The sequence below is a fragment of the Heterodontus francisci genome, chromosome 26, assembly GCF_036365525.1.
Source record: "Heterodontus francisci isolate sHetFra1 chromosome 26, sHetFra1.hap1, whole genome shotgun sequence".
Lineage (NCBI taxonomy): Eukaryota > Metazoa > Chordata > Chondrichthyes > Heterodontiformes > Heterodontidae > Heterodontus > Heterodontus francisci.
The window spans coordinates 67,407,974-67,468,921 of record NC_090396.1 but is presented as its reverse complement, the minus strand read 5'-3'; the positions used below and the strand labels follow the sequence as shown (position 1 = coordinate 67,468,921).

Genomic DNA, 60,948 nt, shown 5'->3' with positions numbered 1-60,948 from the left:
AGACACGTGGCAAATGAAATTTAATGAAGAGAAATGTGAAGTGATATATTTTGATAGGAAAAATGAGGAGAGGCAAACAAAGTAAAGGGTGCAGTTCTAAAGCGGGTGCATGGGAGTATATGTGCACAAATCATTGAAGGTGGCAGGGCAGGTTGAGAAAGTAGTTAAAAAAGTATATGGAATCCTGAACTTTATAAATCAAAGCATGAAGTACATAAGCAAAGAAGTATGTTGAATCTTTACAAAACACTGTTTCCGCCCCAACTGTTGTATTGTGTCCAATTCTGGGCACTGCATTTTAGGAATGATGTGAAGGCTTTAGACAGAAATGCAGGAAAGATTCACGAGAATCCTTTTATGGATTAGGGACTTGAGTTACGAGGAAAGTTTGGAGAAGTTGGTGTTCTTCTTAAAGAAGAGACAGTTGAGAGGAGATTTGATAGAGTTGTTCAAAATCATGAAGGGTCTACAGAGAGTAGATCGACAGAAACAGTTCCCTTTGGTGGAGGGGTCGAGAACCAGAGGACATAGATTTAGGATGATTGGTAAAAGAACCAACCATGGAACCATAGAAAAGTTACGGCACAGAAAGAGGCCATTCAGCCCATCATGTTTGCGCCAGCTGAAAAAACTAGCCACCCAAATCTAATCCCACCTTCCAGCACCTGGTCCACAGTCTTGCAGGTTACAGCGCTTCAGGTGCAGGTGCAGGTACCTTTTAAATGAGTTGAGGATTTCTGCCTCCACCAATTCGGGCGGTGAATTCCAGACAAGTACCACCCTCGGGGTGAAAAAGTTTTTCCTCATTTCCCCTCTAATCCTTCTACCAATCACCTTAAATCTGTGCCCCCTGGTAATTGATCTCTCTGCTAGGGGAAACAAGTCCTTTCTGTCTACTTTATCTAGACCCCTCATAATTTTGTACACCTCAATTAAGTCACCCCTCAGCCTCCTTTGTTCCAAGGAAAACAACCCTAGCCTATCCAGTCTTTCCTCATAGCTGCAATTTTCAAGCCCTGGCAATGTTCTTGTAAATCCCCTCTGTACTCTCTCCAGAGCAATTATGTCCTTCCTGTAATGTGGTGACCAGAACTGTATGCAATACTCCAGCTGTGGCCTAACCAGCATTTTATACAGTTCCAACATTACATCCCAGCTTTTGTATTCTATACCTCGGCCAATAAGGGAAAACAATCCATATACCTTCTTCACCACTCTATCTACCTGTCCTGCCAGCTTCAGGGACCTGTGGACATGCACTCCAAGGTCTCTCACTTCTTCTACCCCTCTCAATATCCGCCCGTTTATTGCTTTGTTTGCCCTCCCCAAATGCAACACCTCACACTTCTCCAGATTGAATTCCATTGGCCACTTCTTTGCCCACTCAACCGAACCATTGATACCATTCTGGAGTCTACAGCTATCCTCTTCATTATCAACCACACGGCCATTTTTGTGTCATCCGAAAATTTCCCAATCATGCCTCCCACATTTAAGTCCAAATCATTAATATATACCACAAACAGTAAGGGACCCAACACTGAGCCCTGTGGAACCCCACTGGAAACAGCTTTCCATTCGCAAAAACATCCATTGACTACTACCCTTAGTTTCCTGTCACTGAGCCAATTTTGTATCCAACTCGCCACATTCCCCTGTATCCCATGGGCTTTTACTTTTCTGACCAGTCTGCCATGTGAGACCTTGTTAAATGCCTTACTAAAATCCATGTAGACAACATCCACTGCACTACCCTCATCAATCCTCCTTGTTACTTGCTCAAAAAACTCAATTAAGTTAGTAAAATATGACCTTCCCTTAACAAATCTATGCAGACTATCCCTGATTAATCCGTGCCTTTCTAAGTGACAGTTTATCCTATCTCTCAGAACTGATTCTAATAATTTGCCCACCACCAAGGTCAGACTGACTGGTCTATAGTTATTTGATCTATCCCTGGCAACCCAAGCTGACATGTGAAAACATTTTTTTATGCAGTGAGTGGTTAGGATCTGGAATGCCCTACCTGAGAGTGTGGGACAGACAGACTCAATTGTCGATTTCAAAAGGGAATTGGATAATTGCACCTAAAGATTTTTTTAAAACGTGTGAAGTTTATGGGAAAAGGGTGGGGGAGCGGGACCAGTTGAATCGCTGTGAATTGACTCGATGGGCCGAATGGCTCCTTCCTGTGCTGTAACCATTCTACTCTATGATGCTGAGTAGGGAATTGATGCAACTTCTGGATTTCCGCAAATGTGCAGACGTTGGAAGTTGCTGTCAGGCTCACAGTTGTAATGACAGCGAACACTGGCAGTTGCCCCGTCATTGCAACTGCATTACAATGCTAAGGTGAGCATCCCCTCTCCCGCTGTTCTTTCTGGTATGATTGAGACTTGGACAGGTTCGCTTCTTGCTGAAGAGATTGTGTGATCTTCCCTGCCGTGAGAGGGCGCTGTGGCGGGAGGCCGCTGGATTCCGGCGGCGCCTCTTGCCTGCTATAGCCGGAGTTTCGTGGTGCGCAGGCGCGCGGAGGAGGAGGCGGCGAGTCAAGATGGCGCGGCTGTGCGAGGAGTTTACGCTGTGCGGGTTACCGAGTGGCGCCGCCGCCGTGCGCGGTGTGGAGGCCGCTGGGCCTGACCGTGTCATTATCACTCATGAAGATCGGACCGTCACGGTCTACAAGGTAAAGAAACCACGGGATGATGATGATGGCCCTTGGAGTGTGTTTATTCTGGCGATTGACACTTTAACAGCGCCTCATCGGTACTAGCTCTGCCTCCCCCGCCCCGTTAAATCCGTGAAAGGGAGATGGGAGCCAGGGGCCAGAAAATGTTGGACACAAACAGCAGCTCAGTCTCTTCCGCGGCTAATGGGCACCGCAGGAATAGAAAGATTTATATAACCGTGTAGTCACTGTTGTCATGTAGGAAACGCCAATTTGCTGTTTGTGGGAGTTTGCTGTGTGTAATGTGATATTGCCTAGATCATTTTTATAATAATTGAAGGATGAGATAACTCCCCCGCTCCTCTTTGAAATAAGGCCATGGAATCATTTACGTCCACCAGAGAGAGCAAGCGGGGGCCTTGGTTTAACGTCTTATGCAATGCACTAAGTTGTAAGAATCTAGAAAAGTGCTTACATCAATGCAGTTTGTATTCTTGTGTGTTTTCTGCTTGGTGTTGTGAAGGTGTCAGACCAAAAGCCTCTTGGAAGTTGGACGGTCAAACAAACTCAAAAAATATCATGCCCTGCTGTCTACAACAGCTGTACTGGAGAATATGTTGTTACTCATGATCATAAGGTAAGGAATATAAAGAAATTGGGTTTTCAAGTAGTTGTTTCTTTCTGTGTGTTTGGTAAAGTTGCAATATAATTTGATAGTCATGTGTAACTCCAGTACATTGTCAAAAAAGGCTCAGTGCTCAGCAAGTCCCTTAGACATCCTGGACTCTTAATGAACTGAACTGCTTACTCAGTTACATTCAGGTTGCAAACACTCCCATCTATGTCAGTGGCGCAGTGGTTAACACCGCAGCCTCACAGCTCCAGCGACCCGGGTTCAATTCTGGGTACTGCCTGTGTGGAGTTTGCAAGCTCTCCCAGTGTCCCTGGTTTTCGCCGGGTGCTCTGGTTTCCTCCCACAGCCAAAGACTTGCAGGTTGATAGGTAAATTGGCCATTATAAATTGCCCCTAGTATAGGTAGGTGGTAGGGGAATTGAGGGAAGGTGGGGATGTGGTAGGAATATGGGATTAATGTAGGATTAGTATAAATGATGGTCAGCACAGACTCGGTGGGCCGAAGGCAGTGCTGGATCACTAAATAAATAAAAAATAAAATGATTTACAATGAGTGAAATATTTTGAAGTGTAGACATTGTTGTAATGTAAGAAACATTAGCAGTTTAGAGCAACTCTGAGTGTGTACTTGGATGCATGTGCAAAGCTCCCTCCTGGAACTCCTCATAACCAGGCTGTATAAACCAAGGTGCAATAACAAACTTGCATTTATAGTAACATCATTATTGTAGAAAAAACATCCCAAGGTGCTTCATAGAAGTGTAATCAGATTGAGATTGCTTCTGGTTGTAAATAGATACTGTAGGATTTGAAATAGAAATTTGGTAAACTTGTAGTTTTAATATATTTAATGTTTGTTTTAAATTCCTTTTGTGGCCTTTATTGTTTTTTGCTCAGATAGGATTTCATCATCCCTGATGATTGTAAAATTGAGAGAAAACAGTGTTCCAAATCAAGAAAGTGAACAGTGTGATCTGTTGTTTGATTTCAATTTTACTCTTTCCAAGTGAGACTGTAACCAAGCCACTCCAAAGTAGATGTCTTTCCCCCCTCCTAGATCTGTAACCCAACAGCAAATCCGATCTGAACTGATGGGATGAAAGCTCTGTGTGTATATCTACTATAAGGGTGTTTTGTGTTGTGTTTGCACTATTTCCTTGTGACCAAGGGTCAATAGTACAAACTAACCATAATTTGGCACGTATTGGTCATTTCAGTGACACCATGATAATGGTTAGTATGGGGGCTCTTCAAAGTGCAGTTACTGCTGTCCTTAAAGACTTGGGGCAGAATAACTGAGGTGCTGATTCTGCACCTAGCTTATTTGTACTTCATGCAGGTAACATGCCAGGAATGAATGGCCCTGACATTCAGATCGCCTTCATGAGCACGAACTTGCATAAAAAGAGAAACTGATTACAAAGAACAGTACAGCACAGGAACGGGCCATTTGGCCCTCCAAGCTTGCGCCGATCATGATGCCTGTCTAAACTAAAACCTTCTGCACTTCGAGGATCCGTATCCCTCTATTCCCATCCTACTCATGTATTTGTCAAGATGCCTCTTAAACGTCACCATCGTACCTGCTTCCACCACTTCCCCCCGGCAGCAAGCTCCAGGCACTCACCACCCTCTGTGTTTAAAAAAAAACTTGCCTCGCACATCCCCATTAAACTTTGCCCCTTGCAGCTTAAACCTATGTCCCCTCGTAACTGACTCTTCCACCCTGGGAAAAAGCTTCTGACTATCCACTCTGTTCATGCCACTCAACTTTGTAAACCTCTATCAGGTCGCCCCTCCACCTCCATCGTTCCAGTGAAAACAATCCAAGTTTATCCAACCTCTCCTCATAGCTAATGCCCTCCAGACCAGGCAACATCCTGGTAAACCTCTTCTGTACCCTCTCCAAAGCCTCCACATCCTTCTGGTAGTGTGGCGATCAGAATTGTACGCAGTATTCCAAGTGTGGCCTAACTAAGGTTCTGTACAGCTGCAGCATGACTTGCCAACTTTTATACTCAATGCCCCGACCGATGAAGGCAAGCATGCCGTATGCCTTCTTGACTACCTTATCCACCTGCGTTGCCACTTTCAGTGACCTGTGGACCTGTACGTCCAGATCTCTCTGCCTGTCAATACTCCTAAGGGTTCTGCCATTTACTGTATACTTCCCACCAGTATCAGACCTTCCAAAATGCATTACCTCACATTTGTCCGGATTAAACTCCATCTGCCATTTCTCCGCCCAAGTCTCCAACCGATCTATATCCTGCTGTATCCTCTGACAATCCTCATCACTATCCGCAAGTCCACCAACCTTTGTGTCGTCTGCAAACTTACTAATCAGACCAGCTACATTTTCCTCCAAATCATTTATGTATACTACAAACAGCAAAGGTCCCAGCACTGATCCCTGCGGAACACCACTAGTCACAGCCCTCCATTCAGAAAAGCACCCTTCCACTGTTACCCTCTGTCTTCTATTACATTTAGATTGATTATCATTTGAGGTCCAACATTTAACATTTTTTTTATTTCATTGCCTTCTAGGTTTTAAGGATATGGAAGGATGAAGATGTCAATCTGGAAAAAACATTTAAAGCAACAGTAGGTTGAGAATCACATGGGTTCACTTTACCTGAAATACAAAGTGAAGTAACATAATTCCGCTTCATAAAATATTTATCATTAAGAATTGGTATTTCTGAAACAAACTCAATACCACCCTGAGGGTTATAAAAAATATATGCGACCATGAGGATTATAGTCCAATTTAAAAGTGAGTTATTAAGTAAATCTAATGATTCGGCAAATTGCGCAATTGCGTACAAGAAAGGAAGGATTTATTTTTGTTTATGTGAAGCAGGTAGTTTATTTACTCTACAGTACAAAATGCTTTAAATAGCTCTTGAATTTTACCTATATTTGGAAATTATATTTCTGTGGCCATAGAGCAGAACAGTGCAACGTTTTCTATTGAATAAAGGGCAATATTCAAGGTAAGACGTTCTCTCTTTCTTTCTCTTTCCCCCCATCTGTCTCTCATTTATACCTATTATACGCTAAAATGATAGGTGGATCAAAACATTCAATTGCAAAATATGTTGAAAACCCCTATGTCAACTGTATTAATAACATTTTAAGATTAGATTTACTTGCAATACCTTACACTTGCAGTTGGCTCTGTGGTAGGGGTTTCAATATTCGTTGAACTAATTTTTCACTGAACTGTTTTTACTCCCTAGTTGCTAACTCAATAGCTGGTGCTTTATTGTCGCGTTGAAGTCTGCGTGAAGTTATGGGCTGTGACCACAGGGTGTCAATGTGGAATAAGCTCATCTGGAAAGTTTACTTAGTCTTGATTTCCCGTGTGCAGCACCATAAGGGATCAATTATCATTAAAACCTTGCACAGAGCATGTGCTTCCTGTCTGTAAACCTTACATATGTAGAATTATAAAGAAACTATGCAAAAACAGGTGGTTACGCCCAAACAGTCGCGCTGCTGTTGATTCGCCACTTGAGCCATGGTTCTAATCCCATTCTGTTTCGAAATCCCTTTGTTCCCCAGAAAGTTGCAATGGAACATTTGTAGATTAAGTGAATGGGCAAAACTGAGGCAGGTTGAATTCAATGTGTAAAACTCTGGAGTCATCCACTTTGGATCTAAGAACGATAGATCAGAGTATTTTTTAAATGGCCAGCAGCAATAAACTGTAGATGAGCAAAGAGATTTAGTGGTCCAAGTACAGAAATTACTGAAAGCTAGTGGACAGGTACAAAAAAATAATTAAAAAGACGACGGAGTGTTGGCCTTTGTCTTAAGAGGGCTGCAATACAAAGGGGTGGAAGTTATGTTACAGCTGTATAGAACTCTGGTTAGACCCCATCTGGAGTACTGCGTTCAGTTCTGGACTCCACACCTGAGGAACAAAGAACAGTACAACACAGGAACAGGCCATTCGGCCCTCCAAGCCTGCGCCGATCTTGATGCCTGACTAAACTAAAACCTTCTGCACTTCCGGGGACCATATCCCTCTATTCCCATCCTATTCATGTATTTGTCAAGATGCCTCTTAAACGTCATTATCGTACCTGCTTCCACCACCTCCCCTGGCAGCAAGTTCCAGGCACTCACCACCCTCTGTGTAAAGAACTTGCCTCACACATCCCCTTTAAACTTTGCCCCTCACACCTTAAACCTATGTCTCCCAGTAACTGACTCTTCCACCCTGGGAAAAAGCTTTCGACTATCCACTCTGTCCATGCCGCTCATAACTTTGTAAACCTCTATCATGTCACCCCTCCACCTCCGTCGTTCCAGTGAAAACAATCCGAGTTTATCCAACCTCTCCTCATAGCTAATGCCCTCCAGACCAGGCAACATCCTGGTAAACCTCTTCTGTACCCTCTCCAAAGCCTCCACGTCCTTCTGGTAGTGTTGCGACCAGAAAGGATTTACTAGCCTTGAAGGAGGTGCAGTGGAGGTTCCCTACAAAGATACAGGGGCTAAAAGGGTTAAATTATGAAGACCAGATGCATTGGCCAAGCTTGTATTCTCTTAAGTATAGAAGATTAAGGATGATCTAATTGAGGTGTTTTAAGAGGATTAAAGGATTTAATAGAGTAGTCAGAGAGGAACTGTTTCTTCTCGACATGGGGCCATAACCTTGAAATTAGAACTAAGCTGGTCAGGGGTGATGTCAGGAAGTAGTTCACACATAGGGTAGTGGAACTCTGCTTCCCCAAAAAGCTGTTGAGGCTGTGGGTCAATTGACAGTTTCAAATCTGAGATTGATAGATTTATGTTGGGCAAGGATATTACTGGTTATAGATCACGGGGGAGATCGTCCATGATGTAATTGAATGCTGGAACAGGCTTGAGGGACTGAAGGGCCCACCTTTCCTTCAACAGCTTCCTGCTGTATTGTTTGCTCGTGCTTTCTGTTAATATTTACTCTGGTTGGCAAGGTGCAGTTGCACATTCTGGCCACTGTCTGTCACATTTTAGGCAGTTCCTCTTAACTTGCATTTTAAAACAACCCCAAGTGAAGGTAACTCCAAAAATATTCTCCCAAGTCTAGGCTTTTGGGAAAAGCTGAGATCTTCAAGTAAAATCTTTAATGCGGCATGCGGAGATAGACAGGTCAATTCCATAGCTAGATTCAATCGTATTATGAAATGTTTTTACTTTTGTTTATGCCTTTATTTTGGACATTAGAAATTTCAGTTTCTCGTGGGTGGGGGGGAAAGTTGAGGAGTGGCGACTGGAATTTGGTTGACTTTATACATTATTTAGCTTTTATTCTTCTTTGTGCCCTGCAGTAAGATTGTGCTGTTAAGTCTTTGTACTTCCTATCATATTATCGAGGCTTGATTGGAGAAACAGTCGTCTTATTGCTCCTTTTTTCAGTAATACTTGGGAAAGATGTTTGTGTTGTGGATCCAAGAGGAAAAGGTTACAAAGGAAATGGAAGTCACTGTTAATCCATCTCATTCTTACTTCCAATGCATTTCAGTTAGCCGCTGACATCTACCAGATACATACATTACCGGACATAGAACCTCTGGTGCTTTTTGAAAGAGGAAGTGTGAGACAACTTGATGTAATTCTGTCAGCTCCACAGCAGGAAATTGAAAGTGTCCTATCAAAAGGTGAAGTCATCAGGTTAGTATCTGTAGATGTGTGCAGCAAGATTGTACATTGTTAATGTTGCTGTAAGGATTTTTTAAAAACATCTTTGCATAACTTTTTTTGTTTACTTCGTCTTAAATTTTTTCTCTGGAGGTACTTTGTGAATTGGGAATGAGAAATGCTTCAGACTTGCTTGTAATTTTGTGGAGGAGTTGATGAGAAGATAAATTATGGCTGAGAATTCGTCTCTCCTGGTGGATAAATGCACTAAGTTTGGTAGTTAGCTATACAGAGCAGGAAGAACCCAGTTTTGATTCTTGGTCAGTGCTGACTTTGCTAATCTCAGCCAGGGTGCAATTTCCCAGGAGCTGATAGCGATCTGTGACCTTGCCCGAGTAGTATTTGCTCTTTCAGCAGTGAAGGGCATCCAGCCAAGCTTAACATCCTCACCAAGCACAGATGCATTATCACTAGATAGCGATCAGCAACAGAAATCCTGATTTACTTTTTTCACCATCCATAGCTTAGCGTTGATGCCAACAAGCACCCAGTTGCTGCCCCTGTGGAAATCACATAATTCAACAACTACTTATCCTCACCACCTCGACCAACCCTTACTTAATTCCATCCCCTTTCCTTAATATGCACAGCTGCTAATGGACGTCACGAAGTAAATTATAAATCAGTAATTTAATCTTGTGTTCAGATGATGTCATAAACCATAAAAGCAAAGTTGGAAGATTTATGAAAATGACCTGAGACTAGGTAACTGTTTAAATTTGCTTTTAGGTCTCTGTTGCTCTTGAAAATTATTTTTAGATAACTGAGAGTAGCAGTCTGTTTGTTTTGGTTTGCTGAAGTGTTTGGATAAATATGTAATCCCTTTTATTTATAGGTGGAGTGATACTTTACTGGAAGCTGGCAGCCCTGTTGTATTGTTTGTCACAGAAAAGGTATGCAAGAAGTACATTGGGTTAATACAGCTTGACCCGCACCTCATTTGCTGGCTTAAATATCAACCCCTTACACCACCGTTGTGGCTGTGGTGCATACTATATAAAAGGTGCACAACAGCAACCCACCAAGACTTCTGCGACAGCACCTCCCAAACGGCAACCTCTGCCACCTAAAAGTATAAAGGGCAAGGGATTTGTGGGAACATCACCTCCAAGACCCCCTCCAAATCATAAACTATTTTGACTTGGTCATATCACCATTCATTCACTGTTGCTGGGTCAAAATCCTGTAACTTCCTCCCTAACAGCACTGTGGGAGCACCTTCACTGCCACCTTCACAGTGAAACAAGGGATGAGCAATTAGTGCCAGTGACGCCCACATCCCGAGAATGCTTTTTATAAAATTCTTTAGTTTGGATAAAGATGGAGTACGTCATGGTCATCAACAAAATGTTTCATACAATGAAATGAGATGCTATCCTCTGTGCTCGCGTCAGTCTTCTGGTGTTCGTCCTAGTGTCAGCTTGGGAGCGCGTGCTCCAGTACTTGAACATATTTCATCTTATTGAAATGAAGATTCATCACAACATCCCTCAATTTTTCCTAAGATCGCTATCTTGCAATCTGTGTTTTTAAACCACAAACTTTAATCGGTACTTTCTGAATTTATTTTGTCTTTTCTATTCTTTTCAGCCTTACTGAAGTCCTGCCCTGAACCAAGAGCCTCAGTTTCTCAATTTAAAAAAAAAACGAGGCTTTTTTTTCTGGAGCAAGCAGTGGCTGAAAGTTGATGTTTCTATTAAATTGTACCAGTTTTTTCCAGTAGGCTTTTTTCTGTAACCACATTGAACTTCAATGCAGTGTTATGTTCCACCTTAAAATTGAGCATTCTTTAAGACGAACAAATGACTGACCTGTACTAATGTTGAAATTTATTCTGTTGCATTGATACAGCTGTCTTCTAATTAATGGGGAATGTATTTAAATAATTCTGATTTTATTCATTGCTAAACACTTAATTTGTTAGCTGCAATCCCTGTTTCTCGTCCGTTGTAGTTGTGCAGTGTGAAAGTAGGATATGACAAATGACATAGCATTATTGGCAACAGTGAACTGTTTGATTTTTTTTCAAATTGTTTGATGTGAAACAGCACAATGCTGAAATCAGAGTGCTGGGTCCCTAATCTGAGCCAAGTCACTTTGGGAATTCTCTTGAGTTGAGGTCTTCACAAATCACTCTTGCATGCTTTCCATCGACCATTTTAGGGAAGTGTTGCTGAAGGGCTGGGAGTAAGCTGTCAGTGTTCTAAGTATGCATGGCGCAAGATCTATGGAGGCTTATTGAAGAAAATAATACCAGGAAATAGTCAACACCCTCACTTTGGATTGTTGTGCGATTAAGTGGTTCAATACTAGTTTCTACCTTTCTCCACTCTGCAATCACTTGCCCTCAGTTGGGGTGAGGAGGTGCTGACTTGATAGTTTATTGTATTCAGGAGTAAAATTTTTAATATTTTAATAGTTCAAAGATTGTTTTTATTTATAGGACAGGATGTTCCATCTATATGCACAGAAACTAAACCCCAATGTACAGCACAAGTTTAAATTGGAGTCAGGAGAAGAGAATGGCTCTCCTTTGAGTTTTGTGCTTTCCCTGAAACAAGAGGGCAACATCCTGATGTGTTTATGTAAGTTGTGTTCAGTTCAATTATGTACAGCTTAAATGAAGAATATTTTAGAAAATGCTAGCTAATATGTGGCTTTATAAATCAACTATAACTTAATATAATTTTTCATACCTTTGGATAGCTACCAGTGGTTGTATGCGTACTGCGCACAGTGGCGCAGTGGTTAGCGCCGCAGCCTCTCAGCTCCAGCGACCCGGGTTCAGTTCTGGGTACGGCCTGTGCAGAGTTTGCAAGTTCTCCCTGTGTCTGCGTGGGTTTCCGCCGGGTGCTCTGGTTTATTTCCACAGCCAAAGACTTGCAGGTTAATAGGTAAATTGGCCGTTGTAAATTGCCCCGAGTGTAGGTAGGTGGTAGGAGAATGGTGGGGATGTGGTAGAGAATATGGGGTTAATGTAGGGTTAGTATAAATGGGTGGTTGATGGTCGGCACAGACTCGGTGCGCCGAAGGGCCTGTTTCAGTGCTGTATCTCTAAATAAAATAAAAGATAAATGTGAAGGTCAGCCATGTGTGTCGCAGGCATTTGAGAACAGATACAATGCTGTAGGCTCCTTGAACTATTCCTGTACTGTTATATTGCAAATAAGTTTTATACCTTTGCCACTCGTGCAGAAGACACACCTTCTGTCACTCTCACAGTACCCACTGAAGTTTGAAGCTACATTAGGAACCAGCACAAATAATGTGTGATCAAGACTCATCCTTGGAGTGTATGAAGGGAAGTGCAGGACTACTATCTGAAAATATTGCCAGATTTGCACTGATATTGGAATAAGTCCAAAACAAGACTGATAGTGTAACAATGGTATTAATTCCAAGGGAATAGTACAGTTTAGTGTTGCTTTTCAGTCAGTATGAGTTACTGTCACTGCAACCTTCAAAAATCTGGCTCCAGGCTCAATATCAGTTGAGAATTCTGCCATTGCCAGTTAACTTGCTGGTCTGTCATGAGGCCATTGTCAATAAAACCCAACTGTATTCAATTGAGTTAGAATGGATAGCATTCAACCAGTTGAAACTGTGTTTTCAAACACTGATGACATGTTGGATGATTGGTGAGAGAGGAAGCCAAGAACATTTTTTTTCATCTTTCCATAGTCCATCAGTACATGAGCCCTTCACAACTTTGGAACATGGTTGAAGCTTGTGTTTACCTTTTCAATCTGATATTTACATGCAGCTTATTTTGTATTTCATTGCTGCTTTTTAAAACTTAAATTGGGGCTTTTTTGACACATTTTTTGATATTAGATACTTTCTGTATAATACTCAAGATGATAGTCTCTGCAGTTGGACAGAAATATCAGGGAACAAAATTGCACAATGTCCCAGACTACATGCTCCTTATTAAATATCATTGAAATGGCACAGATGATTGTAAACTGCTTCTCAAAAGTTGTTAGCAGTAGCATTTTTGTCTGCTGCAGAAACCAGGCACTTAAAGAACCATTATTTTATCCAAATTAAACCATTCATTCCACACACTGATCTGGCACAAGTGAGTTGCAACAGTTTATTTTGCTGGCCAAATCTGTGCCATTGTATGGTATTGTTTCAGTACACAATACACAGATATCCACTTGATATAGTTTTTTTATAAAGTAGAGGGATAACTCATGCTATTGTGTGTGTTCAAAAAAAGCTATATACATCAGTTAGACCTTTAACTAAAACTTTTTTTTTCCTCTCTTGCTTCAGATTCCAGTGGCTGTATCTACAAGATGAAGTTGTCATTAAACAGGAATTCAGCTGAGAAAGAGCAGGTTCTGCCACAATCATTACTGCTAAAGTTGCCAGGTTGTGAGCCTTCGCTAGACCATGCTGCTGTCCTGGTCCTGGATGAGACTCATATCGCTGTGTTAGGAGCTCCACATTCCCTTCAGTGCACTGTCAAAGGTACCTGTAACACCACGGACACCAGTACGTTTGCAAACAGGGAAGAAAAGTTATTTTCAAGATATGCGAGTGGAAATGCACAATGTCAGAAGATAGTAGATTGCAGCTCTGTGCCAGAATTGTTTGTGCTAATATGTCAATTTTGATGCGTCTCTGAGGGAAGTCCTGAGCACAGAAAGGAAAACTCGGTGGACGGTCAGTCTGGGCTGATGCCTTTAGACAGCTGGTCTCAGAATGTGGTCAGTAGATCTTGAGATTGGGCTGATGCCTTTGGACAGCTGCAATGTAGCAGATCCATCTGAGGCAGGGGAGAAAATAGTTTAGCAAGGTGGAATTTAGCTGACGCCACAACTTGTATTCTCAAGAAGGTACAAGTGTCTTGTTTCTTCTGGTAACTGTGCAGATTTTTTTCTTAAAAAGCTAGTGGAAAATTGCGTCCTTCAGACTCATAAACTGAGAAATGTCACCTTAGAATTTACAGTAGGATTGAGCCCCAGTTAAATTCCTGATTTATCAACGGGTCTTTGTGGTTGGAACTTAAAAATCCATTTCTAGAAGTTAGGTATCAGATTTATCTTCTGCCTGAGTTCCTGAACATAGCCCTCGTCACTGAAACCTATCCATGTGCTCATTTGGGTTGTTTTATGCTGTATGTTTTGTATAGACTGCAGCATTTTAGTTCACCAGGCTCTCACCTTGCACATTGTCAAATAATTGCAGCTGAATCCGAGTTGTTTTCTGGAGATGGAAGATGATGACGGGGACTGTTAGGCAGCACTGGTGCACTCTGGTTACGTAAAGAGGTTTATTTATGTTTCTTCCAGATTCTTTGAGTATCTGGAATACAAGGTTCCACACACTGCAGGCATGGAAGGAATTCCCAGAGGGAAGCTGTGGTCAGGTACCTTGCTTTTCTATGTTGCCTTTAGTTTAAGGGGACTTTATTCCTCTTATTTAATACTGAATGTTGAGAGGCAACTTTGCATCAATAATGTTTCTGTCTTACCATGAGTGTGTTATCTTTTAAACTACTAATTGGAGGCGTCCAAATAGAAAATGTTCTGTGTAGAACTACCCCATTGATGATCTAATTGGGGTGCGCTCCTCATTTCCCGTCTCATCTCAGCTGCTCCTGGGGTAGCTGGTCTCCACATATACTGGCCATGTCTAATGGTTCTGTTCTATTTGCCTTCAGTTAATGGAACATTTGAGACCTAACCTCAGTATCATCTTTGAGCACACATCATGGTTTCCTAAAGTGGAGAGCCTAGTTTTTCCCCCTTTATGGTTCAATAAATTGTCTTCCTGTAAATGATATATTCCAGGCACTGCCGCATGCATCTAGTGAAACTGGGTTGGTTCAACACTTAACCTTGCTCAGGTCCTTTAAACCTAGTGGCTTAATAGTAGTAGGATCCTTTCCTGCACTTTGTACCTCTTGACCAGTAAGTGCTGCGATCTGAAGATGGACTATTCCATCCTTCTGACCTGGGCGGGGGGGATATACTGGGGAAGTGGTAGAGGGAGGAGGTAGATTTCGCACTGGTAATTTTTGGAACAAAGTGATTCCTGACAGCGCAGAGCATGTGCAGAACGATCGCAGACGTCATCAGCATGTGCGAACATTTGCAGGCTTGCCAGTATGAATGCGCACATGATGTCACCACACAATGACGTCCTCGCCCCTCAATTGCGGTGTCCATTCACCTGAACAGTACCCCACTCCCTCCCACCATCTCTGCTTCAATCACTGCTTCACCTTGCTTGACTCCTGCTACGCTGCAGCCTTCCCTCAGCCACTAGCTTCCCCACCCCTGCGCTTCTCACCCCTCAGCTACTCCCTCCCACTCCACTGGCTGCTCTACCCATCGGCCACTCGCTCCAGGTCTTCCTGGCTTCCCTCCTTTCAGCCATTCACTCTCGCCCTCGTTGCTTTCTTCCCCCTCCTCCCATCGGCCATTTTCCCCCCAAAGGTACTCGCTCCAGACCTCGTCACTGCTTCCTTCACCCTGCATCCCCTGGGCCGATCGTTCCCCACCCCTCACTTCCTCCCCCTGCCCCCCCCCCCCCCCCCCCCCCCCCCCAAGCTGCTAGCTCCAGGCCGCGCCGCTTCCCTCCTCTTGGCCACTTGCTCCTATGTCACCACTCACGGCCTGCCTTGCTGCTTCAGGCAGCATGGCGGAGAACAGTCGAATGTGGGATCGAGCAGCCGGGGTGGGGAAGCGAGGAGCAGGGTATGGTCAACCGAGGGGCAGCAGTGGCAAGGTCTAGAGCAAGTGTCTGAGGAGGTGGGGGGAAAGTGGGGAGCGAGTGGCCTAAGAGCGGGGGGTGTGGGGCGGTGGAACCAGGGCTTGAGTGGCCAGTGAATGAAGTGGGGGTGGGGGAGCTGGAGGCTGGGGAGGGGTGGAAATGACGAGGTCAGAGCGAGTTGGTCGAAGAAGATGGGCGCAGGAGGGAGCAGTAAAGAGAAGTGCAGTGGCAGGAGGGAGCGGGGGACTGTTGGGAGTGGGATGGAGGCGGCAATCGGAGCCATTGAGGGGATTTTCGGGTTGAATTTGTTTTTTGTGATAAATTAAACAGCACCAGCCGGAATTTTACAGTGGGCGGACGGGAGCCGGACTCCGACGTAAATGTCGGTGACGATCCCGCTTCAGCCCAGCCTGGGGATCTGTCCTGTATTTTACGGATCCCCAGGCTTTAATTGGCCCGAGGCAGGACTTGCACCCACTTGAGGGAGGCGGCCCTTCCTCGGTGAGCTGCCGGCCAATCAGTGGGCCGGCAGCTCTATGTCTCAGCAGCGCCACTGGGAGTGCTGGCCACTGCTGGGACTGCAGCCCAGCTGATGCCATGGACCTGAGAGAGTGGGTAAGTTTGGGTTGTCTGACCAGAGGGATCGGTTGTGCCCTGGTGAGGCTAGGGTGGTCGTTTGGGGGGAGGGAGGCATCTTGGTTATCGCTGGGCAGCCTTTCACGTCCCCGGCACACCCGCTTGCCATGGGTAAAATACCCGTGGAGGAGGGCCCTTAAATGGCTGTTAAGTGGCCACTTAAGGGTCTTGATTGGCCTCGAGCGGGTGAGCCTTTTCCCACCCATCACCCCCCCCCCCCCTTGACCGGACCACCGTAAACTTGTTCGGAGGCAGAATCGGGGCAGGTAGACCTCCCAGAGCTTGCCGTTCAATTTTACGCCGCCCCCCCGCCACCATCCGACCCGCTGGGGTGGCATAAAATTCCGGCCACCATCTTTAATCCTGGCAGCTGCCTGAAACGTCGCAGACAGTGACATTTCAGTGGAAGAGGCTGCATTTGTGCATGTGCTAGTACTGCGCCACCTAGTGGTTGCGTTGACAGCAAACACAGCCTTTTTAGAAACATCGATGAGAAAAGGTCTTGTCAGAATTTGTCTTTTTGTTGAAAGTTTTATCTTTTATTCTTCAGTTGTGGTGTTATAGTGGGAAACTCTTTGTGCCTCATGGAAAGCTGCTGACAGTGATCCCATTTACATGCGAAACCTCTTCTCTGGCAGCTGTCCTTGGCAAACTCAAACAGCCTGATGCTACAGGTAGGTTACCACTGTTGAAATACGAAAATTAATGTTATTTTTCACCATCAATTTTTTTTAAGTTAACATTTTGCATTGTATTTATGGACAAAAGAACATTTTGCTTATATTTGTTTTTAAATGGCATGTGCCAACTGGCTGATTTTTGCACGAGAGCAACTGTGGCTGCAATAAACTTATTTCCTTGACCCTGGGTTGCACAGGAAGAAAATTGGACAATCCCTGTTCTTGCTATATGTGTTTGTGAGGATAATGCTCGGCTTCACTGTGACACCTTCTGTGTCAAAATAGCCTGCTTCCACATTCTGGCAGTAGAATAGTCAATTGGGTAAAATAAAAGAAAACTTTCATTTATGTAGCATCCTTCACACAACCAGTGTTCCAAAGCCATTGAATCACAGGTGCTGGAGGGCTGGTGGTTCCTCTTTCCCATTCAGATATATCTATATATGTGCAGTGTGTACTTAGCTTGTTAGTTTTAGTTTAAGTACATTTGACAGTTGATCAGAGCATTGTACCCATGCAGCTTTCTTCTTGTCGTCTTTTACTCCACAAAAGCAAAAGCCGTTTCCACTCTTGTGGACTGGAATGCAATGCTTCATGGCGAACAGTCAGCTGAGCCAGAACAAACTCCAGCACGCACCACAGCTGAACCGGAATCCAGGAGGAATGTAAGCATATACTTTCACATTTGGCTTGGAGTGTTTTGCTATCAAGTAACGTTCTTTAATTAGTGAGATAAAGGAAATGTGTCTCCTTCTTCCTTCATGTAACTATCTTACTGCTTGTTTCCAGATGCTTCCCTCTGTTTAACTGTCTACACTCTTCCTCCCTGTCTCTCTATGGCTGACACTTTCGTCTCTATGAAGGCTTTCACATGTTTGGCATTATTCTTTCAACTTTCTTTCTATAAGTCTTACTTACTTCGGCTCTGCTGTGTATGCTCTTAATTCAACTTTTGTCTGTGTACCTGTTATACTTCTTCCATCTCTCTTTCTCTGTCTATCTTGTGTTTTTTTTTTCTTTGTTACATTCCTCCCTTGAGTAATTAGATTCTGATGAGTGGGCAGGAATCTCTCTTTACCAGTGTTGTTCAGTTGAAATTGCTGACTAGCCACAAGTGTTGCTACAGAAACACTATTTTAGCCACGTGGACTAATTTTTGTAGAAAATGCCTTACACACACTTGCATAATACAGGGAAACGTACTTTTTATATGTTTACTGAACCAACATCTAGCATCATTCAGTTAAGTAGGTAAAGAATTCACTATCAAAAAGCACTGGCACACTTTGCTTTTTATCTTACAATTTTACCACCAAATGCACAAATAACTATTGAGATCAAATGCACAATGATGGTATCTATTACTCATTTTTTTATTTACTAATCAGAAATGCAATTTGCCACATCTGGATTCCCAATTAGCCACATGTGGCTAATATATTGGGGCACTCTGGTCCATAAGGTGGTGAAAGCAGAAGGCCTAATGGGCTGGAACTTCCGCATTCAGCAAGCTCAGGGGAAGAGGGGAGATTCAAGTCACTGAGGACAGAAGGACTGGGTAATGTTACAGTGTTTGGATCAGGAAGAGCAGAGAAGCTGAGTGGATCTGACATTGGCACAGGGCACAAATAATTTTAAAGTAGTGAAGCATGTTTAAAAATAAAAGTTTAGATAAGGGACTTCCAAGTATAAATTTAAATAAATAAAGTGAGTGGGGGGGCGGTGGAGTATGGGCAAAGAGATATTAACAAATATGTTCTTATGGAACTGAACTGATTGTGACTATGTGATTAGTCCATGCTAAATACATAACACCATGGATCAATCACCAGTGCTGGAGGGGGATCTATAGTCTAAAGTACAGTATTACAATTTGAGTTTTGTGGCTGTAATATAAAGGGTTGGCAGGGAGGATTGATGTATAGAGGATTGCTGCTTGAGGCTAGTTAAAATATTGGGAGTGTTGTGTTCCTTTTGAAAGATTTGAAATGTGCACATGAAAGCCTTTTAAATTAAAGGAGGCAAAGCATTCATAGCTGTGGGATGAGAGTGTACGTGAAAAAATTCTTGTGCATCAGTCAACATGTATGCACATGTATGTATGTGGAAGGAGCCAGGTTTGTGGATGTATCACCATTTTAGAAATTGAAGTATAAGTCTTCCCTGTTTTGCGTTGCTTAGCTAAGTTATTCCTGTCACATGAGTATTTTACATCTATCCTCACATATGAGCAAATTTCCAGCCACATTCAGTATTTGAAGTGCTGCTGACTGCACAGCCTGTGCCTGCGAGTGTTTTGCTTTTTTGTTCAGTCTGTTGACAGAGTGCTGCTTAGAAGGGATACAGCAGCTATGTTTGGATAGTTGGTTCAGTGTGTTGATCGGATGTGGGTTTGCTCTGTTTCATGATCCTGACGAATTTTCAGAGCAGGGGTTCAGTATTACCCCATAGGGAAGTAAAATTGAGCAAGTTGTTCCTGGGACACAAGCGAAAGAGCAAGTTGCATGGGGAATGGTGTAGGTTGGAGCAGGGAAGGGAGTAAATAATTATTGCATTGGACTGCCAGTCCCACTTTACACTTGTGATGTTGAGGACTACATAATTCTAAACATCATGGAAATTTTCTTTGAGAACAAGTAATAATTGAATTTAGAACTTACATTTGTACATCTGTTGTTTAATTAGTACACCAAAGGTTTGGGGAGGCAATTTAACATGCTGGATGGAAAACCCACAGAATCAGGTGGAACGTTGATTTTTACACCCTGCCCATGGGAACAATTTTAACTTATCTCATCAGTCAGGAAACTGACAGGCTTGGGTGTGATGTTGGTTTTACTCCCTGCCTGATTTTGCTCCATTGAAGTCAAAAGTAACATCGGATGGGGTGGAAAATCCATGTTCCACCTGATTCCATGGGTTTCCCACCCGGCAAGTTAGGTTCAAATTGACCCATTAGGGTCATTTTTAATATATACTTCCAGGTGGGTTGTCCATTGGTGAAAAGGCTCAATGAAGGAAAACTTAAGGTTTCAGATGTGAAAAACAATCTCTTGTACAGATCTTTCTTGATCTTAAATTTTCTGTTGCAGCTGAGGAGTAGAAGAAGTCAGGTTGTGAGCCCCCAGTCACAACCCATCTCTCTGGATCAGTTTCTAACTGAGATTGAGGTAAACCAAAGAGCTAGAGAATAATCTTGTTTCAACCTCAGGCTGCATTGTCTTTTGCTCCCTATTCCCCAGCCCAGCATTATTGGCACATAGGATGTGCATTTTTTTTTAAAACTTGTTTTCAAGGTTGTGTTCTGAGGCTGTGTTTTAAGGACACATTTATTTACAGAAACAATATTCCATTATGACTGTTGCAAGCCATGTGGATGCTTCAGTGACACTCCTCACTGCTGCTGCAGCAGTCCCTCTTTTGCTGCCAACTAATTACTGTGTTCAATCCTAGCAATGGACAACTTTTCCATGCATTTGCAATACTTAATGTGTTAATAATGAAACGCAGTCTGACAGGTTGCACATTTTTAAAGTTAATTTTGATTCAATTTGGACTGGTGTAAGTGTTCTGGAAAATAAAATTTTAATCAAAGGTCTTTAGTAGTAAAAGAATGGAATTGGTAAATGCATTAATCAGATAGACTTGCAAAATTAATTTACTTTTTTGTTTCTCTAACAGTTCCTTTGTGTATATGTATAATCACTTTAATTGCAAATCTTTTTGAATAACACGATTAAAACCCATCCATTTAGAAGAAAATTAAATCTTACACCCTAAAAACTGAATTAATACTGCGGAGTATTAAACTTGCACAGCTTCTGCCATTTTTATGGGAATGGGGTGTGATTATTGAGTAGTTACCTAACAATTCATATATTTTGTTTAGCTGTAAGGTTAAGCTAACTCCTTCAGCTTCCCTCAGTCCAGGTAATTCAAACCATCCTGATTTCAGGACCACTAATTTCTGTTCAGTCTGTATTTTGGGACGCAGGGAATATTAGAGGGTGCATCGCCAGAGGTTGCTTATTGTTTATCCTGCTTTGATATTGAAGTGACACTTATCCTGGCTGAAAATGGACTAACTCCTTATGTGAATTATGTGTTGACATTTAGTTGTCACTGGCCATAGTAATTATATTGTATGCTTTCACAGACTGGTACAAACGAGGAAATAAATGAACAACTAAAATCATGGTTGGGAAACCCGCAGAAACCCAACGCCCAGCTAATTATTGCACAGATTGCTACAATCCTGGTAAGCAGGTGTAAGACGCAGGTGAAGTTCTACCCCCAGAAAGCACTACTGAACATTTTAAAGACACAGATGCTTTCTTACAGGTGAGGATTCATTCTTAAGTATAAGGGTAAACACTTGCACCCGCACAACCCCCCCAAAAACGCCAGCCAGTTGACAAGACCATTACTACCTTTATCCTCTTTAACAATGCACCTCAGCGGTGAGCCAGTTTCCTTATTTGGAAGAAGGAATTTATTGGAGTTTAACTCATTATCTCCTGCTTTTTTTTTCCTAAATGGACCTCGCTGCACCATGGCCAAGAATACAGGTGACCTGCTTCTGCCAATACCAATCTGCAAATGGCTGCAGATGGCAAAGTGCCTGAGGGAAGCACCTGGTCTCAAATTGTTACTTTCCCAGATGGCTGTGCATGAGGATTCGTTCCTAAATTTGTGTCTTATCACTGGGCCAGACTGTGTGTTAAAACACTAATTAAAAAAAAATGAGAACAATGGTGATTTTTTTCACTTTTGTGCTGTACAAATTATTCATGCCACATATCTACGTCCATGCATTTTTATTTTGCTGACTGCTTCAAATTACTTTTACACTGCCTGATACATATTTAGTTTTTTCAATTATAATTGTGAAATACTGTGGATGCTGGAAATCTGAAAATAAAACCGAAAATTCTGGAAATACTCAGCAGGTCAGGCAGCATCTGTGGAGAGAGAGAGAAACTGAGTTAATATTTGAGGTCGGTAATCTATTGTCAGAGCCAATGGGATTAATCTGGGATTGATACAGGGCTATGGGCGGAGAGTGGGCAGTGGGCTTGGTTTAGGATTAATACAGGGCTTTGGGGAGAGTGCGAGGCACTGGGATTAGTTTAGGATTGATACAGGGCTATGGGGAGAGAGTGGGGCAGTGGGATCGACAAGGGAGTGCAGGGTGAGAGGGGCAGACAGGAAAGTGGAGTTGAGGCCACAATCAGATCAGCCATGATCTTATCAAATGCCAGAGCAGGCTCGAGAGGCCGAATGGTCTACTCCTGCTCCCAATTCTTCTGTTTGTGTTTCTCTCTCTTCAGATGGTACCTGACCTGAGTATTTCCAGCATTTCCTGTTTGTATTATGAGTATAATTAATTGGTAGTGACATATAACTCTTTTTCCTACTGCACAAATACCATTATGTTTTTCACAGTACCAATAAAATAATGTAGCAACTGGAAATTCAACTGCTGATGAGCTTCGGCTGAAGATGTGTGGCTCATGAAGTGGATTTCATGGGGGGTGCGCGGTTTGCACTGAAACCTATATAAATCATAATCAAACCCAACCATTAGGCAGGCATCCTCAAACTTAAGCAGAACGCATTCTGAAAAGGGAAATTGCTAATTTCACAGAGCAAGATGTCAGATGGAATCTACCGATGCCTGAAACCTTGAATGAAACTAATTCATGTAATAGATGAAGAGTAAAAGATAACATTCTATCCCATGTGAAGCAACCACAAAAAGCAGTACAAATCCAATCCAGTCAATTACCACCCTTTCAGTCTACTCTCAATCATCAACAAAATGATGGAAGGTGGCATTGACAATGCTTTCAAGTGGGACTTACCAATAACCTGCTCACCGATGCTCAGTGGGTTCCGCCAGGGCCACTCTGCGCCAGACCTCATTACAGCCTTGGTCCAAACATGAACTGAAGAACTGAATTCCAGAGGTGAGGTAAGAGTGACTGCCCTTGACATCGAGGAGCACTAACACAATTGAAGTCAGTGGGAATTGGGTAAAAAGACTCCACTGGTTGGAGTCATGCCTAGCACAAAGGAAGAAGGTTGTGCTCTTGGAGGCCAATCATCTCAGCCGCAGGACATTGCTACAAGAGTTCCTCAGGGTAGTGACCGAGGCCCAACCATCTTCAGCTGCTTTATCAATTACCATTCCTCCATCATAAGGTCAGAAGTGGGGACGTTCACTGATGATTGCACACGTGTTCAGTGCCATTCGAGATGACTCAGATACTGAAGCAGTCTGTGCCCGCATGCAGCAAGATATGGACAACATTCAGGCTTAGGCTGATAAGTGGCAAGTCACATTCGTGCCACACAAGCCTCGAGACAATGACCATCTCCAACAAGAGAGAATCTAACCATCTCCCCTTGACGTTCAATGGCATTACCAACACTGAATCTACCACCCTGAACATCCTGGGGGTTACCATTGACTGGACCAGCCATATAAACACTGTGGCTGCAAGAGCAGGTCAGAGGCTAGGAACTCTGTGGCAAGTAACTCACCTCTTGACTCCCCAAAGCCTGTCCCCCACGTACAAGGCACAAGTCAGGAGTATATTGGAACACTCTCCGCTTGCCTGGATGAGTGTAGTTCCAACAACCCTCAAGAAGCTTGACACCATCCAGGACAAAGCAGCCCCCTTGATCTGCACCCCATCCACCGCCTTAAACAGTCACTCCCTCCACCACTGCTGCACAGTCAGCAATGTGTACCATCTACAAGATGTACTGTAGCAACTCGCCAAGGCTTCTTTGACAGCACCTTCCAATCTCATGACCTCTACCAGCAAGAAGGACAAGTACATAGCTCCCTGAAAGTGGCAACACAGGTAGACAGGATGGTGAAGAAGGCGTATGGCATGCTTGCCTTCATCAGCTGAGGCATTGAGTACAAGAGTTGGGACGTCATTGTTACAGTTGTACATAACGTTGGTTAGGCCGCATTTGGAGTACTGTGTGCAGTTCTGGTTGCCGCACTACAGGAAAGATGTGATTAAGCTAGAGAGGGTGCAGAAAAGATTCACCAGGATGTTGCCTGGTTTGGAGGGCTTGAGTTATAAAGAGAGATTGGGTAGGCTGGGTCTGTTTTCCCTGGAGCGAAGAAGGCTGAGAGGGGACATGATAGAGGTATATAAAATTATGAGAGGCATAGATAGGGTAGATAGCCAGAGTCTGTTTCCCATGGTAAGGGTGACTAAAACTAGAGGGCATAGATTTAAGGTGAGAGGGAGGAGTTTGAAGGGGATCAAAAGGGTAAATTTTTCACACAAAGAATAGTGGGTATCTGGAATGAGCTGCTTGAGGAGGTGGTGGAGGCAGGAATAGTAGTGACATTTAAGAGGCATCTGGACAGGTACTTGAATGAGCAAGGCATAGAGGGATATGGAATTAATGCAGGCAGGTGGGATTAGTATAGATAGGCATTATGGTCGGCATGGATGCGGTGGGCCGAAGGATCTGTTTCTATGCTGTACGACTCTATGACTCTTAGTGCTGAGCCCAGTGCGTGTCTTTTTTTTACAGCATTTAACCATACTTATTGGTACAGACTGTCCATGTGAGAATGGGGGCAGCCTAAACCCATGTCGTTTGCATTCAGTTTTGATGGGGGTCGAGGCTTTCTTCTGTTATCGGAAAGCAAGGCAAAAAATTGCATTACTACAAAACTATAAATTGTTTTTCAGCTTGTGTCCGGATTTGATAGCAGTTGCCTTGGATAAAGCAGACTATTCCCTGTTGCAGCTCTGTCTTCAGCAGTTCCCTGACATCCCAGAGGCTGTTACATGTGTCTGTTTGAAACTTTTCCTCAGGTAAGTATTAAGCTGTGGCATCTTGCTGCATGAAAGTGCATGACATAAGTTTTTAACTAGTGTTTGAAGCATTAAATTTTCACAATCACAGGTTCTCTGACGTATGTTTTCCAAAATTAGTTCCTGTTGAACTAACTTCAGCAAACTGTTTGGGAAGCTTACAAATGGGTAGTTAAGATTTGTTGAAAATGTAAAGCTTAATAAGTCCCATGAAAGCAGTTAATGATTTTTTTAAAACAGTGGGCACTGAACTCTAGATAGCAAGAACACTAGGGTTCTTGGGATTGCTCTATTTAAACAGCTGTTCCTTTACCCATGTGCTTCATCTATATGTTATTACAGATGGCTGTAATCCAATTATACATCTGAGCTGGTTATCAGCTCCAATATAACGAGGATACAGTAAAGCGCATTTAATGATGGATATGTCTGTGTGCATATGTGTAATGAAAATCCTCCTGGGATCAGGAAAAAACTCTGGTAAATGTGAAGAATGGGCCAATGAGGTCTTTTTCTGGCCTCTGTTGCAGACAAAAAAAATTCTTTTAGCAACTGATGCTGCAGTGTTTGCAGGTTTCAAGGAGCCAGGTTCACACAACAGTTCCCACATGGCCAGTCCTTGCTTGCAGCTACTTGTACATTGGCAGAGAGTATCTTACTAGCCTGTGTTCAGGCAGCTGCTTGTAAAGTGGTCACAGTTCTTTGCCCAGCAAATGTATTTTATCAGCTTCCTAAAAATATTTTAAGTTGTTACTTGTATTGCTTCTTGCCATTATCTTGAAAATTTAAATTAAAGATGGCTGAAGTAGTTTGTTTTTAATTTTCCCTCAGTGCCAATGATTCAGATCTGGAAAACATCGCTGTGGATTTAGGCAGTGTGGCCTCCTATATTGAATTAGATCAGAGTCCCTCAAAAGCAGAAGATAAAATGGAGATTGTAGAGAATGGCTTCAGTCCAGTTTTGCTGGAAGAGGACAGCTGTGATGTTCCAGCAGGAAAACAAACACAAAATCCTTCGCAGTCTGATGTCAAACTCCCGTGTCCAGTTGGCCTTAAAAGGGCAGCTTTGCTGTATCCTTTTTCCACATGTCAAAAAAATGTAAAAGGTGGAAAAGATTGATATAGTCAGTACCTATGAAAGTCTTCAGATTACTATTTTTGTAGTGTGCTAAACATGAAAGCAAAGCTGGAATCTGACACTGATTTACTTGACAGCAAAATGTGACTGCATCTTTCTGAATATTTTATTGGTCACTCCCTAATTTTCTCCTTATACCATCCCCAGCCAATAAGGCAAACAGGTTACTCAAGGTTTCTATCATCAGCTGCTGGGTGGGGTGTCAGAGCAACTTTGGATGACTTGACTGCCTCCAGGCAAGGATCTGGCCGCTTCCTAGTGGTAGCAAGTTTTGTCAGCAAAGATTAGCGATGCAGAGTAAGGAAACGTGAGATGAGCCATTCCCCTATTAGAACGTGCTGTACCAGTTTTATCTTTGCATTTCCATGTGGGTTGCCATTAGGCTGAACTGTGGAATCTGAGGAAGTCGTCTTCACAACCTCCTCTCAGCGTCCGACTTGAAGAGCAGTGCGGAAACCTAGAAACAGGCTCTCTTCCGCTCTCTTTGTCACAGGAGGTGTGTGACACAGAATGAAAACTTCCACACAAAAAAGCTATAGGAAAGAGGTGGCAGAAAATTGATTGCTGATTGTTTCCAATGGTAATGAAATGCTGTTTTATCCCATGTTACTGTTAGACATGGGCCACCATTTCCTCAGATGTATAATTTAAGTGCATGTGCTGTCAAAACAAAAAAGGTGGATCCTAATTTTAAACATCAACTGGTTGACGCCCAAATCAGACAATTTGTGTGAAATCACTAGATTAAAATATTTCAGAGTCGAACAGGAATTAGATTGTGCTTAGGTAGTCAGTTTATTTTTCAGCCAAACCCAATCAAACTCTACATTTCCTATAACTTTGATCTGTACCTCATATCTTTGATCCAATGTGATAGCTGTGTACCATTCAAAATTAGTATTTCTTGAGCTTCCCTGATGGCTTAGTGGGTTAAAACATTACACATTGTACTGAGCCGTAGAGATCAGAAGATTCCAAGTTGATCTCACCAAGGGTAGCAGTTAAGGTATTGCAATTGATGGCATCCCTGGGCTAGGGAGCACAAACTTCATGGTCCCGAACTCCTGATCACTACACAATGATTCTTGCTGAAACATCTGTTTCTAATGTTGGGTGAGAGCTATGGGCTCATCTGTGGCACTCCTCCACAGTAAATGGTCAGTAGACACTTGGCTTAAATCGCTCTCTTGATGCATGGCCACTTGGCTAAGCTACTGAAAGGCTGCATGCTTCTTCTAAGGATTGGCAGGTTCGAGAGAAAAAAGAAACTTTGTGGGCGGGGGATGGTTGAATCTCCTGTTGATCTCCGGTGGTGCAACCCTCTTAAGCATGCAGTGCAAATTCTTTACACCCATCTTCTGTCTCCCTGTTTGTTTTCCATTCTCTTGGCTTGAAGCTTTTTTTCTCATTGTCTCTTCTTGATGCTCCTATTCAGCTCTCTGTGAAAGTCTCTGCAGCTGCAGGTTGGCTGTAAAACACTTTGGACATCGTGAGGTCGTGAAAGGCACTAGATAAATGCAAGTTCTTTTTTTTCTTGTACTATTTGGCCTGTCGGAACCACACAAGAGTAACGCATAGATCAATCAGACTGCTAGACACTAACTCATCTCGTGACCACTGCAAGCAGCTGATTGGAAGAAAGGTTTCTCTTGACCAGTCAAACATGGTGCCATTTCGGGTCCACTTGAGCCAATCAGATGGATAGAATGTGATTGTGTCAAAAAATGTTTTCAATATATCATTACACAGACGTATGAGACTCTCTTTCACAGTGAGCTTTAGTTTTAAGATTTCAAGACCTGGTATGCACCCTAAATGTTTGTACAAAACTTTCTTTAACTGAACTGCACAGAAATGAAATTCTACTGTCCTCATACAGTGAAACCTTCCTTTTGCCTCACCTCAAAGATCTTTCTGTTCCTCAAGTGGTGGTAAGTACAGTCCATCAAAAGTGCAATGGTGTGTTAAGTACACTTGTGAGCAATTGAATTTTTCAATGGACCAGTGATTGTGTAAGCCTAAACAGATTAATTGGAACCTTTATAGCTCTTTGACTGTAATACAAAAGCAAAATACTGTGGATGCTGGAAATCTGAAAGAAAAACAGAAAATGTTTGGAAATAGGTCAGGCAGCATCTATGGAGAGAGAAAAAGTTAGCATTTCAGGTAGATGACTAGTTTCGATTTTCAGCATTTTGTGATTTTTAGCTCTTTTTCTGTGTCTGACCTCTGCTTAATGACTCCCAGTTGTAGGGCTGGCTTTAGTGCAGTGTAATCTGTACTGACTACATAATCCAGGACGCTGAAGGGAAGAACGATTAGAAAGGGAAGCATTTGGTTTCAGTGATGTGGGGCTGGCTCGGTGGCACCTCTTTAATCATCTTTCTTTGAAATAGCTGATCTCATGGGAATTGTTTAGGGAGCAATTACGGGATTGCACTGCCATCTAGCTCTGTAAATTCATTCACAAGATTTTTACTCCCTAATTTGGAAACATTTTAACTTGGGCTTTGTTGGTTAACATTGTGAGGGGAGGAGGTAGTAATTTTATTACTTGATTTAATTTTTGCTCTCTTGGGTTTTATAGCTTTAAGTCAATATATGGGGTTTCTGGTTTTCATGCGTTTCTGCTCCCATTTTACTTTCTTGTCTCAAGAAAACTGAAAGCGTTGATGATGAATTTGACTTAATGCAAGTGAAAACCTGCTAAAATGTAAACACCAAAGACTAGAAACTCTTCACATGACAATGTGTCTCATTTATTGGGTTGGAATGATGGGCAGCCTTTTCTCTAGATTACTGATTGAGAGGCAAGCAGTCCACCACTTGTCTTAACATTGGGTCATGCTGGTCTTTGCCTATTTACAGTCTATAGATACTCCATCACAGGATAAATGGTCTTTGTCTTGACGGTGATTTTTTTTTATCTGCCCCCAGTTGTTTCTCCAGTATATGCAATACCTTTATATGAAGCATTGTGAAACTGTCAATATAAAGCTTCCAGGGAAAAGGATTCCCACAGTCAGTCAGGTATATAAAGTCTATCTTTTCTATGCACTATACTTGATGCTACAAACTTGAATCAGCTAATGCTGATATAACTGGTTTTGTGCAGCTTGGGTGTTGTACTCTTTTTAATTAATTTGTTAAACAGCTGCCTTGAGTTTGGAAATTGTAAGAATTTACATCTACCCATATGTGATGGACTGTCTAAAAGCATAAAAATACAAACCTGTAATACTTCAGTGGGGAAATGCACACCTGATAGTTGTTCACGTAGGAAAATGAACCGTCACTCGGACAAAACTGTTGGTTCAGTCACGAACACATACATTTGAGCAAAGTGGACTGTCTCGGCCATCTTAACAGTCGCATGTTTTTCTGTTGCCCAAGAACGATTAGAATGTGGAACTCGCTTTCCTGTGGATCGTTGAGGTGAATAGCATAGATGCATTTAAGGGGAAGGTGGATAGGTACATGAGGGAGAAAGGATTGGGCAGATACATGGATGGGGTTAGATGATGTTGGGTGGGAGGAGGCTCACGTGGAGCATAAACTAGTTGGACCCCGAATGGCCTGTTTTTGTGCTATAAATTCTATGTAATTGTACAGACCACAAAGATCTCTGGTTAGCACTGTACTAAGTAAACTGTACTGTAATATTTATGATACTGGACTAGCAATCCAGAGGTCATGAGTTCACAATTCCGCCATAGCAAGCTATGAAATAACATGCAGTAAAGCTGCAGTTTAGGGGTGACCATCAGAAAAGATACCTGTGAAAGGTGCTGTTTTGTTGCAAAAATATGATAGTTCGGTAATGTCCTTCCTCCCACCTTCCGGAGCCCTATCTTTAATCCATGTTTGATTCTTACTGCCTTCTGAAATGGCCTGGCAAGTCATTCAGATATATAAACACTTGCATTTATATAGTGCCTTCAATGTAATAAACATCCTAAGGTGCTTCACAGGCATGATTAACTAAACAAAATAGAACACCAAGCCACATAAGGAGATCTTGGAACAGGTGACCAAAAGCTTTGTGAAAGATGTAGGTTGTAAGTAGCCCCTTAAAGGAGGCGGAGAGGTTTAGGAAGGGAATTCCAGAGCTTTAGGGCCTATGCCTAATCACTTGTATAAGGACTGCGGCAGGTCAAGGGAAAAACTCACCATAACCTACCCAGGGTGACTAAGGATGATTGATAAATGCACCATGCCACTGTCACTCACGTCCTGAGAAATTTAAAATGTATTGTACTTAAATAACCTAGTGTAATTAGGTAACTGAATCATACTGTTTGTCTTTAACAAATTTTATTGCAAAGAAAACTGCAGTTTGAATGCTTGTGGTGCACTTAGTCCCACTGGCTATTTGAAGAGCTAGGCATGTTTGGGGAACGTGGCCCAATAATGCTAAGTTGAGTGATGACTGCTGCTTATTATCGAAGTGTTTTGAAGTCACGAACAGCTACTGACTGCTGGCATCATTTCAGGTTTTGGACTGGATATCTCTGTTGCTGGACGCTCACTTTACAGTGCTGGTAATGGCAACAGAGGCACGTGGGTTAGTTACCCACCTACACAAATTCATCAGATCCCAGGTATGCTACACATCCAATTGTGTTGAAAGTATATTCTATGATCTCTGGTACCAGCTATTTGATATTAGGTTCACTCTCTGGGAATTTTGCTGAAATGTAATGAGTAATCCTTTTGATTACCACTTGTTGCCATGTTAAATGCTCACTTGGAATTTTATCTATTTTCTTTGGCCTGGTACCGAGTAACTAGAATAGTAAATATAAATCATGGGAACAGGAGGAGGCAATTTGAGCCAACAATCCTTTTCTGGTTTGTTTTACCCTTCCTTTTTTTCAAATCCCTCCACTTGTATCTCTCTAGAAACATGTCGTCTTGTTTCATGCCTCTCTCCCTTCAGGTAATCTTCTTGAATTCAGCCGCCTAATCTCATCTTGCTTTCTATTCACTTCCCTTACTATTTAATATTCTTTATTTTTAAGCAACTATCCAATTTCCTTTTGAAAGAATATATGGACTCTGCTTAAACAACAGCTTGTGGTAGGGACATCCACATTCTAACCACCCTCCTTAACTTTTATTAAATTTGTGCCTTCTCAAGTCAAGTCTCCTTGACTTGTGGACACAATCTGTCACTATTCACCTTTAATATTCAGAATCTTGAAGACCTCTATCAGGTTGCCCTTTAACCTTACAAAAGAAAAATACTGCAGATGCTGGAGATCTGAAAGGTCATCGAGCTGAAAGGTTGACTCTGTTTTTCTCTCCATCAGTGCTGCCACACCTGCTGAGTATTTCCAGCATTTCCTGTTTTTATTTGACCCTTTAACCTTCTCAGTTCTAATGAAAGAAAACCCCATCACGGTTATAGCCTAATGAACTTACACTGCACCATTACAATTTCTTTTACATGTTTCCTGCAATGGGGTGCCCAAAATTGTGCACAACATTTAGAACTCAAAATTTCAATAGTAACACATTTTTTATTCTGTGTCTCCATGATGCAAAAATTCCATTTGCTGCCTTTGTGGCCTTATCTACATGCAGTGCCACCTTTTCATCTACTTATCTGAAGCTCTACTCCATTTTATACCGTACCATTTTAAAATGCATTTCCTTTCCCTGTTACTTCCAAAATGATAATAGCAGCCCCAACACAGACCCCTGTGGAGCACCATTCACCGTGCCCGGAATTGTATGTTTCCCCCCCACAAATGAGTGGGTGGGAAGGCAGGGGACATAAAATTGAGTGGGAGGAGGCGGCGGGGGGGCGCCGTTTCTGACCCCCTGCCACCCCGCTTCAATTTTACATGGAGCAGCAGTGGGGAGAAACGGCCAATTAACTGGCACTTGAGGGCCTTGGCCTGCTGCCACATGTATTTTACCCTTGGCTGGCAGGCAGCTGAGGCCTCAAAAAGCCCGCCTGGTGAAACCTGGCGGCTTTCTTTGCGGGCTGGTGGGAGGCCCTCCTGACTAGCACCTTGTCCCCCGCAGCGGGCTGCCCCCGAAGCCCCAACGCACGACGCTCCCCCTGCCCCCTTATCTGATTCCCCTTGCCTCTCCGGGGCCCCACCAATTGTCTTTGGCCAAGCCCTAAACACTTACCTTTTTTCCTGGGCTGTTCTGGTGGCACTGCTGGGATTAAGAACTGCCAGCCCGCTGATTGGCTAGCAGCTCCATTAGATGGGACTTCCTGCCTTAAGGAGGTGGAAGTCCCACCTAAGACCAATTAAAGGCCTGGGGAGTGAAAAATCTCAGTCTGGCTCCCCTGGCTTGCTGGAGACGGGCTAGCCACTGATTTTACGGCTGGTGGGTGGCATCCTCCCCACCAACGAAAAATTTTGGCCCATGTCTTTTAGCCTGAGGATCTTCCTTTTACCCCATTTTGTGCTTTCTGCCCTCCAGCTAGCTCTGTACCTTTAACAACATTCCCCTTAATTCCATGTGTTACTAACTTTATCATAACTCTTTTTGATAAATTATCAAACTACCCCATCCACCCATATTTCCCTTATCAATCCTCTTGTTTCTTCCAAACATTCTACGAGATTTGACGTTTGACTTGTTTTAGGAATCCATGCTGATGGGCTTCATTAACTGATGTTTCTCCAAATATCAGACAGATGGAATTGGAAGTGTATTGCTCTATTGTGCAGCAAGTGAGCAAAGATCTTAAATTTACCTAGCTGTAGAAATATTTAATATGAGTCACCACTGCTGTGATCTCGCTCAATTTACAGTCTGAACAGTTTCAGACCTGGAATCTGTTCTGTCTTGGAAATTGAGGAAGGGCAGACCTGAAAACCCAATTTTTCATGGGTCTATAAGTCTGCTGCTGGTTTAAGGCAGCAGTGTTTATAAATGGCAGGAGACAGCTCAAGTACACTTGAAATCCAAACTGCAGAAGCAAAAATAAATGGCTATATGTGCTACACACTGGACAAATACTGATCGTGTAATTTGTGATCTTAGATTCAGAATTACTGGTGGTCGCTAATTTTTTTCTAACATTTTTGAACCTCTCTGGCAGGTTAAATTTTACTCTCAGCTCAACAAGATTGAAGGAAGTCTGCAGAATCTACGTCAGCTGAAACCCCAGAAGAGTGATGGGCTGTATTCTATTGAAGTGATCAAAATATTTTAGCTTTGTACAAATTTGTTAAAGAAATGTATTTGTCACTTTTTCATTTGCTTGCTTTGAGTTATATTTATAATGTGAAAATATTAATTTGCTTCAAATATTTGACTGTATTTGACTGAATTAAAATACTACTTTTCCTATACTCCTGTAAGTACGTATCTGTTCTTCGATGCAGAATGCAGTTCTAATGAAAGGTCACTGACCTGAAACGTTAACTCTGCTTCTCTCTCCACAGATGCTGCCAGACCTGCTGAGTATTTCCAGCGTTTCTTGTGTTTATATTGTATCTGTTCTTTGTCTGTCTGTAGCCCTGTCCCAAAAGAATGCTTGAATGTTCTTAAAGTTAGGTAAGTAAATGAGGGAGAAGGGAATAGAGGGAATATGCTGATATTGTAAAAGTTTTAACTTGTGTAAAGGCAATTTTACTAATCTGAGATGTGGACTGGAAACAGCTACTTGAAGGTAAATCAGTGTCGGAGCAGTGGTAGGCATTCAAGGAAGAGAGAGAGGGTTCAGAGCAAAGTAAAAGACTGGGACTCCCAAATCTCACCCCCGCCCCCCTCCGCCGCCCCCTAAGGGCAAAGAGCATACAAATTAGGATGAGGCTTACATCAGACACCAAGACCTCAGTATGGCGGAAAGCCTAGGGGAGTATAGAAAGTGTAAGGATGAAATTATAAAGGAAATTAGGAAAGCAAAGAGAGGGCATGAAAAATATTGGCAAGTAAAATCAAGGAAAACCCAAAGATGTTTTATAAATACGTAAAGAGCAAGAGGATGGCTCAGGAAAGAGAAGGGCCTATTAGAGATCAAATAAAATAACGTGTGTGAAGGTCGAAGACATGGGCATGGTTCTTAATGAATGCATTTTGTCTGTTTTACAAAAGAGGGGGTGATGCAGACTTTGTAGTTGAGGAAGAGTGTGAAATATTGGATGAGATAAACAGACGGAAATATTAAGAGTTTATCATCTTTGCAAGTGAATAAATCACCAGGCCTGGATGAAATGTATTCCAAACTGTCAAAGGAAGCTAGGGAGGAAAAACTGGAGGTTCTGACCATTCTCTCTCACTACAGAGGGGGTACAGGAGGACTGCTAATGTATGTTATTTAAAAAGGGGGGAAGGGGTAGCCTGAGTATTTACAGGCCAGTCAGCGTAACTTCAGGTGGGCAAATTATTAAAATGAATTGAGACAGTATAAATCATCATTTAGAAAGTCATAGATTAATCAAGGACAGTCAGCATGGATTTGTTAAGAGAAGGTCAAGTCTGACTAAGCGGATTGAACTTTTTGAGGAGGGTCAATGAGGGTAGCACATTTGATGTAGCCTACATCAGCAAGCCTTTTGACAAGTCCCATATGGCAGACTAGTCAGAAAAGTTGGAGCCCATGGAATCCGGCAAGTCGCAAGTTGGCTGCAAAATTGGCTTGCTGACAGAAAGCAAAGGGTTATAGTTGACAGGTGTTTTTGTGACTGGAAGCCTGTTTCCAGTGGAGTTCTACAGGGCTCAGTACTGGGTCCAATCCTTTTCATAGCAGATATTCATAATTTAGACTTCCATGTAGGGGGCATGAATAAGAAGTAAGCAGATGATACATAAATGCATAAATTGGTTGCATGGTTGATAGTGAGGAAGAAAGCTATAGACTGCATCAAGATATTAATGGACTGGTCAGGTGTGCAGAAAGTGGCAAATAGAATTTAATTTGGAGAAATGCGAGGTAATGTATTTGGGGCAGACAAACAAGGCAAGGGAATACACAATAAATGGTATGTTACTGAAAAGTGTAGAGGAACGGCGGCGCAGTGGTTAGCACCGCAGCCTCACAGCTCCAGGGACCCGGGTTCGATTCTGGGTACTGCCTGTGCGGAGTTTGCAAGTTCTCTCTGTGACCGCGTGGGTTTTCGCCGGGTGCTCCGGTTTCTTCCCACAGCCAAAGACTTGCAGGTAAATTGGCCATTGTAAATTGCCTCTAGTGTAGGTAGGTGGTAGGGAATATGGGATTACTGTAGGGTTAATATAAATGGGTGGTTGTTGGTCGGCACAGACTCGGTGGGCCGAAGGGCCTGTTTAAGTGCTGTATCTATAAAATAAAAAATAAAATAAAATTTTTTTTTAAAACGGGGGACCTTGACATGCATGGCCACAGATCCCTGAAGGTAGCAGGTAAATAAGGTGGTTAAGAATGAGTACGGAATCCTTTATTGGCCGATCCTGGGTATGCTTTGAGTAAAATGGCTGTAACCAATCTTCGAGCTTCAGGCCAGGGCATGCGTAACACTGTTCGGGTGGTGAAGGGCAAGGAAGGAGATGCACCGGTTGATCGCACCTTCATCAAGAAAATCCTCATTGATTGCTGTGGATTCCAAGCTACGGACATCTTCTGCCTGCAAGACTTCCCCAGCAGTGGATATTTCGATGTGACGTTCAAGAATGTGGCGGGATGCATCAAGTTCCTGAAGGTGTTCAAGGAGAAGGAAAACCTGGCACCGCTATCCATCCTCAAAGTGGAGCCACTCTTCACGCTTCCGTCACAACATGGCCGGGTGGCGACAATTCACTTCTACAACCCCCATGTTCCTGTTGTGGATGTACTCGCCTTCCTCGCCAGGTACGTCGAGGTGGCCAGCAGTAGCACTGATGTCAAGGACCCATTTGGGATTTGGACCAGCAAGCGGCAGGTCAAAGTGACCTTGAAGGTCGATGCCAATGGAGCCATCATCCATCCTCCCTCCAGCTTCGCTATCGGGGGAAGTCGAGGCTTCTTGGTCTACGCTGGGCAGCCCAGAGTTTGTCACACCTGTGGCAAATCTGGTCATGTGGCAGCTAACTGCAGCACGGTTGTCTGCAAGAAGGAAGGCCATCAGACCAAGGACTGTAAGCAGAGTAGGTGTTGCAACTTGTGCGGTGCGGCAGGCCACCTCTACAAAACCTGTCCCAAACGCTGCCTCACTTATGCTCAGGCAGCTACGTCCAAGGAAAGGCCGGGAGAAGGAACGGTGAATGCGTCTGGTGCTGGGAAGGAGACAAGCAACCTTCTCCGCAGCGAGGAAAGTCTACCTGAGAAGGAGAAGAAAGAGGAGGCAGCTGAAACCAGTGACCCAGCACCTACCCTGTGCACGGAAACCCCTCCTCCACAGACAGAATCAATGGAGGAGGAGGCAGCAGATGGACAAACCGGTCAGTGGCAAGTGGTACTAAGGAAAACCATGAAGAAAAAACCTTCAAAAGCGGAACAGGCCACCACCCAAACCAGTGGCAAGAGGAGGTTACCGTCTGAGACAGACCACAGCAGCTCCTCTTCACTGGACGAGGATGTGCCGGAGGGACGGCAAATTCAAAAGAGGCGGCAGAACTCAAAGGAGCTGGAAGATAAAGCCCCCGGGCACTGGAAGCTGTGATGGGCCCGGCGTGCCCCAAACCCAAAGCGCCAAACCTAGCAACATGCCCAGTGCATCCCAGCTCCGGGAAGCTGGGAGCAGTGGTGTTTTCGAGGAGGAACAGAGGGAAACAGCAGCGAACAGCCCAATCCTTGCTGTGTACAAGAACCCCCCACCCCCACCCCACCGATGTCACCCCAGCAAAACAAACCCTGCATGAAAAACCAGGAGGGGTTTCTGAGCCCAACGATCGTGAAACAGCTTGTGTACAATATGGGTATGCAGGAACATCCCAAAGGACTGGGACTAGCAAGGACAAATGGTATGGGAAGCAACAACTAACTTAAAAAATGGGTATAAGGATTGCTTCAATTAAAGTGCTTAGCATTAAATCCACTATGCGATGTGTTTCAACCTTGGATTACCTCACCAAGGTCAAAGCCGACCTCCTGTTTCTGCAGGAATACCACACCTCAGCACCTACAGGCAATGGTTGCGATGGTGGTCCCACGGGCCATTGATCTGGTCAGGGGGTAATGATTCCTGTTCCTCCGGCCTGGGTATTCTGCTTCGGGGAGGTAACTTCACCATCTTCAAAGTTAAGTAGGTGGTGGGCGGTCGCCTCCTCGTAGCAGATGTAATGTACAACAACGCTCCGCTCCGGTTGATCAATGTGTACGACCCGAGTGGCTGACCATCAATGCAGCGAGCGGCTGACCATCCTCCAGCAGCTCCCACTGCTGCTGGCGACGTCCAGGCCAGTCATTCTAGGCAGTGACTTCAACTGCATCATCAATGCAGCTGGACGATCCGGCAGTGACAACAGCAAACTGGACGCGACGTCCAGATTCCTAATAGAAACAGTTAAAGATGCCAAACTGCACGACGTCTTCAGCAATCCTGCAGATGGAGCGCAGCGTAGATACACATCGAACAACATTGGTCAAGATCGGACGGGTCTGCCCATTCCAGGATTGAGTTCCTGTTTGTGTCCCGTGCTGTCACGGTCAGATCCACCGACATCAAGCCGGTGTTCTTCTTTGACCATTGCCACTTACAGCTCAATGCTACACAGCTAACCCCAGAGAACGTTGAGGAACTCAAAAGGGATTACAAAGGTTGGAGGACCGTGAAACCTCTCTTTGAGTCTCCAGTTCACTGGTGGGAGGCGATCAAGGAGAACATCAAGAGGTTCTTTATCTTCAAAGGTGTTCAGAGGGCGATAGAGAGAAATGTCCCGACTCCAGAAAAGTATGCAAAATCTGCTCCGGCTGCAGTCGATGAGGGTCGGGGTCAAGGAGGACCTCCATGAGGTGAAGAGCCAGCAGGCCTCGCTCTTTGCCACGGAGGCCTCCAAGATCATCCGGTCCAGAGTCCGCTCCATTGAGCAGGATGAGACGAGCTCTCATTACTTCTTCCAAAAGGTACACAGAGAGAGCTCGGTGATCAGCAGCCTGAAGGAAGAGGAGGGCTCGGTAACTTCTTCGCAGTCCGACATACTAAGGATCAGCAAATCCTTTTATGCTGGGCTGTATGACGCAAAGCCCACAGACAGCAGACCCTCCCAGTCCTTCCTGTCATCTATCACAGAGGTCTTAGATGACAGCATAAGGGAGAGACTGGACAAGCCGCTAACTCTGGATGAGCTGAAAAAGGCTGTCAAGTCCTTCAAGACGAGTAAAACTCCCAGAAGCGATGGCTTACCGGTTGAGTTGTATTTGGCCCTGTGGGACTGGCTCGGCCCGGACCTGCTGGAAGTATACCAGAGTATGCTCCTGGCCGGCAGCATGTCAGAATCCATGAGGAAAGGCATCATCGCCCTCATCTACAAGCGAAAAGGGGAGAGGGCAGAAATCAGAAATTGGCGGCCTATCTCACTGCTTAAATAAAAGCAAAATACTGCGGATGCTGGAAATCTGAAATAAAAACAAGAAATGCTTTAACCACTCAGCAGATCTGGCAGCATCTGTGGAAAGAGAAGCAGAGTTAACGTTTCGGGTCAGTGATCCTTCTTCGGAGTTCCGAAGAAGGGTCACTGACCCGAAACGTTAACTCTGCTCTTTCCACAGATGCTGCCAGATCTGCTGAGTGGTTCCAGCATTTCTTGTTTTTATCTCACTGCTTAATGCTGACTACAAGATTCTGTCAAAAGTCATAGCCAGTCGAGTCAAGCCTGCTCTGGAGTTGGTAATTCACCCTGACCAGACCTGTGCTATACCCGGCAGGAAGATCTCTGATAGTCTCGCGCTACTCAGGGATATGATCGCCTACGTACGGGACAGGAGGGTGGACACCTGCCTCATCAGCCTGGACCAGGAGAAGGCTTTTGACAGGATATCGCACACATACATGATGGACGTGCTTTCCAAAATGGGGTTTGGGGAAGGAATCTGCAATTGGATCCAACTGCTCGACACAAACATCAGTAGCGCAGTCTCAATCAATGGGTGGGAATCGGAAAGTTTCCCGATCAAATCTGGAGTCAGACAGGGCTGTCCTCTGTCCCCGGTCTTGTTTGTTTGCTGTATTGAACCCTTTGCTGAGTCTATTAGGAAGGATGTGAGCATAAGAGAGGTGACAATCCCAGGCAGTGGAGGCACTCAGGTTAAAACCTCCCTGTACATGGATGACGTCGCCGTCTTCTGCTCGGATCAGCTGTCCGTGCGCAGACTGATGAGCATCTGCGACCAGTTTGAACTGACCTCGGGAGCCAAAGTTAACCACGGCAAGAGCGAGGCCACGTTCTTTGGGAACTGGGCTGATCGATCCTTTGTTCCCTTCACCGTCAGGTCAGACTACCTGAAGGTGCTGGGGATATGGTTCGGAAGGGCCGAGGCGTGCACCAAAACCTGGAAAGAGCGAGTAGCCAGGGTACAACACAAGCTGAGCATGTGGGAGTAGCAATCTCTCTCCAGTATGGGTAAAAACCTGGTCATCAGGTGCGAGGCGCTCACGTTGTTGCTGTACGTGGCGCAGGTCTGGCCCATACCCCACTCCTGTGCTGTGGCGGTCACCCGAGCCATTTTCCACTTCGTCTGGGGATCCAAAATGGACCGGGTCCGGAGGGACACGATGTTCAAACCTCTGGATAAGGCGGGAAAAATGTACCCAACATCACCCTCATCCTTCATGTGCGGCTGCATCAAGCTGTGTGTAGACCTCCAGTACGCAAACTCCAACTGTCACTAGGTGCTGAAGTTCTGTCTGTCCCCGGTGTTGCGAAGGATGGGTCTGGTCACATTGCCGCAGAACGCTCCATCCAGTTGGACTGTGCCATACCACCTATCCTTCGTGGAAAAGTTTCTGCGGAAAAACACCTTTGACCACCAATCCATCAGGCAGTGGTCTGCGCGGAATGTCCTCTAGGCCCTACGGGAAAAGGAGACGGTGGATCTTGTCGGATGCTTCCCCGAGCAGACTGCCAAAATCATTTGGCGGAATGCCTCATCACCAGAACTTTCAAACAAGCACCAAGATGTAGCTTGGCTGGTGGTGAGAAGAGCTCTCCCTGTCAGATCCTTCCTGCATGCCTGAAGTCTCACCCCCTCCACACAATGCCCTTCGAGCTGGCTGTGGTGGGAAAGAGACGGTCGCCCACCTCCTTCTGGAATGTGTCTTTGCAAAGCAGGTGTGGAAAGAGATGCAGTGGTTTTTGTCGAGGTTCATCCCAAGCAGCTCTGTAACACAGGAGTCTGCTCTACAGGCTGTCCCCAGGGACGCACACCGAGATGAACATCAACTGCTGCTGGAGGACTATCAATTCGGTGAAAGGCTCTCTTTGGTCTGAACAAAACTTGCTGGTCTTCCAGCGCAAAGAGTTGTCCACAACCGAATGTTGCAGACTGGCACATTCCAAGGTCCAGGACTACGTGCTGAGGGACGCAGAAAAGCTTGGGGCAGCTGCAGCAAAAGCTCAATGGGGAAAAACCACAGTGTAAGGACCCCCCATCAAGCTGAACTGAGGGGCTGGATCCGTGGAAAACCCCTCGAACTGTATCGGGAAAATTTTTGTTTGTTGTAAAATGTACATGGCATGAAAAATGAAATGGAAGGGTTGTGAGGCAACTTACTCCTATATTGACGGAAACTGAGCTCCTTTGAACTGTTTGTATTTTTTGACTTGGTGCTGTTTGGAACTGTTTTGTAATGTATTTTTTTACAGATTTTTATGAATAAAGTATATTTTGGAAATTAAAAAAAAAAGAATCCTTTATTGGGCGAGGCATAGAATATAGAAGCAAAGTTTATTCTGGACCTGCATAGAACACTAGTTAGACCACATCTAGAGTACTGCCTACAGTTCTGGTCACTGCATTACAGGAAGGATGTGATCGTACTAGAGAGGGTACAGAGGAGATTTACAAGGATGTTGCCAGAAATTGAGAATTTCAGCTGTAAGGAAAGATTGGGTAGACTGAGGTTGTTTTATTCAAGAGGAGGCTGAGGGGTGATTTAATTGAGGTGTATAAAGTGCGATGCTGCTTTAACATCTCACACTGAAGAGTGCCTGCAGAGTCTCATCGACAGGTTTGCGTCTGCCTGCAATGAATTTGGCCTAACCATCAGCCTCAAGAAAACGAACATCATGGGGCAGGATGTCAGAAATGCTCCATCCATCAATATTGGCGACCACGCTCTGGAAGTGGTTCAAGAGTTCACCTACCTAGGCTCAACTATCACCAGTAACCTGTCTCTAGATGCAGAAATCAACAAGCGCATGGGTAAGGCTTCCACTGCTATGTTCAGACTGGCCAAGAGAGTGTGGGAAAATGGCGCACTGACACGGAACACAAAAGTCCGAGTGTATCAGGCCTGTGTCCTCAGTACCTTGCTCTACGGCAGCGAGGCCTGGACAACGTATGCCAGCCAAGAGCGACGTCTCAATTCATTCCATCTTCGCTGCCTTCGGAGAATACTTGGCATCAGGTGGCAGGACTATATCTCCAACACAGAAGTCCTTGAAGCGGCCAACATCCCCAGCTTATACACACTACTGAGTCAGCGGCGCTTGAGATGGCTTGGCCATGTGAGCCGCATGGAAGATGGCAGGATCCCCAAAGACACATTGTACAGCGAGCTCGCCACTGGTATCAGACCCACCGGCCGTCCATGTCTCCGTTATAAAGACGTCTGCAAACGCGACATGAAATCGTGTGACATTGATCACAAGTCGTGGGAGTCAGTTGCCAGCATTCGCCAGAGCTGGCGGGCAGCCATAAAGACAGGGCTAAATTGTGGCGAGTCGAAGAGACTTAGTAGTTGGCAGGAAAAAAGACAGAGGCGCAAGGGGAGAGCCAACTGTGCAACAGCCCCAACAAACAAATTTCTCTGCAGCACCTGTGGAAGAGCCTGTCACTCCAGAATTGGCCTTTATAGCCACTCCAGGCGCTGCTTCACAAACCACTGACCACCTCCAGGCGCGTATCCATTGTCTCTCGAGATAAGGAGGCCCAAAAGACAAAGATAAAGTTGAGAGGACAAGATGGAGTGGATAAGAAGGACCTTTTTCCCTTTGCAGAGAGGTCAGTAACCAGGGGCATGGATGTAAAGTAATTAACGGAAGGATCAGAGGTGAGTCGAGAAGATTTTCACCCAGAGGATGATGGAGGTCTGGAACTGACTGCCTCAATAGTTGGTAGAGGCAGAAACCCTCATCACATTCCAAAAATATTTGGAAAAGGCATTTGAAATTCTGTAACCTACAGGCTACAGACCGAAAGTGGGATTCAGCTGGATCTCTGTTGGCACAGACACGATGGGCCAAATGGTCGCCTTCTGTGCTGTAAATTTTCTGTTTGTTTTGAGGAGCCTGGATAAAGTGGAGGTGAACGGTCTATTCACCTTAGCAGAGAGGTCAGTGATGAGGGGGCATAGATTTAAAAGTGATTGGTAGAAAAATTTTAGAGGAGATGAGGAAAAACATTTTCACCCAGAGGGTGGTGAGGGTCTGGAACTCACTGCCTGAAAGGGTAGTTGAGGCAGAAACCCTCAACTCATTCAAAAGGAGTCTGGATATGCACCTCAAGTGCCGTAAGCTGCAAGGCTACGGACCAAATGCCAGAAGGTGGGATTATAATATGTGGGTCGTGTTTCAGCCAGCACAGACACGATGGGCCAAGTGGCCTCCTTTTGTGCCTTAAACCTACTATGAGTCTATGAGGGAGGATCGGGGAAGGCACAAGTGGAGCAGAAATGCCAGCATAGACTGGTTGGGCCGAATGGACTATCTCTGTGTTTGTATATTCTATGCATTCTGGAAAAGATCAGACACCTTAAATCTGGCCATGTCAAATATGATCAACTGCCAGTCGCTTGACACTTGGAATGTATGGTAGTGGCCATTTGGTTGGGAAGCAATTGTTGGGATTTTTGCCCTGTTCCCCTCCATTGGTAAGGTTTAGAGAAATCTCCAGACTGTCTGGAAAGAAACTTCAAGACAGCTTCATCGTGGAATGCCTTATTTGGTCGACTCAATCAGTGAATAAGGTGATATTTTAAAAAGAATTGCATTTATACAGTGCCTTCTCACATCTCTTAGCAATGTCTCAAAGCAACGTTGACAAATGCAGTGCCATTTTGCACAGAGCAAGATCCCATATATAGCATTTAGATGTTGATCTGTCTCTTGTGGTTTCCGAAGGGCGAATGTTGTCCAAGGCTGCAGGAGATCTCTGCTGCCCATAAAATAGTGCCTGGGGATCTTTACTACCTGAACAAGAGTACAGGATCTCAATTTAATGTCTTGGCTAAAGGATGCATCAACCACAATGCAGCCCTCCCTTCCCTGGAGTGATGTGTCAGTCTAGGTTATGTGCTCAGTTACTGGACTGGATTGGCCTTAAACCACAAACAGCAGCTTCCAAATTTCCATAAAAACATTTAAGTTGGATGAGATCTATTTCATCATATAGGCAGCAGCCAAGTCATTTGCTTTCATACCGCATTTTTCACCCATCTATGATCAGGACAAGTACCCGCCTTCTACTGAATGGGCAAACACCATAATGATTTAAAACAGCTACTGCCAGCACAGTCTCAAGTTTTTGATGTGCCAACTGCATAAAGGCAGCTTTAATCAGCCTTATCCAAAACAGTATAAGCACAATTGTAGTTCATTCCATCTTGCTCATCTGATATCTCTGCTGTGACAACACTGTCAATCACTCCTTTCTCCTCCAGTGCTTAACAGCACCAATTTTTTCCTAGTTTGGTTCGTGTTTGTCGCAACATAGGCACCATATTATCTCTGTCACCTGTAGAATACCCCAGGTTCTATTCTTAGTTTTTTTCTTACTTGCTACCCCTCAGCAATATTGCCAAGCATCAGGCCATTTTTCATATGTATGTCAACCATGGCTAATTCTACTTGTCTGTCGACAAAATTGATGACAGGACTTGGTATATTATCCAATTATGGCAAATCTTAGATGAGCTGGATTTTAAAATTCAAAATTGGCAAAACTAACACCATCCTTTTCTGATCCCGCCTGATTCATCCACCTCCTTGCTTGTCCCCTCAGATTGAACCAAATGGTGTGCATCTGAAGTGTTCTGCATGAATTTGCATTGACCTAATGCAGTTCATCTTTCTCTTAGCAGGTGCCTGTCAATGATAGCAGTGGAGAGATCACGAATCTTCATTTGAAAGGCATCGCACCAATCTTCTTTGGCCTCCTTATCTTGAGAGACAATGGGTAAGCGCCTGGAGGTGGTCAGTGGTGTGTGGAGCAGCGCCTGGAGTGGCTATAAAGGCCAATTCTAGAGTGACAGGCTCTTCCACAGGTGCTGCAGAAAAATTTTGTTTGTCGGGGCTGTTACACAGTTGGCTCTCCCCTTGCGCCTCTGTCTTTTTTCCTGCCAACTGCTAAGTCTCTTCGACTCGCCACTCTTTAGCCCCGCCTTTATGGCTGCCCGCCAGCTCTGGCGATCACTGGCAACTGACTCCCACAACTTGTGATCAATGTCACAGGACTTCATGTCGCATTTGCAGACGTCTTTAAAGCGGAGACATGAACGGCCGGTGGGTCTGATACCAGTGGCGAGCTCGCTGTACAATGTGTCTTTGGGGATCCTGCCATCTTCCATGCGGCTCACATGGCCAAGCCATCTCAAGTGCCGCTGACTCAGTAGTGTGTATAAGCTGGGGATATTGGCCGCCTCGAGGACTTCTGTGTTGGAGATACGGTCCTGCCACCTGATGCCAAGTGTTCTCCGGAGGCAGCGAAGATGGAATGAATTGAGACGTTGCTCTTGGCTGACATACGTTGTCCAGGCTTCGCTGCCATCAAGCAAGGTACTGAGGACACAGGCTTGATACACTCGGACTTTTGTGTTCCGTATCAGTGCGCCATTTTCCCACACTCTCTTGGCCAGTCTGGACATAGCAGTGGAAGCCTTTCCCATGCGCTTGTTGATTTCTGCATCTAGAGACAGGTTACTGGTGATAGTTGAGCCTAGGTAGGTGAACTCTTGAACCACTTCCAGGGTGTGGTCACCGATATTGATGGATGGAGCATTTCTGACGTCCTGCCCCATGATGTTCGTTTTCTTGAGGCTGATGGTTAGGCCAAATTCATTGCAGGCAGCCGCACACCAATAATGCTAAGAATTTCTGTTCGTTAGATTTGAAAGGGAAGGAGCAAAAGAATTAAGAAAGAAAAGAGATGGAGACAAAATGATTACCAGTATCTTTTACCAAGGAATGCAAAAATTGGACCAAGGAAGATCTGTCTTCTACATATCTGCATCTTGCCTATCTGTGCCAAACTTCCAGACCACAGTCTAAATTTTACAATAACAGTTGCAGTGCTTGATTCATTTCACCATCTTTCTTCCCTCCCCACTCCTAAAGGTGTTGACTTTGTTGGTGGAATATGTTTCTGTTGGTGTTGATTTTGCTCTAATATATCATCCCAAGTGGTTGTTATACCAGCAGTTCAGGCACGATGCACTTGCTTAGCAATAACCTGCTCAGGTACGCGCAGTTTGGGTTCCGCCAGGGCCACTCAGCTCCTGACCTCATTATAGCCTTGGTTCAAACGTGGACAAAAGAGCTGAACTCAAGAGATGAGGTGAGAGTGACTGCCCTTGACATCAAGGCAGCATTTGACCTAGTATGGCATCAAGGAGCCCTAGCAAAACTGGAGTCAATGGGAATCAGGGGGAAAACACTCTGCTGGGTGGAATCATACCAAGCGCAAAGGAAGATGGCTGTGGTTGTTGGAGGTCAATCGGCTGAGCTCCAAGAAATCACTGCAGGAGTTCCTCAGGGTAGTGTCCGAGGCCCAACCATCTTCAGCTGCTTCATCAATGACCTTCCTTCAATCATAAGGTCAGAAGTGGGGATGTTCGCTGATGATTGCACAATGTTCAGCACCATTCTCAACTCCTCATACTGAAGCAGTCTGTGTAGTAATGCAGCAAGACCTGGACAATATCCAGGCTTGGGCTGATAAGTGGCAAGTAACATTTGCGCCACACAAGTGCCAGGCAATGACCATCTCCAACAAGAGAGAATCTAACCATCTCCCCTTGACATTCAATGGCATTACCATCGTAGAATTCCCCACTATCAACATCCTAGGGGCTACCATTGACCAGAAACTGAACTGGAGTAGCCATATAAATACCGTGGCTACAAGAGCAGGTCAGAGGCTAGGAATCCTGTGGCGAGTAACTCATCTCCTGACACCTCAAAGCCTGTCCACCATCTACAAGGCACAAGTCAGGAGTGTGATGGAATATTCTCCACTTGCCTGGATGGGTGCAGCTCGACACCATCCAGAACAAAGCAGCCCGCTTGATTGGCACACCATCCACAAACATTCACTCCCTCCACCACCGACACACTGTGGCAGCAGTGTGTACCATCTACAAGATGCACTGCAGCAACGCACCAAGGCTCCTTAGACAGCACCTTCCAAACCTGCGACCTCTACCACCTCGAAGAACAAGAGGGGCAGATGCATGGGAACATCACCACCTGCAAGTTCCCATCCAAGTCTCACACCATCCTGACTTGGAACTATATCGCCGTTCCTTCACTGTCGCTGGGTCAAAATCCTGGAACTCCCTTCCTCACAGCACTGTGGGTGTACCTACCTCACATGGACTACAGCGGTTCAAGAAGGCAGCTCACCACCACCTTCTCAAGGGCAATTAGGGATGGGCAATAAATGCTGGCAAAAGCTAGTGATGCCCACATCCCATGAATGAATTTTAAAAAACAGCCACTGATTAACAACCAGGAGCTGAAACCCTGGCTAGCTTTTCCATTCTCTAACCTGGCTGAACACCCAGGCTGAAATCAGCAACTTCAAGAAGAAGCATCAAATCTTCTCCGTAGCCAAAATGTGTGACAACATGGAAACGATGTTGGAAGCAGATTTAATAGTATGCCTAAACCATCTGCCTTACTTTTTCACCTTCAAAAATTTCCAATTCAACTGCAGCTCTGTCATCTGCACTAATTTCCCTCCTAATCTTGTTCAGATCTGACCCCTTGACAGTGTAGCACCATGAATTTTTTGCTTAGTAAAAGGTGTAATCTAAAAATAAGTTGTTGCTGTTGAACCTGTGTTTTACCATCTCATGATGACTTCCACAAAAAAAATCGCTTTTTACAAATCCAACTTGCATCATAGTGACGCTTCCCTACTTATAATTTGTCTTGGATTGGAAAGGTGTCATTTTTTTAATTCATTCATCGGATGTGAGCATCACTGGCAAGGCCAGCATTTATTGCCCATCCCTAATTGCCCTTGAGAAGTTAGTGGTGAGCCACCTTCTTGAATCGCTGCATTCCTTGGGATGTAGGTACACCCACAGTGCCGTTAGGGAGGAAGTTCCAGATTTTTGACCCAGCAACAGTGAAGGAACAGCGATATAGTTCCAAGTCAGGATGGTGTGTGGCTTGGAGGGGAACTTGTAGGTGGTGGTGTTTCCATGTCTACTGCCTTTGTTGTTCTAGATGGTACAGATTGTGAGTTTGGCAGGTGCTGTTGATTTTGCTTTGGCATTTTGAAATTCTGCAATTGTTTTCATAACATAGGAACAGGAGGAGGTAATTTAGCTCCTCAAGCCGGTTCCATCATTTAATGAGATGTGACCTAACTCCAAATACTCGCCTTTGCCCCATAATAACAACATACATTTAGACCAATTAAAACTGGCCATTGAGACAAAATCTGGAACACAACCAATTGCTTTGGTATTGCCACATAGGTTTACAGAGATAGATCCCAAGAATAAGTTGTGGTTGGAATATGCTATGTCCTCCTTGTTCAAAAAAGGATGTAAAAATAAGCCCAGCAACTACAGGCCAGTCAGTTTAACTTTGGTGGTGGGTAAACCTCTAGAAACAATAATTTGGACCAAATTAATAGTTACATGGACAAATGTGGGTTAATTAAGAAAGCCAGCATAGATTCCTTAAGGGAAAATCATGTTTAACTAACTTGCTGGAGTTTTTTGAAGAGGTAACAGAGGGTTGATGAGGGCAATGCAGTTGATGTCATAGAGTTATAACAGCACAGGAGGAGGCCATTCGGTCCATCAAATACATGCCTGCTCTCTATAAATGTGGTGTAGGTATTTGATACAGTGCCCCACAGCAAACTTGAGCAAAATTATAGTTCATGGAATAAAAGGGACAGTAGCAACATGGGGACAGAATTGGCTGAGTGACAGGAAACAGAGATTAGTGGTTAATTAATGTTCTTTGGACTGGAGGAAAATTTGTAGTGGAGTTCCCCAGGGGTCAGTGTTGGGACCCTTGTCCTTCCTGATATATATTCATAACCTAGACCTTGGTGTACAGGGAACAATTTCAAAATTTGCAGATGATATGAAACATGGAACAATTGTGAACTGTGAGGAGGACAGTGTAGAACTTCAAAAGGACATAGAAAAGTTGGTGGAATGGGCAGACAGGTTGCAGATGAAGTTCAATGTGGAGAAATGTGAAGTGATTCATTTTGATAGGAAGAACATGGAGAGAAAGGTCATCGACCCGAAACGTTAACTCTGTTTCTCTCCCCACAGATGCTGCCAGACCTGCTGAGTATTTCTAGCACTTTCTGGTTTTATTTCAAATTTCCAGCATCCGCAGTATTTTGCTTTTATATAAGGCTGAGAGGAGATTTGATCGAGATATTCAAAATCATGAAGGGTCTGGACAGAATAGATAGGGAGAAACTGTCCCCACTCATGAAAGGATGAAGAACGAAAGGGAGCAAGTTTAAAGTGATTGGCAAAAGAAGCAATGGGGACATGAGGCTTCTGAATGTACATGAATTATGTTGCTATATATTATGGACTCGGTAGGGGGAAGCACTCAATTTGCAAATTGCCTTTGAAGAAATGCAGCAATTTTAAACCAAGTTGCTTTTAAATTTTGCTGAATAAACAATGGTCCCTATTCACAAATTTTATAGGACGCCGAAAACGATTCTCTCAGCAGATGGCTCTAAAAAGTCAATACAAAGAAAGCGAAAAGATGCGAGGGAACTTCGGACTTGTTTTGACAAAGTGGGTGTTTTAGAAAAGCTGAAAGTAATCATAATGTCGATTCTGCGCTTGTTGGAAATAATTGGGTCATGCTGATTTTTCAAAAGCTGTGTCAAAAGACAGAATGCCGCAGAAAATAATAATTTATATTATTTAATAAAATCAAACCGTAGTCGGCAGGATTCGAACCTGCGCGGGGAGACCCCAATGGATTTCTAGTCCATCGCCTTAACCACTCGGCCACGACTACTGATACGAAAGCTACTTAGTTGCCATTTACTGTAGTCAGAGAATGTTGGTACAACAGGTACTGGAATGTTGCGACACCATACGTTCGGATTCCGAATGTTGCAGTCCGTGTCGAGGGGTCACCCCAGGTCACAAGGAGCCACACGCCGCCGCTCCCTCTGATTCATTCCCAGAGCGGAGCTGCTGCCCCGGGAAGCCAATCTAATTAAAAGTGTTTTTTTGCCCCAACCATTGGCTTTGGATCGGGTATTTAGCTTCTTGCTTTCTTCCCACTCTCCCAAATCTGGGAAGACTTTATCTGTTGTCTGATTCAGTTTTGTCGCATTTATCCATGCAAATTTTCATTGAAGACTTGTTTTGTTTTTTGCGCCCCCGCCCCCCCGCAAAAAACCCCTAAATAAGTCAAATCTTATCAAAATAAATCAAAGGAGCCAGGCTGCGCCATCCAGTGACGGGAGGGCTGGCAAATACAGGCAAATACAAAGGAACTCTCGGAAAGGGATGTTTCACTAATACTTGCATCTTAATCAGAACCTGTGGTTTCCCATTTACTCATTCAACTTTATTTCGCCCTCGTCATAAAAGGTCGTAACATCCCAACAAACAATACAAAAGCCAAGGAATGCTTCGTGAAGTACTTGCTAAACCGTACCATTCCCATGATCTTTTCCGTTCATAACGAAAAACATTTTCTGATAAATCACAGAATTGTTACAGCGCAGAAGGAGGCATTTCGGCCCATCGTGTCTGCACCAGCTCTCCCAATGAGCAATTCACCGTGCCATTCCCCTGCCTTCTCCCTGTCACCCTGCACATTCTTCCATTTAATATAACAGTCTAATTCCCTTTTGAACGCTTCAATTGAACCTGCCTCCACCACATTCTCAGGCAGCGCATTCCAGACCTTAACCACACGCTGCGTGAAAAAGTTTTTCCTCATGTCACTTTTGCTTCTTTTACCAATTACTTTAAATCTGTGCCCTCTCGTTCTTGATCCTTTCACGAAAGGGAACAGTTTCTCACTATCTACTCTGTCCAGATCCTTCATGACTTTGAATACATCAATCAAATCACCTCTCAGCCTTCTCTTCAAGGAAAACAGTCCTAACTTCTCCAATCTATCTTCATAGCTGAAATTCCTCATCCTTGGAGCCATTCTCGTGAATATTTTCTGCACTTTCTCTAACGCCTTCACATCCCTCCTAGAGTGCGGCGTCCAGAACTGGCCTCAATCTTATTCAAGTTCACCATAACCTCCTTGCTCTTGTACTCTATGCCCCGATGAATAAAGACCAGGATACTGTCTGCTTTATGAACCGCTCTCTCAACCTGCCACCTTCAATGACTTATGCACATATACACCCAGGTCCCTCTGTTCCTGCACGCCCTTTAGAGTTGTACCCTTTATGTTATATTGTCTCTCCATGTTCTTCCTACCAAAATTAATCACTACACATTTCTCCACATCTGCCACTTGTCTGCCCATTCCACCAACTTGTCTATATCCTTTTGAAGTTCTACACTACAAATGGTTAGAAATCAAAGTTATTATAATTAAATGGCAAACAAATGTATCCATTTTATTTTAATTAACAAATTATTTTAAGGGCAGTGACTGTTGTTATCTAGGAAGTACTTCATGTGAGCCGCATGGAAGATGGCAGGATCCCCAAAGACACATTGTACAGCGAGCTCGCCACTGGTATCAGACCCACCGGCCGTCCATGTCTCCGTTATAAAGACGTCTGCAAACGCGACATGAAATCGTGTGACATTGATCACAAGTCGTGGGAGTCAGTTGCCAGCATTCGCCAGAGCTGGCGGGCAGCCATAAAGACAGGGCTAAATTGTGGCGAGTCGAAGAGACTTAGTAGTTGGCAGGAAAAAAGACAGAGGCGCAAGGGGAGAGCCAACTGTGCAACAGCCCCAACAAACAAATTTCTCTGCAGCACCTGTGGAAGAGCCTGTTACTCCAGAATTGGCCTTTATAGCCACTCCAGGCGCTGCTTCACAAACCACTGACCACCTCCAGGCGCGTATCCATTGTCTCTCGAGATAAGGAGGCCCAAAAGAAACTTACTAGATTTATCATTAATACTGAATTGATGAGTGTAATTTAATAAAACCATTCAGTTATCATTGACTATCAGTTATGACAACAGTGAGAAACACATCTGACTTCTGTTTGAGGAGGGGGACTTCTTCCATTTTATCAACAAGAGCGAATGTTACATTATAATAAAAACCTATTATATAAAATAATATTGAAAGCAAATGTATCTGAAAATAACTTCCCATATTTCGTCAAATTATATTGTGTGTTTAAAGGACTTTAAAAAAAAGTTATGTACCATGAAAATAAAGTTCCATAAAAGCCAATATGTGCTTTAGTATATTTGATTGGAGGGAAAAACTGAAGGATTTAGATGATATAAACATTATAAATATCCAAGGATGTTAAAGCATGCTCTTATAAATGTTTATATTGCACATATACATAAACGTTTTGTTTATTTGGTGTCAAATTTTGTTTGCTAATGCTCCTGTGCAGCTTTTGGATGTTTTACTGTGTTAAAGGCACTCTGTAAATGCAAGTTGTTGTTGATGTACTTCACTTTTTTCAATGTGTTAAGGCAGAGAATCAAGGCAGGGAGCTACCCAGAGAGGAATAAGAACTGACCTCAAGGAGCAAACGCATGCGGCAGGCCAATCGTGACAGAATGGGAGCTGTGACCACACAGAATTTAAAAGAGTCAAAGTAAGTAAAAAACGCCATTATAATTGCCAACATTTTCATAAGAAACATAACAGTATCCCTTGAAGAGAGTAAAAACCATAAAAACTATTTTACTATGTAAATAAAATAATGTAGTTTCATTTTGGGTTTGTCTTTTACTTAAAGAGCTTCAGGTATAAAATATGTAGCTGGTCAGAAACAGGCTACGTCTAGGTATTGTGGAAGCAAGCTGTCACCCGCTTAAACACCAGTTTGTACAAACAATATGATACTACTTTGAGAGAGTGAAAAGTACATTTCAATAACGACGGGTAGATCGAAACTGCCCTATTTCTTGAGCTGTTACTGCCCTGTGATATTCCAGCAGAAGATATCACAGTATTACCCCGTTATATTTAGCAGTTTGATATTTAAGTATACCATGTTTTGTATATATTATTTATTTATAACTATGGCTGCACATTAAGAGTGAGAGTGGCACATCAAGATTACCGAAATGCTAAGATGTATTTCCACCTTGAAATAACTTGTTCATTGTTTGCTAGATCTCTCCTTCCTCCACTCCTGAAGATATTGGCTTCTGATGCCACGTGGTGCCACAGGTACAAACCCTGGAGGTCATTCTTCATGCGTGAGCCCAGATAGTGAATGTTAGCAAACTGTTCCACCATGTGGGTTATCACAGTTTCTATTGAAACTGCGTTACAACTTTTCATCTTCCCTGTAAAAAAAAATACTGCCCATTTTTTGGATTTCTCCTTAAATTCTTTTCTACCACGTGTCCTGCGTGACAACCTCCTCTCTGCATCTGAAAGGTTCTATACAGGTTTTGTCTCAGGGGTAGTAGTTCTGTGGAATAGACCTAACCAAAAAAAAAAAATGCTACTGCTTTTAAAAATAGCCTGTAAAATATCTGGTTAGAAATGGGATTGAAGATTATTTGGGCAATTGTGGATAGTGATAATCAACCCAGTGGACCATGAAAATGGCTATGCCAAAAAAGTCAACCAGGCAAAGATATGTAATGTAAGATGCAAAGTTTGAAAGTTATTCTTTATTTTTGCTTGATTTACCTTTGGTCGGGTGGGATGAGGGGTTGTCTAGGTGAGATGTTATTCAATTCTTTCTTAGGAGATTGAATGGGTCAGGCAGAGCCATGATCTGCAGAAGGAGTGGACTTGAGTTGAGTGACCATTTCTTATTCCAGGCTTTCTTGTGACTCTTGTACACTGAAGTGACAAGAGTTTGATCTGCAAGTCCACTTGAGATCTTCACTGACTCTTAATAGAAATTTAAATTATTTCCTGGTTTTAATATTTTTTATATTAAAAGGCAGAGTGTATTTTGAACCTAAATTTGAATGCTCCATTAGATTAATGGTTACAACAATATTAATAACAAGTGTTTCTAGCAATCTGAAGAAGTTAATTTTGGTCTTCTATCAAAATCTAGTTACACTTTAACCAGCTAACTGATTTGTCCAAATACTTGTTCAGGGATGTAGCTCTTAGCAGAAACTAATATAGCTTCCTGTAGATTGGGCCATTGGATTCTTGTTGAACTTTGCAGTCCTTTAATATATTTTACTTGGATTACCATCGATAACATGATTCTAATTTATCTTTATTGACTATGGAACCTCGCTGTAAGTGAATTGGCTGCTGCATTTGTCTACGACAGTGACCCCACCAAAAGTGCTTAATTGGCTGTAAAGCCCTTGGAAGGTCCTGAGGTTGTGAAAGGCGCTATATAAACACAAGTTCTTTCTTTATTGTTTGTTTAGAAACCACCTTTGAGCCATCTCCTACATTAATTAGAAAGCATGAGTCATTCCTCAATTTGGTCTCACAAAGTCGGCTACTGAGGTTTTCCAGAATGAAGAACATTGACATTAGATTGAAAACCAGGTGGATCAGCTCAAGCCTACTTCAAAAATCCTTCTAAGGGAACTCACATTCAATTTCCTACTTGAAAGATAAGGCATGAAAATATTCACTGTTACAGAAAGTATTGTAAGAAGACAAGGCATGTTTGCCATACAAGATTTTCTGTTTATATCCAAAGAGGTCTCTTTATTAAGGACTATCAACTTTTTCCAGCTTTTCCAGCTGTACTTATGTATTCCTTAGGATTTTACTGAATGTATTATGCTCCATTTAGTTTTATAAATAAAGATATTAATTGTTTTAGCATATAAAACCTGATCTGCCTTTAATTTCCATCCATCTGAAATGAGAGGAATTTTCCAGAATTTTCCTTGTTTTTTGTCTCCCTTGGGAGATTACATGGCTGTTTGGGAGTGGGGGCCAGTAGGGAGTGTCTAGTGACAATGTTCCAGCCATCATGAATGTGGGGCAGGCTTGATGGAGCAGCTGGTCCTTTCCTGCCTGATATTATTATATTCTTATGAGTGTGGTAGCACAGTGTAAGACTACATATAATCAGTAAACATATTACTCCATAAAGACAGGGCTAAATTGTGGCGAGTCGAAGAGACTTAGTAGTTGGCAGGAAAAAAGACAGAGGCGCAAGGGGAGAGCCAACTGTGCAACAGCCCCAACAAACAAATTTCTCTGCAGCACCTGTGGAAGAGTCTGTCACTCCAGAATTGGCCTTTATAGCCACTCCAGGCGCTGCTTCACAAACCACTGACCACCTCCAGGCGCGTATCCATTGTCTCTCGAGATAAGGAGGCCCAAAAGAAGAAAAAAAGAATTACTCCAAGTAGTACAATTGTTCATCCTTGGGTTGTGCAACTCTGCAAATGCAGTTTATATTGAAAGATAAAACTTGTGGATCTTAAATTCATTTACGGGGTCCTCTGTGAAACCATTAATAAAAACAGATGTATAACAACACAAAATTGTAACAATTCTGTACTGCATCATCAATGGTGGGTTGCTTCCACTGAGGAGTCTGTTAAACACAATTGGATGTGTAGTCCACCAATGGAAACATGTTTTGGGAACAATTCTTATTATGTTCTCCAATGTTTGAAGATACATGAAGCAAACTGACAAAGATGAGTAAAGTGGACAATTAGGCTAACTGAAGCTTTATCACATCCTGTGGAAGTAACCCAGATTACAATGTCAGTTCTCCATTTTTGCCCTCTGTCGTATTCAGTGCTCTGTGTAGTGTGATACTGAGTGAGGGTTCTAATATCAGCTGGGACAGCAGTGACAGTCCCTAAAATAGATGGGGTGGGGATGGAGGAGTGGGGTACAGGAAGGGATCCTTCTACTTATTAACTTTCTTCTTTAACAGAAGTTAGTAATAAGGACATGAGAAATAGGAGCAGCAGTTCCTTACAGCCCCTCGAGTCTGCACCGCCATTCAATATGATCGTGGCTGATTTACCTGAACTTCATTTTCCTGCCCTATCCCCTTTAATGCCTGGCTCGGGTATAAAATTAAAACCCGCCCCGGGCCCAACCCGACAACAGCCAACCTGAACCCGACCCGGGCCTGAGTCCTTTAATATTTTTAAATGCCTGACCCAACTTGAAAATAACAAAAATATTTTTGAAACAGAAAAAGATGATAGACTAAAACCAAAACAATACGGACCAAAATAGTACAGTCCAGCCTGACCCGACAAGAGTCCGAAAGCTGGGCATTGAATACAGACCCGCCCTGACTCAAACCCGACACATGTAGTCGGGTTTGGTCAGGTTCGGGTCAGGTAGCCAGGCTTTAATCCCTTTCATTAGTAACCCAATTGTGGTAGTGACTATTGGGAGCCTAATGAGTCTAATAAACATACAGTTCTTTGCTTTCTGCCTTGTCTCTCCTCCTTTAAAGATAATGATTCTTGTTATGTACAATTCCAGAGACACTGGTGACTCCAAAATGTCTTTTTTGTGTGTCAGCCAGGACATTGAGTGTCAATGAACTGATTAATCATGGACAGATTCGTGAAATCCCACTTTTGTCTGATAGTCACATTTACAGCAGAAGTCGCGAGATTTAGATCAGGAGCAGAAGCTTTTACTTCAAAAAAAGACTTTGGGCTGAAATAAAAAATGTAAATGCTGGAAATACTCAGCAGCTCAGGCAGTATTTGTGGAGAAGCAGAGCTAACGTCTCAGGTCGATGACCTTTCATCCACTCATCGGTTAGCTGTGCTTTGACAGATTTCAAAGCCAAACATAGCCCAATAAGTGATCCTAGCACTGGCAATCCCTCTTTCCAATGACGAATGTTAGATATTTGCATTAGTTGAAATATGAATGAATATATAAATTCTAAGTTGTTTAATTGTTTGTCACATCTACTGACCCTAGCTTTATTCTCTGCCCTTTCACACTTTTGGAAGAAGCCCATTATTAATTACCATGAAATAAACAAATAGCAATAAACCAACAGACAGTTGGGAGAGTTGATGCCAGGGGTGAGGCACCCCTGAGGCTGATGTCTGAGCTTTCCCACATGGAGGTCCTGCTCAGGGATTGGAAAGCAGATGTGTAGTGGGGAGAGATTAAAAACAACCTGCCCCTGGGTCGACATTCCCAGTCCGAAGTTTTCTGCAAAACAATAAGGTGGGAGGTGGGTTCAGGTTTGGGCATCAGACAGACAGCAGCCGCACTCTTGATGATGTCAGAATGTGGTTGGGTCGGTTGCAATTGTTTATCCTCAAGGCCAATGAACTTTTCACCCGGGACACACACAGATATTTATATATTTATTTATATTTAAAGGGTGCACGCATTTCCATGGGTGGTGGAGGAAATGCAGAAATAACCCTATTTTCTGCAAACCTGCCCCTATATCTATATTCTGCAAAAACAATGATCTCGTATGGAATTGCGCCGAGCCACAAAACAAAGAACCGATCGGAACTTTTGTGTTTAAAAGCTTTGCTTTTGGAGAATTTGTTGCTTTATTTGTTTCTCTGGAAGGGCCCTTTTCATTCGCTATTGCCGTAGGATGCGATGTTACGAGCGCGCTGGTTGGCTGTGGGCTGCTGCCGCCAATTCCAAACCCCCTGGGTTTCCTTTCTCTCTCCTTTAGCTCTTTTAGTATTAAACCCGCCGGGGAGGCGAGAGGCCTAAATCTCTTCTCAACTCTATTCCTGTTTTTAGGCTCAAATTCCGAACGGGATCGGCGGAAATACTCTATTTTACTCCCCGTCCAATCGCTACCTCCGGTTGGAGACAAAAAGTAACCAATAGCGGAAAGCACACAGCCTCTCGCGTTTGTTGCGAAAAGGACAAGTTTCCGCTCCTTTTCGGCGTTGGGGTTGAATGCAAAGTTTTTAGAAGAAAAAAAGTTGCTACATAAATTCAGCCCGGCATATTTTTTTTTTGTTAAAAACAGTCACAAATATTCTTGCATTTGGAAAAAAAAGAATAAAAAGTTATTGCTTTGCGTGAAATGTGCGCAGTGAAACATTGCATGGGTTTTTTTTTTCCTGCGCTTTACTGGCTTTTGTCAAATATATAATACGCATCGTTGCATTGTTTTTCTTTTTGCTGCAATTTGCTCGTTTTTGTTGAATAGAACATTGCACAATTTTAAGTTTCGGGTTTTACTAGTTTCTGTAGTATGTAAAACACCGCATTGTTTCCTCTTTTGGATTTTACAAGTTTTTGTTGGATATATATTATGTGAAACATTGCATTGCTTGTCTGTTGTTGCATTTGACTAGTTTTTGCTGTGTGTGTGAGCAGTGTTTGCACATTGCAAGGTTCCCGCATCGTTGCTCGTGCCGGATCCCGGAGCTGGAGCGCGCGCGCGCCGCGGGGGAGGGGGAGGGGGGTCACGTGACCAGTTGACTGGTTGACAAAAATGGCGGCGATCCCCGAATACAACATGGATGCCGGAAGGTTGGAGTGAAGCAGGAGGCAACGGAGGAGGAGGAAGAGGGAGGGGGGGAATAGAGAGAGTGAGAGAGGGGAAAAAAAAAAGAAAAACAAAATCACTATAATCAGAGTGCGCGAGGCTCGGCGCCTCCCTCCCGGCGGCTGCGGAAAGGGGGCGGGAGGGAGAGTCTGTGAAAATAATAATAATAAATTCCCAAACATTTTCTTTCCTTTGGAGGGGGTCGGGGAAGAGGGGAAAGGTCGAAGTGGTTTTGGGGGGGGGGTGGGGGGGAAAGAAGGGGGGGTTAAAATAGTGAGGCGGGGGGGTGGGGGATTAAAGTCGGGAAAGTCCGGGGGGGGGGGGGAATCACCATGAGAGGAAGGAGAGGTAGGCCGCCCAAGACGCTCGATGCTTCGCCGGCGGGAGCTGTAGGAGGACCGTCCGGGAGCCTGAGGTACCGGGCCGCCGGGGCCGGCAGAGGCAGAGGGGCCGACAGGCGGCTGAATCATGTCGAAGCTGGCGGTAGAGGGAGCCGGACCCCGAGAGGCGGCAAGGCTGGGAGCCGGGGCAGGGCCAAGGCCGCGGCGCAGCAGCAGCAGCGACAGGGCGGCCGCTCCCGCAGGCTGGCCGTCAACAAAGTCATCTATGACGACCACGAGAGCGAGGAGGAAGACGAGAGTCTGCTGTCGGATGAAGACGAGGACGACGACGAGGACGAGCGAGAGAACGAGGACGAGAACGAGCAAGATTCGGATTATCACCAGGCCACCGAGGAGGAGGAGGAAGAGGAGGACGAGGAGGACGATGCTAGTTATTGCACAGAGAGCAGCTTCAGGAGTCACAGCACTTACAGCAGTACTCCAGGTAAAGCCAGTGCATTTCAACATTGACAGCTTCTTCCATCCTTCTTTAAAGAACATATTGTATATATTGTTTGATCAAAGTTTCACATATCTGGTTGTATTGCTTGGAGATCCCACTTTGTCAGGCAATTGCACGTGCAAAAATCATCAAACTCCTTTGTAACCTGGCACGCAACAGTTGCCATGAAATGGCATTTACAAAAGTGCGACTTAACAACTTTCTGTTGGAAAATTTAATCTGAACTAAACTGTCATGATGGTCTGAAGTTGTATTAGTTTGATCATGGAGAGTAGTTTGTTGCAGTAATGTTGACTGGTTGGGATGTGCCCAAATTCTGTGCAGTGACTGCTCATCCCTGCATTTTACCTGCTACAGAAGTAGGTTGGAGGGAGGGAAGGGACCTCAATGACAACTTTGACAGTCCAGGCGCAAATTGCTTCTGACATCAGGCAAATAACTATTTTTAACCGGATATGTATTTTTACACCTTGACAGTTTTTATTTTTAAATAAAGCTTGTGTTTGTTTGGTCACAGTTGTTTACTTAAAAAAAATGAAAGAAAACTGGTGGAAATTTGAAATATAATCCTAGAAATCCCTAACTAACTCAACAGCTTGATCCTTTTTGTTTTACCTGGAAAGAAACAGATTAATGTTTCAAGTCAAGACCTTATTGTCAGGACGGTTTTGATGAAGTTTCTCCAGTTGAAACAAAAACTTCTGCCTTCTCCTTTCAGATAAAATAAAAGGAGCGACACTGGCGTTCTCAACCAATTCATACTAGACTTCATAATTTAGACAATTGTGATTAAATAAATTGTTTGGAGGGGAGAATAGTCATGCACTTTGGAAAATAATTGACAGCTTATTCTAGATTTTTCTCTTGCTTCTATTTATCAGAATTAGATATTTAGATTGTCTGTAAATGTAATTCTAAAGGCAAGTTTAATTTCAAATATCTAGCATCGCGCTTGTTAACTACCCTGCAGAGTTTATATACTTAGTATATTGAAAAGATAGTAAATTCATTTTGACTTTTAAAGTGAAAGTTAAGAATTTGAATTATTTTTAGTACAGTGTAATTTGTAAATGTTAGATTGCAACTCTTCAGCGTACAGACTTAGGATTTACAAAGTAAGCTTGTATTCTCAGTAATGTGAAAGTAAATAGGTAGGGCTTCTCTTGAGCATCAAACTGACTCCAACCATAATTTTAGGTCACAGTATGTTTTCCCTTTACTCATGTATCACAGTTACTTATGGGAATAATGGTTAATAAGTTAATTTTGATATTCCCGATAGTTTTTAGTACAGCGCTGTATATTTTGGTTATGGAGATCAAATCCTCTTCATAATATGCTAATTTTACTATTGGTTGTTTTGTTGGCTTGGATTGTTCTGCCATCCAGCATACAAATACCACTTTGCGTTTCTAGTTCTTGCCAACACCTAGGTGACATGGCTTCAGTTCTTTTGGCCACTTTTTCCATCGTCTACATGCCGCCAGATGGTGTACGACTTTGCTACTATGTTTGACCCTGCGTTAACTTTCCTTCCCACATTAGGTCAGTCACCACAATGGAGGGTTCCACCTCTAGAATATTGCCTGACTGCTCATGGCGCACTCTTCATGCTGCTGAAACCCAAATCCATGCTATCATGACTTCAAAAATAAGTTCTTTTAATGCTTCGCTCCCTGGCATTCCCTGCTTCACAAACTCCAGTTAATTCAGATCTCGGCACGAGACCTCTCTTGAACAGCATTTGACATATCCATTACCAACTTCCTTGCCAAATGAATCTCTGTACCCCATTGCATTGACTTCAAACCTACTTAATTATTTTCAAATCTTATCAAGGTATCTGCACAAGTAACCTTCTCCAGTTGTACGTCCCAGTAACCTGTGGTCCTCCGACGTTTCATTGCTGCTTTTTCCACATGCCTTCTGTCCCACCTTCACTTGGCTCCTTTAATCACAATGCCCCCCGCTCTTTGGAACACTCTTGGAAACATTATTACCTTTCACCCCTCCTTCAAAAATCTAGCTCTTACTGTACTCCCTTTTCCCCAAACCATAGCCCACCTGCCCTTGTGTTCAGTGTCATCACTTGTAAAGCACTGAACTTTTCTAAGGGAAGTCTGCTGCACTTTTATTGCTTGTTGGAAAGTGATAGTTTTGCTGCGTGTCAT

General features: G+C 43.6%; 2 protein-coding genes and 1 non-coding gene across 16 annotated transcripts in view; 2 read left to right on the top strand and 1 right to left on the bottom strand.

Moving 5' to 3' along the window:
- The first annotated feature begins 2,515 nt into the window (after positions 1-2,515).
- Positions 2,516-33,354, top strand: nol11 (nucleolar protein 11). Of its 3 annotated transcripts, XM_068058492.1 has the most exons (18): positions 2,516-2,686; positions 3,192-3,305; positions 5,853-5,909; positions 8,821-8,969; positions 9,832-9,889; positions 11,440-11,581; positions 13,278-13,475; positions 14,300-14,376; positions 16,912-17,035; positions 17,594-17,706; positions 20,134-20,211; positions 21,198-21,382; positions 24,769-24,894; positions 25,726-25,965; positions 27,885-27,963; positions 28,970-29,062; positions 30,526-30,633; positions 33,102-33,354. In XM_068058492.1, the coding sequence occupies exons 1-18, from the start codon at positions 2,555-2,557 to the stop codon at positions 33,213-33,215; spliced, it is 2,187 nt and encodes a 728-aa protein (XP_067914593.1). In that variant the 5' UTR covers positions 2,516-2,554; the 3' UTR covers positions 33,216-33,354. The 3 variants fall into 3 exon arrangements, with proteins under 3 accessions (XP_067914593.1, XP_067914594.1, XP_067914595.1); XM_068058493.1 differs by lacking the exon at positions 20,134-20,211; XM_068058494.1 differs by lacking the exons at positions 3,192-3,305; positions 5,853-5,909.
- Positions 33,355-49,272: 15,918 nt separating this feature from the next.
- Positions 49,273-49,354, bottom strand: trnas-aga (transfer RNA serine (anticodon AGA)). Its single transcript has one exon. It is a non-coding gene; the product is annotated as a tRNA-Ser (tRNA).
- An 8,908-nt stretch (positions 49,355-58,262) lies between these two features.
- bptf (bromodomain PHD finger transcription factor) overlaps positions 58,263-60,948 on the top strand; it is a 190,601-nt gene continuing 187,915 nt past the window's right edge. For all 12 annotated transcript variants that reach the window (XM_068058487.1, XM_068058488.1, XM_068058483.1 and 9 more), the window contains exon 1: positions 58,263-58,759. In XM_068058487.1, the coding sequence (XP_067914588.1) occupies positions 58,267-58,759 (493 nt within the window). In that variant the 5' untranslated portion in view covers positions 58,263-58,266. The remainder of the gene's footprint in view (positions 58,760-60,948) is intronic.

What these genes read in the sequence shown, in the direction of transcription:
- nol11 (XM_068058492.1), top strand. Translation starts at nt 2,555, where the DNA reads ATGGCGCGGCTGTGCGAGGAGTTTACGCTGTGCGGGTTACCGAGTGGC. An exon ending in TATTGTTTGTCACAGAAAAG is followed by an intron (nt 9,890 to 11,439) that starts GTATGCAAGAAG and finishes TTTTATTTATAG; the next exon opens with GACAGGATGTTCCATCTATA. An exon ending in ACACAGATGCTTTCTTACAG is followed by an intron (nt 21,383 to 24,768) that starts GTGAGGATTCAT and finishes ATTGTTTTTCAG; the next exon opens with CTTGTGTCCGGATTTGATAG.